Source organism: Amphiura filiformis, chromosome 13 (genome assembly GCF_039555335.1).
Source record: "Amphiura filiformis chromosome 13, Afil_fr2py, whole genome shotgun sequence".
In the NCBI taxonomy this organism is placed as follows: domain Eukaryota; kingdom Metazoa; phylum Echinodermata; class Ophiuroidea; order Amphilepidida; family Amphiuridae; genus Amphiura; species Amphiura filiformis.
The window spans coordinates 16,386,678-16,447,625 of record NC_092640.1 but is presented as its reverse complement, the minus strand read 5'-3'; the positions used below and the strand labels follow the sequence as shown (position 1 = coordinate 16,447,625).

General features: G+C 37.3%; 1 protein-coding gene and 1 long non-coding RNA gene across 2 annotated transcripts; both read left to right on the top strand.

The window, feature by feature from the left end:
• Positions 1-10,387: 10,387 nt before the first annotated feature.
• On the top strand, positions 10,388-11,718 carry LOC140168052 (uncharacterized). Its single transcript, XR_011861132.1, has 3 exons — positions 10,388-10,449; positions 10,757-10,831; positions 11,664-11,718. It is a non-coding gene; the product is annotated as an uncharacterized lncRNA (long non-coding RNA).
• Positions 11,719-12,805: 1,087 nt separating this feature from the next.
• Positions 12,806-57,849, top strand: LOC140168051 (complement C3-like). The gene is made up of 23 exons (XM_072191356.1): positions 12,806-12,879; positions 13,927-14,227; positions 17,056-17,290; positions 18,807-19,013; positions 20,405-20,534; positions 24,781-24,882; positions 25,046-25,240; positions 26,012-26,090; positions 27,561-27,720; positions 30,099-30,173; positions 32,005-32,176; positions 34,480-34,649; positions 36,240-36,398; positions 36,972-37,031; positions 39,281-39,435; positions 39,775-39,862; positions 40,546-40,617; positions 42,774-42,888; positions 43,508-43,603; positions 52,870-52,953; positions 53,617-53,697; positions 54,089-54,236; positions 55,545-57,849. The coding sequence occupies exons 2-23, from the start codon at positions 14,052-14,054 to the stop codon at positions 55,762-55,764; spliced, it is 2,979 nt and encodes a 992-aa protein (XP_072047457.1). The 5' UTR covers positions 12,806-12,879; positions 13,927-14,051; the 3' UTR covers positions 55,765-57,849.
• Positions 57,850-60,948: the final 3,099 nt, after the last annotated feature.

The following is a 60,948-nucleotide window of genomic DNA, read 5'->3' as shown; positions in this document are numbered from 1 at the left end:
TTAAATTCAATTTGATGTAGTCGCTATTGAATTGCATCTTTTGATAGTATAACAACCGCAGTGGAATTTGTGTTTTTCAAGCACTGTTGTGATTTTCAATACGCTGGCGAAGTTACGTAATAAATCCGATTAACTACCATAGCAATAGGTGAAAACAATTTTGAACATATCGCGCTGCACTACAAGCAGATTGAACTAATCACCTGTGTATGTCTGCAATCATAGATTGAACACAATACTGGTCTTTTCAAAGATACTAATCTTACAGGTGCAAGTGATCAGCATGATATGGTTCAATGCAGAGGTACAGCGTGAAAGTATCAGTGCAGCGCGGTATATTCAAAAATTGTTTTCACCTATTGCTATGGTAGTTAATCCGATTATTACGTAACTTCGCCAGCGTATAGTTGATGAGAAGTAGTGATAGACTATTGGCAACTGATGCCAGATTATTTTCCAGAGCTGAGTTGTCAGAGAGTAGGGTGATGAAGTATGATGTGCTCTGGTACTGTATAATTTGGTGATATATTTAAAACCAACTGGCAGTAAATTCATATCAGCAATGGAAAACCATCCAATCCAGCATCAGTTGCCAATAGCTGATATAAATTATGTCACTTGGTTCTTAACACATCCGTGGCTTGCAACACATAAATTCGCCAACAGGAACAGGAAATCCCATTTCTTGCTATAAATGGCAATTAAATGTGTGATGGCACGAGCCTATGGCAGCCATTTTAGATATGCTAGTGAGGGAAAACTTATACTACAATTATTACTTCATAACATTGCAAATGATTATATAATTCAAACATTTTTGCTTGACTAATCCATTGAAAAAGTACTCACACTTTTAAGCTTTCACCATCTGTGCTGATGGCTTGGTCACAACTGATCATGTATATGAGCCATATTGCTGAAAAGCAAAAACATTGTCACTCCCGGGCCCTGTCAACAAGCATGACAAGCAGTTTTGAGGGAAAGGTAGTGGACTAAGCCACTTGTGATCAAGCTGTTGGCACAGACGGCAAAAGCCAAAGTAATGAGTACTTTTGCAATGCAAAAATGTTTTAATTTATTTATCTACAATCCTACAAATACATCCATTTACTGATTGCAAATGATTCTTCCTCATTCCTCATGCCACGGCGGCCATTTTGGATGTGCAGGGAAGGGTATCAGGAAGTGTTAATATAATAAATCTTGTACTTCTCTTTCAGTACTTCCAACGTACTCTGTGAAGATTGAGGTTGCACCTACTTCCTATATCATATCATCATATAGGCGGATTACAACACTGGTAAAGGGAGTGTAAGTAGTCACATCATGTATCTACTTATTCTTATAATAAATAAAAGGGAGAGCCGACTTACTTACGATCCGACTGTTCACGTATAAGTAAGCATATCCTTTGTTGATACATAAGATCATAAGATCATGCATACTTGCTAGTCTTGTTCACACAGGACTAACTTTCGAAGGCTGATTGGAAGTACTTTAGCATGTTTCATGATAGATATTTTGCTTGTAAAATCATCACAAACCTTGCATGTAGCTACTTCGCAGGCAGAACTCACAAGTTTACTTTCGGAAGCAGTTACCGACATGATCATCTGAACAAGCCTTGTGGAGTTATAAGTCAATAGAATTGACCCCTGGAATTGACAGTTGTATCATTAATGACCAATCATTTATAAATGTGATAAAAACTGACCATTTGTTGGCATATTTGTTATTATTTTTGTCCAGATATGTGTTTGGTGAAAATGTTCAAGGTTTCTATCGTATCAAGTATAACTTGATGGATGCAGATGGCGGCCTACAGCTGATTAAGGATGGGATCAATGGAACGGTAGGTCATAATGTCTATCTGGGTGTGTGTATGTCTGTCTGTTGGGGTGTCATACCAAGTACAACTGCCTAGATGCAAATGGCAGCCTGCAACAAATTGGTTTGCACCATCTAGGATGTCTTATTCCCCAGATAGCAGCCTGTGAGAGGGGTAAATGCCCCATTGCATCTTTTAAGATCTTTAAAAGGTGCCATGTTAACCACAACCTATTTTGCGATATTACCTTGATAAAATGACATCCTAGATTGTGCAGACTATTCTTTAATTGAATTATTTTTTTTCAAGAGGAATGATTTGAGACCATTTTTATGAAAATCTCAGCATTTTTAGGTTTTGACCCCTGTGGAGCCCCAAATTGTGACCTTTTGGTTATAACTTAAGGAACATAAATTGCAGATGGGTCATACTTTTTCTGAATCATTATGACCAGAGGAATACTTTGGCATGGGTTTCAACAAAATCTTTTGAAATTTTGCAGTTTTGAAATTTGAACCCTATGAAATTTTACCCTGTTTTGTTACTTACATTTTGTTAACTTTTATAGCTTATTGTTTTCTACGCTTTTTATGATTTAGAGACTAAACTAATTGAGAAGTTTTGTACATTTATGCACTATCTGCAAGTATTAATATCAGCTTATTTTTCTTCTATACAGTTAAACGAGCATGGCGAGGCTGTCCATAGTCTGTTGCTTAGCGACATCCTTGGTGACAATGACTTTGATGATGTTCTTGGCAAGAAACTGCACATTGAAGCCTTTATAATAGAGAGTGCCACAGGAAAAGTAGAAAGTACCAACAATACAGTGTTACAATTTGTGGACAGTCCCTACAAGTTCAAGTGGGATCAGACGCTGAAATATTTCAAGACTAATCTACCCTTTGAGGTTAAGGTAAGAAGTGTTTTTAACAGTAGTGCTCTTAAGGGGGTACTACACCCCTCGATAAATTTGTGTCTATATTTGCATTTTTCTCAAAACTAATAACACAGTGGTAACAAAAGTTATGTATATTATAGGGGCAAGGAATCCAAATACTACACCGGAATTTCAATGACCCAAGACAAGCAGTTTGTTATTTATGATAAGAAATAAGGTACCGCTAGGATGTACCTCGTTTCCTATCATATATACTGAACCGCTTGACTTGATCACTGAAATTTCAGTGTAGTAATTGGATTCCTTGCCCCAATAATATACATAACTTTTATTACCAGTGTGTTATTATTTTTGAGAAAAATGCAAAAATAGTCACAAATTTACCACAGGTGTAGTACCCCTTAACACTCTCCACAGAATTTTAGAATTGTACATTCGCATGACCATTGGAATCGGCATGAAAAATGCATTTAAATGAGTACAAACAAGCCCAGTATTGGTTCAGTGGTTCTTGTGGTAGCTTGTGATATTTTGAGAAAATATCTCAAAACTTTATATGTTGAAGCCTATGGCCAGTATGCAAAGCATTCAAAGATTTACAGATATATTTTATAAACATGCAAGCATCCTTCACATATACCCTACACACCCCCACCCACAGATACACACCGCGCCAACATGCAAGCATCCCTCACACATAGCCTACACACACACCCACAGATACACCCCAACATGCAAGCATCCCTCACACATACCCTACACACACACCCACAGATACACCCCAACATGCAAACATACCCTGCACACACACACCCCAGATACACCCCAACATGCAAGCATCCCTCACACATAGCCTACACACACACCCCCAGATACACCCCAACATGCAAACATCCCTCACACATACCCTACACACACACCCCCAGATACGCCCCAACATGCAAGCATCCCTCACACATACCCTACACACACACACCCCCCTACACCGCAACATGCAAGCATCCCTCACACATGCCCTACACACACCCCAAAGACACCCCCCCCAACATGCAAACATCCCTCACACATACCCTACACACACCCCTATTGATGCACAATAATAAATTCATAAAATTATTGTTACGCCTGTATAACCATAGTCTATGTCAAATTGGTCCATTATTTGTGACAAATACACATTCATACATCCAACATATGAACACACATAAAGGTATTGTCGGCATGCCTGGGTAACCTGCAATGCGTGGTCTATTATTTGTGACAAATACACCAACACTCATCTCCACATGTCACACCGTCCCTCCCCCACACACTCATTGGGGACACTCACCACCCATCCACAGATACACCCAACAAACAAGTAATACAATTACCGTATTTCGTCAAATAAACGCCCCTGGGGGGCGTTACATTTTCCCAAAGGGGGGCGTTTCTTCAAGGTCAATTTTAGAACGATAATTCCCATTAAAATCATTAGGTAAACTTAAAACTCACGCTAAACTGACGAACTATGAACTAGAAACACTGACTTCTGGTTCACTTCCGGGTTTGTAATCCAGATTTTCGCCAATTATTGACGCTATTATTGACCATGTGGACAACTTGGTAAGCTTACTACACAAGATAGCATGGAAATATCGGCATTTTGAAACATCTTGGTTGAAAAAAAGTGGTGTGGGCTTTATTTGAGGGGGGCGCGACTATTTGACAATACGGTATATAATTATGTAGACACAAAAGTAATACTATGTATATGTAGGCCCTAATTAGTTGCCATGCCTGTGTAAACTGCAGGGTATGTCAAATTGGTCCATTATTTTTGACAATTTTCTGTATTGCGTATCCTGGGCACGAAAAACATAACGAGATGCACGGATGGCAATTGGTTTGGGTGCCCCATGATGTAATCTTCAGACAGGTTACTGTTGGTATATAAAGGGTATAATAGCATCAAAAACATTTTTGAAAATTTGCTGCAAAAATATTCTAACATAGTAATGAAAAACCACAGAATTAGAGTAGAAAATGGAAAACACAGAAAATGCAATTTTACAAAATTGAACTTCGGCCTAAGTTCTACTAAAATATTGGTTATTTTGTCCCTCCCTGTAGAATGGTATTTGCGGGTTCATCTTTCATCAGATCACATGGCCAATTACCACTGAAGTTGCCTGCCTCCCTTTCACAATTGAAATAAGATGTTCCTGATAATTTGCCAATGTAACTTTCCAACAGTTCTCTTACTTTCTTTTTGGTGTGATGGACATAGGAGCTTCAGTAGAGATACTTGCAGTATAAGTATACAATTAATCACTTTTAAAACTTTTTTTTGTTTTCAGGCTGATGTGATATACTGCTACGGTGATCCAGTTACCAACTTGAATGTGAGAGTAAGCGCTGTAGCACATATGGGAGGAGGGGTAGAGCGAGTCCTACAGAGCGATGACGATCTGAAGGAAACTAATAGCCAGGGACGCGTTGGATTCAGTCTCAATGTTCAACAAGGCACACAGCAAATAGTGATTACGGTATGTTGATGATATCATGTCCTTTACATTTGTTTTATAAATTCAATTTTTCTTTCTTTATTTCTTTTTCTTTTTAAAAAGTTGCAAAAGCAGGTTTAAGCCCCATGGTCCAGTATTGTGGTTCAAGAACTACTCTTTCATTGGGGACACATTTTACGCTTTCACATAAGGCAAAAAAAAAATGTTTGGTTGCCCTCAACCGAATCGACCCAAAAATTGGAAATCTTTTTTTTTTTTTTCAATCACTAAATTTGGACAGAATGAAGGGCTTTTTTTATTTGTTATTCACTCATTTTATTTATTAAATGTACATTTGATTGAAAACAAGAAGTATTTCCATTTAAATCCAGACCAAAAACACACAATTTTTTTACCATAACATGTTCAAGCATTTATCAATACTAGCCTTTTCAAAATGGAAGAAAAATCGAGGAAGAGTCCATGTGAGAAAAAAAAAGGATCGAACTACCGACCCTCAAAATTTTTGTCTCGGAAGGGCAACCAAACAATTTATTTTTTGGCCTAATTTTCTTCACTACTTCAATGGCGTAGCCTTAGTCATCATATTGGGGGGCACCAACCATGATGGGGGCACAGGGTCTGATGGGGGGAGGCACAAGCCGTTTTTCGCCAATTATCCTATGGGTTTTTCAAAAATTTCAGATCGATTAGGGGCATGTGCCCCTGTGACACTATGCCACTGCACTACTCTACTTATTGTTTGTTTGTTTGTTTATTTATTTTTAGATGACTACAGTAGCAGGTGGATTGTTAGCCAACTTTGAGGCAACAGATACATTTACCATACTTCCCTTTAATGGTGGTGGTAATAATGAACTACTCATCCGTCCAGCAGCTCAGGATCTAGTAGCTGTAAGTTGACATGTATTATAAGCAAAAGTAAAAAGTAGGAAACTACCGTGAAGTATATAAAATTGGGCGAGCTTTCGGCCATAGGCCTTTTTCATAGCCATGATATAATACTTGTGAAACAAAACATACACAAGGAATGAACGTTGATAAACATGGGTGCGAGTAGGGACGAAAGCTCGAGCGTGAAAGCACAAAAAATGCGAGGGAAGCACAAAACACGCGAGCGGGGAAGCACAAAAAACGCGAACGGGGAAGCACAAAAAAACGCGAAGGCCTAACAACGGAAAGCGGGAAAATCAACGTTCATTCCTGAAGGCGTAAGAGTTCCTAAATTGAAAATTAGCTGCTGTTCATCTTTGCGGCGACTTGCCGTGTTACCGTGGCATTTCTTGAGTCCAGTAATTTGCATGTCTTCCTGGCTGTGACCATTCGTTGAAAAATGTGTTTTGCAACTGGTTTGGTGATGTCCCCTCGTGTTGGTATCTCTGAGATGTTCCCGAAAACGTTCTGATATCATTTGTCCAGTTTCACCGATGTATACTGAAGCGCATTTTCGACACGTAATGGCATATATGCAGTCCTTAGTAGTGCAAGTGAAGTCACCCTTGATGTTAAAGTTATCTTTGGGACCGTTGATTGTAGCAGTGTTGTAGACAAACCGACAAGTTTTGCATCGCGGTGTCTTACATGCGGTCATGGAGGCATTATCATGCTTAGGTGTGACTTGTGATGATATGTAAGGTGTGTACCTATTTTGCAAAGTTTGTCCCTGCAGTGGCACTCGTGTGAGGGTGTCGCATTATCCAAGGAACTGAGCCATTTCTAGAACACAGCTTTGATTGATCCACAAAATGACACTCAATATATTGCAAGAGCATTGAATGATGTTGACAATTTTTAAGTTAGTAATGTTAACCGTGCAGCGTGTACATGCATGCTTACAAGGGCATGCAGAGTTCTGCGAAAAAGCATTAATTGATGTCACTATCAAACTTGAGGAGAACGAAAGACTAGTCATCACCACATAGACAACTATAACAATATTTAAACAGATGTCAAACAAGTAAATCTAGTCATAATTCATATGGATATTTTCCTTATTGATACTTTTTTGAGGACATAATGCAATAGGTAGTCGACTAGAAGCAGGTCATAGTCACAACTACCACTAATAGTTGCGACCGATCAAAGGTCTTCGATCTAGGTTTTGCACGGAACACGCAGACAATTGAATGTGTAGGATGCATTTGCCTTTAAACATGTGTGGCCTGTGTGTTTAGGTTACAGATCCTATCAAATAAACGCAACCAGAATGGTGTAACAATTGACAATGGTAGACATGTGGTTTTAATTTTAAGTATTGGAAGGACAGGTCTTTAGTTCGATTCACTAACCATTTATACATATATCACCTGTTTTATTGTATTATTATGCAAATTGCCCCATGGTACCTTACGGAGGGCAGACTGTTATTTAGATGAGGAGGAGTAATGTAGTATTCGATAGGGTCTATTGGTGTGGTAAGAAAAAGCCACTTGTGCTGATGAGTGTCAATTTTGCCTTAAATGTCACAGCTCGAGAGAAGTGGAAGACCTTTTGATTAGGATTGTATGACTACACTAGTGACAAGGTAATCAAAATGGTTTTTGTTTGTTTTTTTACAGGTTAGCAATTCAATTTCTGTTGATCTGCAAAGAAGTGGTGGGGATCAAGAGAATGTGGATGCCATATTTACTTATGTAAGTTTTATGCCTTGAAATATCCTTTGGGCTTGGGTATTCCTCAATTCCAAGCACAAAATGTCTATGTTTTTCACAATACCCTCAAAGCAATGGATGTGAACTCATCCATGCAACCCTTGTGGAAGATTTCAGTCATCTCACTTCCAGTTGCATCTTTTGTTCAATACAGCTGGAAATTTTTGTCAGTTTTATGTTAAATTCCAGTTAAAATGGTTGCAATGTGCACAATTTGGCCTAAAATTTCACAATTATTTTGTTTGTTGAATTCCAAAATCTTTGACACCTTTTCCACTATGGATGAGAATGGTTGCATATGGTATTATTGAAACTATTGAATCTGGTTGAAATTCTATGATTTTCCTTAAGGGGGTTGGGTACACAAATGGAATACCCCGGGGGGAGGGGGTCTCTCAATTTTGGTTCAGGTAGGGATGTGTGACTGGGATTCCGAAACCATTACCAAAAAATATGTCAAAATTTGATGGGAAAAATTTTTTACTATTGTTTGATTATTTCTGTTTAAAATTATGTTAATTTTTGCTCAAACTTAAAACATATTTTGCTGAAAAATCTGCAATTTATCTGCAAAAAATCACACCATGTCTAATTCAATTTCTGAAAATTCCAACCCAAAGTTAAATAAAAAAGGCAGAAATCTGTTGTACATTCCCAGTGCCACCTTCCCATATAACCCCTCCCCCAGACCCCCCAGTATACCAAAAATTTGCACATGTATCATAAAATTGAGGGAATTGAAATGAAACAATAAATAAAACATCATCCTTTTTTTTATGATCTTTACATTTGGTTTTAAAATCTAGATCGTAGCAGGAGGTAAGATAATACAAGCCCAAGCTATAGAAGAGGTTATCGCCAACACTGTCACGGACAAACAGATCACGCAAGACAGGGTACCAAGCGCTAGAATGGTGGCGTTTTATGTCAATGGTAACAACCAAGTTGTCGCCGATTCTGTCTGGATCGATGTCGAGGATAAATGTGAAAACCCTGTAGAGGTATTTGCCAATAAGTTTTTAATTTTAACATTCTGAACATTTTGCAGTGTCTTTTATTCATGGTTTAGCCTATATGGGTCAAAATATTCACAAATTTTGAAATTTTTGCTCTAAAATTGACCATGAAAGCATGAAAAATACAAAAACCTTACAAAATGTCCTGCTACACAGTACTGAGGACTTAATTAAAACATAATAATCTCTTTATTAGGCAGCATCTTCAAGTCATAATGTACATTTTAGATTTTAACCCTAACACTGGACCCTGCTGTTTGATATTGGAATTAGTCAAAGAAGATACGAAAAAGTCAAGAAGAAGAAGAATTTTTGACTTGCACCCCCGGGATTCGACCCCCCGCATGCCAACCACACGATCACGGACCGGTAGCCACACGGGTTATTGCTGCCCGGCCAGCAATTCCGTGTGCATATAACACTTAAGGGTGATTGCGTCATTGCAGACCCTGGGATTCATGCATGCGCAGAATTTTTCATCATAAGATTTTGTAAGATTTTTGGGTTTTAGGGTTATAATTTTGTTATTCTTTGTCCACAATGTTGAAAGCAGTAACTGTCCTCTGACCATTTTAAGCAGAATTAACGAGTGAAAGTGGTTAAGTGAAAGAAACTCCACTGGCTATTTTGGCCTTTAACATAGGGAACTTAATGTGTGAATTATGACAATAGAAAGATTGCGATTTCCGAACGTACATATCGAACGCCCGTGCAATCTATTCAAAATCACTCTCCTGTGACGGGATTTTGAATAGATTGCACAGGCGTTGATGCTACGTTGGAAATCGCAATAATCTATTATGTTGAAATTGCTCGGTTGACCTACAAACACAATGAATTTAGCTGATTCCATTTAGGTGTTGGTTGGAACATGTGTAAACATAGCAAAAAATCAAGTTAAAAAAAAAAACCAATTTCATATTATAAGATCATACATTATGGCTTTCAAGCTATTTTAAGGAACATTTCAAATGTTTCCATTCATAGAAAATATTAATTGTTTGCATTTGATGAAAGTTGTATTATTTTATGTTGTCATTATTTCTCTTTGAAGAGTTTTTATTTCTTGATGTTATTTTTGTTTCCAAGGTAACCGTGCCAGCCAACAATGGACGCACCTACTACATGCCAGGCCAGACAGTGACGCTGACTCTGAATGCCAAAAAACAAACCAAGATAGGTCTACTTGCTGTAGACTCTGCTGTGTATTTGCTGCAAGATTATCACAGGCTAAATCAAAAGAAGGTAAACAGCTAAATAAATCAAAAAGGGTCTATAGTCTGTATATCTACCTTGAGTCACCGGCACTAGTTCAGTGTGTTCTGCATTATAGCTTAGCGTTACTTGGTGCGTGTACATATTTTGATGTGCACGATCAACGTGCGCGTGCCGCATATGTACATGCAAGAAACTATGCTAAGCCAATGCAGCACACGCTGAACTTCAAAGCTAGCGCTGGTGACTCGAGGTAGATATACAGGCTATACTTGCTGTAGACTCTGCTGTGTACTTGCTGCAAGATTATCACAGGCTAAATCAAAAGAAGGTAAATGCCTAAATAACAAATCAAAATGGGTCTGGTTTGCTGTAGACCTTCTGCAAGATTATCAGACTTAAGAAAAAAAGTAAAAATTGTAAATGTCACTTAATTGCCAAACAAATGTAAAGGAAAAAAAACAGGAAAAGGTCTATAGGACTGCTGGTCACCCACAGTTGACATCTCTGAAAACCAGCAACCCTACCCTGGTTCAGAACGCCTCCCAGTCCCCCTCATCACACCTATCATCATTGTATAATAGCTAGGGTTTATCATGTCTCTGACAAACTTTATTCGATCACTTTCACCAATTCAGGTATTTGCTAGAATGGCTTCTTATGATCTTGGGTGTGGACCAGGAGGAGGACGGGATACACAAGACATATTCAAAGTAAGTTATACAATAATTATAATAGTATATGACCGGGTTGAAGGAGGGCATGTGTGGTCTAGCAGTAGAGCACAGGCCTCATGATCGAGCCCCGCCATGGCCATGAGTGTTGTACCCTTGAGTAAGGTACTTCACCTCAATTACTCCTCTCTACCCAGGTGTAGACATGGGTATTGGCATTCTTTAAAGCTGGGAAGGTAACAGACTCCCTGTGGAGGTGTAGCGATCCCCTACAGCAATGTTACATGGAGGAGTCGGGCCCAATCGCCAATGAAAGAGACGGGAACTCCGTTCATACTTTAATAATCATAAAAATCAACAGAAAAATGTACAAAGGTCCCTAGGATACACGTTTGGTGAGTGTTTGTAAGCCACATGTCCAAAAGTTGATGTTTTGAGAAAGGGGCCACCTCATTTCACTTGTTGCTTAGTCCTGAGATGAAAAAAATTTGGTATTTTCGTCTAAGCTTAGTCATGCATACTGGGTAGATTTCTTAGTACATCTGTGGTCTAGGTATGTGTTGGTGATCGGGGATCGTGTAGAAGTGGCGAGTTCTCCTCCCCTTATATGAGCTGACGACCTATGGGTCAACCATCTTGTTCTCAAAACCATTGATTAGCCAATCAGTGTTATTGTTTATTGCTTCTGAGTTTACGCGTGGTGCACAGCACAGACCACGGAGATAATAAAAAAATTATGTTATACAGTATTTCTTGAGTGTCCCCCTGGTACCTATGCATGGTTTAGAAGACTGGGTTGATCACAAAAACCAACTAGAGACCCAATAATTATATTCTTGTTATTTCAATCATCATTTTGTTATCCTTCCAGAATGCAGGTATCACTATTCTTACCAGTGCCGCATTACAGACGCAAGAACGGGATGGTTAGTATGCTTATGATCAACAGTCTCATTTCTGTAAGGCAAAAATGTTTGTTTCCTGTATAGGTGGCCTGATAACAAAAATGCAAAATGATTTGTTTAATTTTTTTATTTTAGTTTCCGAGTCATGATTTATGGTAGCATAACTTACACTTCAAATCACTAATAGTTATTGTCAAATAAGGGATTTACGGCAGGGGGGGTAATGGGCATTTTGGAAAAAATATCGACACAAAAAATTCGGATTCCCCGTGTTTTCCCGAATTTCTCCATTTCAAACTTAACATTCCCCCTCCTGGTTCAACGAAAAATTTCGCATTCCCCCCTCAAGACCCAAAAAAATTTCGGATTCCCCCCTCAAAACGCCCATTACCCCCCCTGTCGTAAATAACGATCACTCCCTAAGTGCAGAGTGGATTAGATATGAAAATAATTATAATTTTTAGGAAACATGGATTTTCAGAGGATTTTTGATTTCATTATTACTTGTAAACAAAATTTGTGAGAAATTTTTCTATGGATTTCTCAAATAAAAAAAAAAAACAAAAACAAAAATGTGGTAAAAAATTTCCAAAATGAAATGCACTTTAACAACAGGAAACAAACTTAGTGTTTTTTAGGCCAATATGTTTCTTTTTACAGATAATTGGCTGTTTCTTATTATGTCAATCAAAAACATAAATGATTTTAAATTGTACAAACACACTGTCAAACAGTTTTTAGCTGATCAAGGATCCGTTTGATTTTTAGAGTTTTAGCTGGTCTCACATATCTGCTTTTTGCGTCTTTTGTGCATAGTTGTCTCTGTTCTTGTTTTTGTATGGCATTTTGTTCCTGTTTTCTTTTGCTTGTAAAGGACCCCAATGGAAATAAGCTTTTCCCGAGACCTTTTGGGCTATCGTTGGTTCAGCAATTTTGATGTGCAATTTATTTTATTTTGTAATAATAGTACTGTAAATGTTGTGTAGTTTGTATGTGATTATTAAAGTACCAAATGAAATAAAATAAAATAAAATCAGGGGGTGCAAGGATTTCAATTTTGGCCAATGTTAGCCTCTTCTAATATAAATCTGTATTTTGTATCCTTCAGATCTCAGCTGTGATGAGCATAACAGAAGAAGACGTTCCATAGAGGCTGAGGAGACGATAATCTTCAGGATTTGTGTAAGAACAATTAGGAACAAAACAAACAAACAAGTTGCTTGCTTGCCCCCACCCCGATAGGCTGTTCTTGCCCTAAACCACCCGGTATCTATTTTTCTATTTATTGACTGCATTTTACTTGGGAGGGTACATGGAGATATGCATAGAGGCGTTAGTGCAAGAAGGCGCTATCTGCACTGCTGCCAGGTATCATATGTGTACCCAATTATACTATGTAGAATTTGTCTAAATATCTTTCATACACTCTTTGAATCACAAAGCCAATCAGAAAAGAGAAGAAAATATGACGTGCATACATATTGTCTAATTGCATTTGTATCCAATTATCTTTGTGAGCTTCTTTCAGCCTATGCTCCCGGAAGAGAATTGAGATCTTCTTCCGATAAGACTCTGCTTAGTCAGCCTAGGGCACATAGAGGATCTGGTTTAAATACCTTCTCTGTCTCTGGCCGAGGGAATGGAACAAACTCCCTAAAGCCATCAGGGAGTCTCCATCAATTCCAGTTTTCAGGAAGAAACTGAAAACTCACCTTTTCAGTTAGCTTCTTTCTTGTTCCGCTGTGTTTCTTTTTTTTCCATCCTTTCTCTCCTTGTTCAGCGCTTTGATAAATTTTAAAGGCGCTTTATAAATACCTTTATGTATGTTTGTATGTATATGTATTTGCAAGCTGTTTGCATCTTGCAGGTTGATTCATTTTATATTGAGGATGGATGCATTGATGTTGGTTACATTTTTAGTATTTTGTTTTGTAATGAACAATTGCAGAAATTACAGAAATTCTTTATTGTGTATGAAATATGTTAATAAATGCATATCCCTTGTGGCTTGAGAGATTTGATACAATAATGCACTTGCCCTAAACTGTTGATGAATCCAGTGCACTCCCCCTGTGGGACTCGAGCATTGGACGAATCAACTTCTCACAAGGCATGTGCATTATTGAGTTCACTCAACAAGTGATACGCAAGTAGTAACTTATTAGAGCATATGCTCTCGAATTGCATTGATCACATTTTGATCACATTTTGATATCATTTTGATCACAGTGACAGTGTATGAAGATAACGACACCTTGACCTATTGGTGCGGAAAGGGACAGAGGTTTATAGACGGCTGGAATTGTAAACGAAGAGCAGAAAGTCTAGTTGCTCGTAATCGTAATGGATGGGAAATGGATCATCCTAATGTCCAAGCCTTGTATCGGTGCTGCCTGGCTGTATCGCAAGCTGGAGGGCGCTCTGGCAATGCAGGTCAGGGTCAAGCGCCAAAAGGTGACTTAGCAGAAGTACTGATCAGAAGTGACTTCCCTGAATCGTGGCTGTTTAAGGATAATCTTGTGGATCTCGGGTATGTATCAGATAAGGATTTGATCATTTATAAGGCTGAACTAAATTAATTGTTTGTCTCAACTCTTTGGTCTACAAAATCGAATGCACAACACTGTGTTTGTTCATGGTTTGTTTACAATATAATTCCAACTCTTAAGCATTTTGACATGGATACAAATGCTAAATAGAGAAATATAATTAGTTACAGAGATGGTTTATAAAAGCTATCAATAGGCATACTATGATTAACACTCGGCTTACAGATATTTTGGGAATTCTAGTTTTTGCGAATGCAAGTAGTGTAGTTTTTTCCAGGAAAAGTACATGTTCTTCAAAAAAATAAATCTGAAGTTAAGAATGATTTTGTTTGGTCTAAAGCTGAATTCATACTCGATTGCCGAGATTGTGATGTACAGCTTTTGGAAAGCGATCGGCAATTGCAGAATTTTGCGATGCATAATGCTTGTCACTTTTGCATTTATACTTAGGGAGTGTTCAGAAATACTTTGGTGGGGGGGCTGGTAAAAAGGGAGGGGGGCCAAAAAGTTTTGGACCTTAAAGAGGGGGGACCAAAAAGTTTTAGGTGGTAGGAAAGGGGGGGGGGGCCAAAAAGTTTTCCGCTTTAAAACCCAAAATTTGTGCGCGCTTCCCGCGCATTGAGACCCTCTTATATCACTTTTAACATGGGCAAGTTTTGGTTTTCAGCGCTTTTGTTTGAAAAAATGATGGCACTTAGTGTACACATATCTATTAATTAATATAAAGATGAACAGCAACATGCAACATCTGGCACTTTTTATCATAGAAAAACATGATTATGTATAAATCTGATCAAAATACAACTAAATCAAGAAAATATTGCAAATAAATTGGATTTCTTTGCACGTAAACCATGTAAACTGCACACTTCAGTTTACTATCAGTATTTCTCATTGCAAAATTGTTTTGTACACGTAGGCCCATGGGTAGATTTACCATAGGGCATAATGGGCACAGGCCCATGTGCCACGTCTTTGGGGGCCAGAACTGATACCTGTGTACATTTGTCGGGACATTTGTGTGACCAAATTAAAATCATATTTGACCATTTTAGCTTTTCGCATAAATTAGTTCCAATTTTAACAATATTTGACCATTCAAGCTTCAATATGGCCAAATTTATGCGCGGTTCGCACACATTTGTACTATAGCCACGGATCCAAATTACCCTGATGTGCCTTTGAACCTTTATAAATCCTCTATTTCATTTATCCCTGTAAAATCATATAAACACCCTGATTTGGGACAAATCTAAATTAAGTATAAAATGAAATTTTCCTTGTGCTATTTCATGCGCAATTGTCCCACCGGGAATGTTTCAAACATTTGCCTCCCTCAATGACATGTGACCCAGATACCCCACCACTGGAAACAACACTATTAAAGGCTTAATGTACGATTTCCTTCAAATTTTAAATTTGTCATTATATACTCAAAATGCTGAAATGATACTAGTAATAATGATCGAGAATGGTTTCTGTCCATTTTGAACTGAAATAACGAGGTAACGTGAAAGAAACACTGCTTGTTATTTTGGCCATTTAACACGCATAAAGTCATAATTTTTGAATTATGACTTTATGTCGAACTTTTTGCTCTGTTTACCTAAAAACACAACAAATTTGGCTGATTCCATTTAGGTGCAAGTTGTGACATGTGTAAACATTACAAATATGCAAAAAAATCAGGTTTGAAAAAAATTAACCAAATTCATATTATAAGATCGTACATTATGACTTTAAGTATAATGTTTGTTATACTGATAATGGGGGGGTCAAAAAAGTTTTGTCTGTCAAAAGAGGGGGGTTAAAAAAGTTTAGCGGTCCATCGAGGGGGGTCAAAAAGTTTTCGAGTGGAAAATTTGAGGAAGACCAGCCCCCCTACCAAAGTATTAATGAACACTCCCTTATCATGGTGATAGTGATTGCAGACAACAATTAAAATATTTTAAATTGCAGAAAATATATGTTTAGAACATCCATTGCTGTCAATAACTATTGATCCAGTTGGTTGTAAATGATTGGTTGATGCATTCACATGTCAAACAATATCGCTCGGAAGTTGCGATTTCTTTAAAAGGGATTTTGTTTTTGCCTCAGCGATTTGAATCGATTGATCGGCTTGATGCTCTGAAAGCCGAAATAAACACTGACTGAGCATGTGTGAGAAATGCTTTTCTGCAAAAGGCGGTCGAGTATAAATTCAGCTTAATCCTTGCAAAAGGTTGTCAACAGCTCTTTCTCATCATGTCAAGGCATTATATTGGGGTCGGTTAATCGTCAGGTTGTTTGGGTTGGGAATCAAGATAGTACAGTCATGGTCCAGTTCATTAGCTCATTAATTGCTCTTTAGCCAAATTTTGGAAAAAATAATTACACAGCTCTACAACCTATAATTTGGCCCAACTTCAGTTCACTAGATGCCAAAGCATGTCAAAATTTCAGTTCAGAAGCACCCTATTTTTGCCGGGAAATCACTTCTCATTTTCCAAAGTTTCATGAGAAATCCGCTCTCAACTAAATTGAATTAAGGGTGTTGGCTCTTACTAACATTGTTCCTTGTTGTGCAAATGAGCAGCTTACGCTTCCGTAGCTTTTACAGAGAGATTTTGGAGTTATTTTTTTGTTATTTCCTTATTCCATGTGCATCAAGTCCGTTTCTATACAGTTGAATGAGCATGACAAGAATCTTCGTTTATCGTTTATACTTTTGGAATGTAATGTGGTGCTTCGTTCTGCATGACACATGTAATGTATGACATACCCACATGGGCCTACATCATCATTTATTTTCTGTTTGACATTTCAGTGACAGTGAATCACAACTCTACCCTATCCCACTACCTGACAGTATCACAACATGGATCATCCAAGCCGTAGGCGTGTCACCTCTTCATGGAATGTGCGTTGCCGATAATAAAGAGATTGTCGTCCGCCGTGATGTCTTCTTGGATGTAGCTATACCTTATTCTGTCATGCGCCATGAACAAGTTGCGATACAAGCGACAGTCTACAATTACGATAAAGATGGTCGAGAAACAGAGGTATGTAAAAGAAGTGTCGAAACCCTTTCTGCTTTAAGGGCTCGGATAGCAACATTTGCATAGTATTTTTTGTGCGACACGAGAGCATATCAGACATATCGAATTGCATTTTGAATACGAAGAATGTCCTTCTGATATCAAATAATTTGACGTGAAGTGTATGCAGCTAGGGGGAAAAGCCGATGATCATTTGAAAATTTTGACTTTTTGTGTTAAAGATATACATATTTTGTTGATAATTGTTCCCAATAAGACCTAAAACTTAGGCCTTTTTGGGAACAAAATGTGTATCTCCATTACGGAAGGTCAAAATTTTCAAATGATCAGTAAAATTGCCCATATTATGACCTCTCATATGACTTAATTGCTGAAATGCATATTTAACATTTTTCATTTCATATATGTGACCATCCACCACAAACCGCTCGTAAAGTCGGCAAATTGTATTCTGAGCTACAGTGCAAAATGTGCATAAAGACAAGTTGTATTCATATGTACCTCAAGTTGGTGCGACATGTTTCTCATTTTGTTAGTGCCAGTCAAATACCTTTTAAACCAATCATTAATCCTATTGCTGAAGAGGATAATGAGCTTGTACCTATATATAGAATTCCTCAATAGCTCTAGACTTTGTTTGCTTTGTCTAAATCCTGTTAAAGTGGTGGGATTTAACAATGAGAGAACATTCCTGAACCTCGTTGACTTGGGCATGATTTGAAACCGGGATTTGAAGTGACCGCCAATTATGACTGTTTGATATTTATTACCAGGAATGTGGAAAAATAGACATAATGTAGCACCGCAATAAGGTACCTTTTGCTGAAGGAGCAAAATTCAACAAATAACCATAGTTCAGCCTCTGGATATCTTTTGAATTCAAATGATATATTATTTTAAAGCTTATGATATATATTTTCTAAACACAAAATAAAACAAAATTGACCAGAGGCCGACTTTACAAGCGTTTTTGTGGTGGACGGTCACATATTGTTGCAGCAGCGATATTTTTCAGGGATTTAATAAAGTTACAATAAAATAAAAATTGACTGAATGACCCACCCTCCCAATTTGTACTGCACCGGACTAATATTATGCAGCATTTTTTGCTGATGTGATTGATACGAGCGTCAGTCAGTATGTAATGAAAGTTTACCTTTGACCCCATATATTGAATCATTGATGAAATTTCTTTATGATCACATAATAAATATTTGACACGATCAAGTGAAATGAGTCGGATGTCGCTAATATTGATAAAGAAAGTGTTAAAATTCTTTTGTTTTATATTGTTTTCAGCGATTGATCAAGTGACGTAACTTCACAAAGAAAAGTTGTATCAACATGGGATTTTCAGTTTTTGAAAGCTCTAAATGTCCTCTTTAGAAACATATGTAGGCCTATAACTCATTTTCGAACAGGGTCGACATGCGACTCATTCCCCTTGATTATGTCACATATAAAGTCTGTATTGTAAAGTGGAAATTTTTAATTTTTTGATTTTTCATCTCTGTTTTAGGTTACTCTTAAGATGGTAGGTGTTGCTGGACTGTGCTCCAATGCGAGACCTGGTGAATTCATAATAAAAGAGGGCGTTATTGCAGCAGGGCAAGCCAAGTCCTTCTCATTCATTGTGATCCCGCTTGATATCCAAGATTACATTGTCACTATTTACATGATCTCAACATATGGTAATGACGCCGTGAGCAAGACGCTGCATGTTGTGGTGAGTGTGATATCATATGTTAACAAATTTTGTGGTTTGTTTAAGCCACCCTATGGCGGCACTTCAATACAAAACCAATACAAGTGTATAGGCTAAGACTTTCAAAATAAGGGGCATTCAGTAAGACCAAAATGCGAAAAATGGCTTTAGGTGAGCTTTTAGACCTAAATTATGGGGTCATTTGGTGAGAAGATTAATTTTTACAAAAATCAGGGTCTTTGGACAGTTAACCGTTTACAGTTAGAGTATAGAATTGCTATTTCTGATTGGCTTCAGTATGATGATTGTTATTTAATGCTCTGCGTGCTAGCCATAGGCTTCAACATAAAAAGTCCAAGTTTTGAGATATTTTCTCAAAATATCAAGAGCTATCTAAAGAACCACTGAACCAATACTAGGCTTGTTTGTACTCATTTTAATGCATTTTTCATGCTGATTCCAAATATGGTAATGAAAAATTACAATTCTGAAATTTTTGACATTTTTATTTAAATTTAAATTTAAATTTGTCATCTGCAGTCGACACCCGCGTGGAGAGAGTTAAAAACAAGTACTGAATAAAATCAGCGCTGAATGCCCAGGTGGGGGTACTCAACTTTAGAAGTGACGGGTATGTCCCTACCAGCGTTCCGAAGTAGGCACCTATTGGTACAAAACATTGTTTTAAAAAAAGGGGGTCATTGAGTACAAACAAATGAAAAAGTGAGTCATTGGATATGATAAAGTGAAAAAAGGGGGTCATTGGGTATAAAATGTTAAAAAATGGGTCATCGCGTTGAAAATTTTGAAAAAAATGGAGCAAAATTCTATTTCTGGTTCCAAATTTCCGATACAAATTTGCTGAAATAACAGAATTTGAAAGTTTCTGCATTATTTTGTGGGGTCATTGAGTATATTCGACTTCAAAACAGGGGGCCTATTGACAGGTACATACCATCACTTCAAAAGTTGAGTCCCCTCCCCGGCTGAATGCAAGTTGCCATTCAAGATGAAAAGATAATAGACTTTTGGGTGACAGTTCCAATGATAAATAAAGGGTCTGTGGGCAACAAGGCTGTCAACTCTCACACATTGGGTGTGAGTCTCACGCATTGGGTCACTTTCTCACGGTCTCACACCTAGGTAATATAATCTCACGCCTAGGTAGTACATCTCACGCATAAAGCTGTCAAATGAGTAAAATCTCACACATCATCAAAATAATTCTAGTCCAGATCGTTATTACATTTAGGCCTCTTTATCATCAAATTGTTTACATTTTTGGAGTCAGTTTTCAGAATCTTAGCTACACACCCCACCAAGTCCAAAATAAGAATCCCAGCTTTAATAATACTCTTGTTATTTGTAGCACTTTTGTAATATATAACTTTTAATTACTTATTCCAAATCAGCCTGAAGGTACCCGTCAAGTCCAGCCTTTGTCCATCGTACTTGACCCAGCAGGATTCGGGCAACAAATTCCTCAAAATGAAAACAATGAAGTGGTTGATCATGGACTGCTGAATAACCTGGAACATATGCGTGAGTAATCATCATGATGCTGGTTGTCAGGGACTATCAGTATTTATGCCTATAGTGGGAATTCCAATTGAATGAACGCAGCTTTCAATAGCTGTACTCGATCCAACCGCGATCATTATATCGCGTATTTCAAACTACAACGCGAACTCACGACCTTGGATACAATGCTAACCAATCACAAGTGCGTTGGCATGGTTAGATTCACTTCCTCATTACTCACGCACAGTCGAACACGCTGGCGTATATCGCGGAGTGTACGCAAATATTCGTCATGCTATTGAAAGCTGCATTCATTCAATTGGAATTCCCACTAGAGGGTATGCCAAATAATTTGGGAGACATGAAACGAGACATGAAAGTGACAGCACACACAAAACTTCTGACAATATAAAAGCATGTCTGCAAGCAAGTGTGTATAGTGTTGAGAAAACTTGACTTCTCTGAACATCAAAGTTAACATTTGAATCTGCAATGAGTGGCTACTGATTCCTTGTACAATAAGGGGATTGCATAAGCTACTCCCTACCCTGGACCAAAACAAGCATATTTAAAGCACTGTACTTTAAATATGCTTTCTAAACAACATTCCAATGTGCGACATTTGGAACGACGATAAAGTACCTTTAAAGTACAAATAAAGCACATGACCAGAAAAGTACATTTAAAGCATACTGAAAAATGCACATTTAAAGTACTGTACTTTAACTGTACTTTATACCAAACAAGCATATTTAAAGCACTGTACTTTAAATATGCTTTCTAAACAACATTCCAATGTGCGACATTTGGAACGACGATAAAGTACCTTTAAAAGTACAAATAAAGCACATGACCAGAAAAAAGAAAATTTAAAACAAAGAGAAAATGCACATTTAAAGTACTGTACTTTAATTGTACTTTATACCAAACAAGCATATTTAAAGCACTGTACTTTAAATATGCTTTCTAAACAACATTCCAATGTGCGACATTTGGAACGACGATAAAGTACCTTTAAAGTACAAATAAAGCACATGACCAGAAAAGTACATTTAAAGCATACTGAAAAATGCACATTTAAAGTACTGTACTTTAATTGTACTTTATACCAAACAAGCATATTTAAAGCACTGTACTTTAAATATGCTTTCTAAACAACATTCCAATGTGCGACATTTGGAGCGATTTATAAAGTATCTTTAAAGTACAAATAAAGCACAATGACCAGAAAAGTACATTTAAAGCATACTGAAAAAGCACATTTAAAGTACTGTACTTTAATTGTACTTTATACCAAACAAGCATATTTAAAGCACTGTACTTTAAATATGCTTTCTAAACAACATTCCAATGTGCGACATTTGGAACGACGATAAAGTATCTTTAAAGTACAAATAAAGCACAATGACCAGAAAAGTACATTTAAAGCATACTGAAAAAAGCACATTTAAAGTACTGTACTTTAATTGTACTTTATACCAAACAAGCATATTTAAAGCACTGTGCTTTAAATATGCTTTTTAAACAACATTCCAATGTGCAACATTTGGAACGACGATAAAGTACCTTTAAAGTACAAATAAAGCACAATGACTAGAAAAGTACATTTAAAGCATACTGAAGCATACAGTAAGCTTATAATTATAAGCTTACTGATAATTATAAGCTTACCACATTTATGGAGCTTATCAAAGTATTGGTAACACAATTATGTTCACATGCAAGCATACATTACCAGTAACTATCTCCTGTAATCAAGCCTGTATTTGTAAGTCCATTAAGTCCCTCATTTTATATAAATATGAACAGTTTTAAACATCCATTGCATTATACAACCTTAGCACAAGATGGCCGTTGGTATTTTTCAAATCTAGAAGAATGTAGTCATGTGACTTGTACATGTAAACATCATATATCCATGATGTCCACAATAAAGTACATTTAAAGTACACTGAAAAGCACATTTTAAGTACTCTTACATTGCTGACAATGCCACCGGGGAAAACCAATCCAGGTAAAGTATACATAAAGTACTGATAAAGTATATTTAAAGTACACACTGATGTTCAAAATTTGGTTAAGTCCAAAATAAGCACAATTAAAGCATACTCACTGACACTGGGAAAAAACTAAGTCCAAATAAAGTATAGTTAAAGCACAAAAAATGTCCCATATTTATCAAAATATTCATAAAGTATAATTAAAGTCACATAAAGCACATTTAAAGTACCTTTAAAGTACACAGTTTTTCCAGGATATGAAAAATAAGCACATTTAAAGTACAGTTTATATGTACTAATTACCCAGAAAGTACAGTTAAAGTACCCATAAAGTACAGATAAAGTACATTTCTAATGTGCTTTATTTGGTCCAGGGTAGTCCAGCACTAATTTTGTGGGGTGCTAGAGGTTTTGAGTGTTGTCTTTATTTTGACTGAATAATGTACATGTAATGATGTATAAATGCTTTGCTAAAGCAGACATGCCAATTAAAGTCTGCACAAAAAGTAACGCAGCTTTATAAATATGCCTATAGCTTCAGAACTAGTAATTGTTTTCACAATATTTCAACATAAAAATAAGGAAGATTTGTTCACGCGCATTTTGATACCCAATTTGTCCAAAGTCGTTCAATATTAGCAACACAGTAGTGCTTTTAAAGAAAAATACCAGAGTTTAAAAGTTGCAGTTTACAGCAATCAATGGTTATCACGCAAGCATTGTGGCACGTAAAACTGTCATCTTTTCGCACTGACTTCAAATCAATACAAATAGCAGCAACTTTTAAATTGGGGTATTGTTCTTTTAAAACACTGATGTGTTGTTAATATCGCACGAAATTGGACGAATGAGGTATCAAAATGCGTGTTAATAAATCATCCTTCTTGCTATATTGCAATATTGTGAAAACAATTATTTAGTTCTGAAGTATAGGCGTATTTATAACAGCTGCGTTACTTTTTGTGCAGTCTTTAGTATGGTTTTGCCATATTTTTTTTGGAAAATATGACAAAATGTTATAGGCGTATTTTTTTCCCACAAAATATGGTTGTTAGCTGTTGTTGCGCCTGCTGCTGCAATTAAAATATGAGAACCTGAGCACTGCTTTACAGTCTGATTAGCTGACCAAAAAGGTCTGCAGAAGCAGCTGGTGAAGCATGTTACCATGTATCATTTTCACAATCTCTCTTACAAAAGTGTAAATCTGCCACTGCCAACTTACTGAATCAGCAGTGATTATAATTTGAAAAGTACTACTAGGCCATAAGTTGTGAACTTACTTTAAAAAAATATGATTTTCCTGTAAAAATATGGTTGTTGAGGTGTTTAAATATGATTTTGTGTTTTTTCAAAGTTGGCATATCTACTAAAGAATAAAAGATGAGAAGTGTTGTTTTTACTATCTTCTATTGTATTGTATCCTTAGATGATGGATAAGGCCAAAAAAAAAAATTGTTTGTTTGTCCTCCACAGCTTTGAAAGAGGACGTGCGGGCGGGCAGATTTTTTTTTTATTATTATTTTGTTGTTGTTGATTTGGCGTATTCCTGGACCTTGCTAGAGCTAAATGCTACAATCATTCAGGGTGACTTAAAAAAACCAACATTTTGTTTCTTTAATATGCAGTTAAAGTTATAATTTGTGTTCATGTCATAGTCTTTTAATGATTTCAAATCCAATGTATTTTGAAGTCACTAAAAATAATAGACTATGACATGAACACAAGTTATAACTTTGCATATTGAAGACACAAAATGTTTTTGGGGGCTTTTATTTATTTTCAACCATGAAAGATCTTAGCATTTAGCTCTAGCTAGATCCAGAGATACTCCAAATCTGAAAAAAAATTGAATTTTACTTATTTTTATTTTTAAAAAAAATTGAAAAACAAAGGACAAACAAACAACTTTTTTTTTTGGCCTAAGTCCGATATTTTGAGTAGTTGATGCCGGTGCATGTTTACCATATGTGACATCTTTGAATCAGCTGCTGAAAAGGTCTATTTGAAGACAGCATGGTCATCTCAAAACGAGATTCTACCCGCAGAGTGCTGTTGCATGTGCTTAGGACTCTCAAACGCATGCTTTAATTGCCGCGCACGCTTTGCAAAAGCCTTCTGGCGTGTTGCTAAAAAGCGCGAGAAACAAAAATGCACTTTTTACTCATGCGTTTGCAGCTAGAGGAAGGACCTCATTTTGGTGGCAAGATGGTGGATCCGTGCAAAAGGTGAATTGTGACTGTATTTCCTGTTTGTGTGTTTTGTTACAGATTTGAATGATCAAGGTAACCAGAATCAGATTGATACTGTTAAGTTGTCAATGCCTGATGATGCTATACCAAACACAGCTCAATGTGAAGTCAACTTAATTGGTAAGTTCTCTTATATATTTGGATCTCTAGCCAACTTCGGCCATAGCAAGTGTAGAGCAACTAGGTCTATATATTTCCACCCGGAGGTCCTAATGACCCAATAACCATTTTGGCTTATTTTGAGCACTGCTTGTTACCATATTTCTTTTACATGACTTTACAGGTAGTCTTCTTGGACCTGTGGCCAGTGCAGTTATAGAAGGCCTCAACAGTGGTGCATTTCTTAACATGCCTCGTGGATGTGGCGAACAAACTATGATCTACACAGCTCCTAATGTCTACATCTATAAATACCTAAAAGTCATCGGTGAAGACACACCTGACATTGAGAAGAAAGCGATAACAAATATTGAAGCTGGTAAGATTTTATATTACATGGTTCATCAAGTCAGGTTCCAAGTAAAGTAAAAAATCTTTGAAAAGGAATTAAAACTAATCACATTATCTCTGGAAGAACCAACATGTGATATGAGTTTCTTGCTCATTACATCATAGAAATGCCACTTTCGGGGTACTTTTGGGCTTTAAGTTGCTCAATTGGGCTGGGGGGTACTCAAGTTTGGTTTTGGTAGGGGTGTGCCGCTGATAATTTGAAAGTGGACCCATCAATATACCAATTTTTCAAGAAATTTGAACCCATCGATATACCAAAAGTCAATTTTTTTTGCCAAATTTTACCCAAATTGTCTTAGTTTTTACATATTTTCTCAAAATGGTGCAATTTCGAAAAATTTTGGCTAGATTGAGGCAAAATTGGGCTATTTTCAACAAAATTTGAGAACATTTGAAAAAGGACCATCCATATGCCAAAATTGACCTAGAAAAGGGTGTCATTGTTATACCAAAAGGCTGAAAATGCTACCCATGTCCCCGTATGGCCATTTGTCCTGAGTACCTCCCTCCCTGGAGTAAAGTGCAGGTTTATGTAAATACAGTAACATAATGTGCAGATTAGACCATAGTATCAAACTAAAATTGAATGATAGCTACTTGTATGGAGGAGCTAGTCCAGTATCAAAAAGGTCATCGTAGCTGTAAAAGCATATTGATCACTATGGAAGTACGTGGCTCTCATTGGGCTGCTATTGACATTCAACTCAAACTACTTTCATGTTCTTTTTTCCACTAGGTTACTCTCGTGAAGTAAATCATTACCGTAATCCTGACGGAGCTTTCAAAACTTTTGGTCACACTCCAGGAAACTCTTGGTAAGTCATCAGTTTCTTCATTGATATATATAGTGTTGTTGTTGTATCTATCACACAGTGTCAACACCAGGTAAATAATGATTTTTGTTCAGGCGGGAAACTAACCAATAGAAATATGCACTAACAAATCACATGTATCTGCTATCACACCGCTAATAGCCAGTTACAAAATAGAGTTAACTTTCCAATTCGCTCCTAATCAATGATAACTACCTAATTGTTAGTAACAAACAAACAGAATAAAAACCCTATTGAGGGGGCAATATAAGCAGTGTCTCACTGTCTCTGTAGAATTCCTGAACGATTAGACCACATGGTTTGCACCCGGGTTTGCAACGAGATGATTTGAAGCAAGCGCTTGTCCTTTTTAGGTGGGCTTGGGGATTAGGCTAGCCAAGTTTTGCATGGCGTAGAGTGGTGTACCTGCTATTGATATTCAGACAATAGATCTTTTAATACCGGGGTAGAAAATGATGATTATATCCCGTTATTTTTGGTTTCTATAAAAACCTATTGTAAGGCTTGCACTTGAATGTTTGTGTTGAAAGTATACGGTAAGCTTCAGTCTGTACATTGAAAACCCAGCCTGTACATTGAAATCTGACCAAAATTAGATTTTTCTGAAGTCATTAACTTTATTATGCGTAGCCAGCTATATGTCATATTTTCTTATACATAGCCTGAATCCCTCGGCCATTCTCTCGTGGCTTTTGAAGAACTAGTGGATTCGCCCTACTATCATGGCGATTTCTGCCATGACGATTTCGGGGTGATGTCACTGTGTATCATTAGCTTCCTCCTCCTCCTCATTCTCATCATTGACATTGTCACCGGGCAGTATTAATTATAGGCATCATCATCATTTTCAATTATTTTCATTGTATATCCTCATTATCAGCACTGCCTTTATCTTTATATTTTTCTCCATCATTAACATTGACTTCCTCTTTATCTGCTACCATTATCTTATTTGTCATTATCATCATCGTCATTATCTTCCTCATTTTCATCATCGGCATCGTCATCATTGTCTTTTTCATAACTTAAACCTTTATTCACATTCTTATATGAAGAGAGAATGTAGGAGGTGCACACGAGGGCATCACCTTATAACAAACAGTTGCAAACATATATCAACTTGGACATGGACTAACACATTATCATACATATTCATTACTACAAGAAAAAACATATATCAATGTCACCATCATCATCACCCATTTATCACCATTATCATCAAATTCATACTCATCATCATCATTAACAGCATTGTCTTTTCATTCTTCATCTTTTTTGTTTCTTCATTCTTTTGTAGCTCTTTTTCATTTACTTCTCATCTTTCTTCCTTCTTCTCCTTCTCCTCTTCCTCCTCATTATCCTTCTTCTTATTTTTCTTCCTTCTTTCATCATGATCAGCAATGCTATGTGTCTCACAAAGATATATTTTTACTATTATATCTGACCCCATAGGCTGACATCTTTTGTTCTGAGAGTGTTCTGCAAGGCCAAAGAGTTCATAAATGTTGATCAGAAAGTGATTTGTGAAGGCATGACTTGGTTGGCTAACATACAGAAACCAGATGGATCATTTGGTTTTACTACTAGAACTTACCATACGACACATTTTATGGTAAGTAGTATGTGTTTTTAAATAAACTGTACAAACAGCTATCTTAGGCTATTTAATAAAAGGCACTTACTTTAATGCCTACATGACCAGTGGGCGCCGCCATATACCAAGACTACCAAGTGATCAGTAGATGTGTTACAATGCTAATGTACCTGCCAATTGCGACCCTGGCCCCTGGGTACATACCTGGGGATGGCCAGGACTTGGGCCAGGGATTTTTGTTTTAAATGTTATACTCCCAGGCTAAAACCCGGCCAAGACCGGGACCTCCTGGGCATAAATCTTGCATAAACCCTCACCTCCCCGGTCGGACATCCGATACAACCCCTGGTTATTCCTCAGCCCAAATTCCCAGCACTGGCCATTGGATATAGGCCTAGACTTACGGTTTTAATATCGCTGCGATCTTGTCACCAGTGCTTCGTAGCCAGTGTACTATGTGCCTCGGCATGCCTAATCCATTCAAAATTCGAGCTCTCGGAATGGATTCTTAAATGCTTCAAAAGTAGGCCTATATGCCTTCATGTGTGTTCCATTGCAAATACGTCAGTTACTCAGCTTGTTGTGGAACCTCTAAAATAGGTCTAAAATAACGAATAAACGAAATAGGCAATCACCTAGATTCTCGTCAGCACAATTCTTAGTCCGTATTCTGTATTATACCATGCGTATTAAAATACAGAACCGAGCCTTTAAAATTGTAAAAATCTCTTGCCGGAATACTAAAAAACAACCACATCCCTGTATATTTTTTTAACACATTTTAGATCCAAATGTACCGACAAACATTTTCAGAATGATTTTTCTGTGCCACTGGTCTGAATATGAAATGCAGATCTTGAGTCCGACACAGTTGTTCTAGCTCAAATACATATGTGCACTTTGGTCAGACATGTTGTTAGTAGATTTGTATAAAAACGCTACTCCGTACTCCTTCAAATGTAAAGTGAAAAGTCAAACACATACAAATTCTTGAAAATGTATGAGTTCCTATATGTGTACATCCATATCAAAACGATTCACTTGTCGGCTGCTACATGTGCCTCATTTCACATAATAGCTAGGAATAAATACCAGACTCATTTCAAGTGGAGCTCGCTTCAAATCATCCCCAAGTGACATGGTTTATATGGAATGCTCTCTGTATTAATAAGCCATGTGACTTGGGGATGATTTGAAGTGACCTCAACTTGAAATGAGTCTGGTATTTATTCCCAGTTATTATGTAAAATGAGACACATGTAGCAGCCGACAAATGCACCTTTTTGATATGGATATACACATATTCAATAACTTGATACAGAAAAACCTGATATTTTCATCTGGTAGAAATAGACGACAAAAATATACCCTTAAATATTATGATAATGAACCATGAGATTATCACAGTAGCTAGTTGGGGCATGAGTCAGTAGTGATAAATTGTATTAACTAGCGAAAATTTTCAGTCCCCCCTGTTGTAATGCTTATATATATATAAAAGCACATCAAATTATAAGTAGATTATACAATATATTCTATAATAAATCAATGGAATATAACAGTGATTGTTGAGGTATTATATGCTTGATAGAATCAGACCCCCAGATCAGACTGTCTATCTCGTCACAATGGGATCAACAAACCTTGAAGACAGTGGCAGCACCAGAAATTTTTTCGGGAGGGTGGGGGGGGGGGCAAAATGGGACAGAACCTCTGACTGGGGGACATTTTCACCTAATTTTGGCTAAAAAGTGGCTTTCACCCCTCTTTTCAATTTTTTCGGGGCAATTGGGGGCAGAGCTTCTGTCTGGGGGGCATTTTCCCCCCTTTACACCCCTGTAGCACCGCCACTACTTGAAGATGTAGCATAGATACAAAACATTTCACTCATGTTCTATATAATTGTTGTGTGGTACAGCTATAAATCATTACAATCATGTTCATGTACCTCAGTGACTTGTTTTGCATCGTAGGTTGAACATTTAATAATAAGTCTAAATCAAAATGTACTAGAAACGTTATGGTTGTGGTCATGGTGGTGGTCTCTTCCCACTTCCTGTGATCCTAGGTTCTGGCATTGCACATGTGATCGCTCGCCCTCCGGGTAAGACTTGTTGTGCATGAGGAGTGGCAAACCCTCTACAACCAGTTAATACATGGGAGTATTATGTCCCAAACACCAAGAAAAAGATACAACACTTTGGCCTGTGACCATTGTTTTTCAAAATACGAAAAGAGTGGAATTTTCATCTAAAATGATATCTAAAGATATTATTATTGTTATGGGAGAGATGAGAATACATCATTAATGTAATGTTGCCTTTACTCACCCAAAAACAAGGAAAAAAATATGTATGTTCAGCATGTGTTTATTTATCTATTGTCTCCATCAACAGGGTGGAGTGGATGAACCGATCACATTGACAGCTTTTGTCCTCATAACTCTTTCTGAATGCGACTGTGCAACTTTGGTAAGTGTAATATGCTTTTATTTTTAATAAATAAATAATAAAATAAATATGATGATAATTTAGATCTTTTCATTGATATACTTAACCAAAAACATCCTAAAGTTCGTCAAAATGCAGATATATTACATTTTGGAACAAGCCTACACATGCTAAAAAAAGCTCACAAATGGTAAAGCTGTTCTGAACAGGTTGTGGTGTCTTTTGTTCAGTTTCAAACAGCTATACATTTAAAATTAAAGCCTATGGGTCAACAAATATTTTCACAGAATTTCAAATTTGCAGTTCTGATATTTAGTGTGTACAGTAGGCATTATAAACTCAACCAATAAAGTATCAAACGATTATAGATGGTCAGATATATCGGAAATGAAATATATAGCAAAACTTATTTAATGTATATAAAGCGCAGCTTTCTCCTGCGCATTTTGATACCTCTTTTGTTGCTCTGCGATATCATTTGGTCGAGTTATGGGCGCTTGAGTAGCTTAAGTCAGATTTTGAAAGTTGCACTTAGCTCCTATTCAAGCCAAATGCGTTCGTCGTGTACATACACACACACACAAAATCAAGACAAAGATGTGCTCTGTTTACTTAACCATGAACTTTACTTTATTTTACTCCTTCGACTTCCAACTTCAATACTTGCTACCCTTTACTTATCTCTGACTTATCTCATGAACTCTTTCTGCTGACATCTCAATACTTGGTGTGCCCACCATCACACACACTCATTTGAATTTGGCGGACAAAAGCAATGGTCATTTATTGGTTACAGTACAACGATTTGGCTTGAATAGGAGCTAAGTGCAACTTTTAAAATCTGACTTGAAGCCACTCAGGCGCCCATAACTCGACTAAATGATATCGTAGAGCAACAAAAGAGGTATCAAAATGTGCAGGAGAAAGTTGCGCTTTATATACATTAAATAAGTTTTTGCTATATATTTCAGTTCCCGATATATCTGACCATCTATAATCGTTTCGATACTTTATTGGTTGAGTTTAGTATTTACTACAGGAGTTTATAAGTAATTTTTATGGAAGAAAAGAGCGAGCAGTTATGACAAGCTCTTTGCCAAACTTTAAAATGACCCCTCCTTACATCTCATTCCACATTTTCAGTTGAAAATATCCCTTTTCTAGCGATATATTTGCCAAGAATACCCCTTTTTCTGCTATAATGGTACAATAATGGGAACAATATTTGGCTAAAGTTTTATGGGCCACCAGCATAGCTGGGAAGACCACTTAACAATCCGTTCTATGTGTGGGTGGGGGTGGGGTGGATGTGTGTGACAAAAATGTTAACTCTCCAAAATTTTAATGGTCATATCTGTGCTTCTAACATACTTATGCCAGCCAAACATCTGGTGATTGTAATATAATGGGTAGGGCCATCCAATCCGTGAAGATATTTGAGGTTAAAGGTCATCTAGGGACCTAGAAACACAAAAATGTTCTTAGAACTTTATAAATGTTTTTTTTGGTTTGGTGAGGATCAAATGAGGTCATTGCATCTGTGATTAGTTTCATTTTTTTAAATAAGAGAAAAAATATATGTATGTTCACATCCATGGTATGCTTCAGCATGATTTTATTTAATTCTTTTACCTCCAACACTGAGCATGTGTGGGAATTGCTTTTCTCTCAATATTTTTCTAAGGATAGCCCTTTTTGGCAGAAACTTGATGTGCAAAGTTAATTTGTTATGTACAATATATGGACATTCTTTACAGTTTCTGGAATCTGAAGTAGTAGTGCTTCAGTCTTTCTGTGTTCAAGTTCAGATCCTCCCGTGAATTACTTCTCTTTATTATTTCTTACTTCTCAGGATACAACAGAAACTGTGAGCAAAGCCACTATGTTCTTAGAAGGCAAATTAGCTGAGATTGGCCAAGATCCACACTCATTGGCGATAGTGACGTATGCATTGGCCCTGGTTAATAGTGCTAGAGCTAATGATTTCAATACACAACTCAAAACACATGCTCATGATAATGCTGGTAAGTAATCTAAATGGCTTTAAATGGGAGCCAGAGATGGTTCACCGATATTGTGCATACGGTTTGGGCAATTCTGCCGTGAGGTATAAGCGCAAGTCAATTGTGGTCTGGTGGCCATTTGTGACATGCTTGGCTAAACTTGTTCTGGAGTCACAAATTTGGTTTCCTCCTCCCAAAATCATGCAGCATATAACCCGTAACCTGATTTAGGGGCCATTGGCCAAATTAGAAAGTTATAAATGGATTTAGTAAATGCTCAAATTTTAGTGCCCTTATGGTGCTGGCTAAAATGTGACATTCCTGATAAAAATATGTTTTATATGTAAAAACTAGAAAATTATATTCCAACTGACCAGCAGGGAGCCAAAAGATACGAATGTGTTGCGCTGACACATGGTAAATTTAAAAAACAGCAAAATATGGTTTTAAAGAAATTTGGATTGTTTGTTTCAAATCATGCATCATATCAAATTTTCAATGTATATTGTACTCGTCATTTACATTTATGGGGCTTGAAAAAAAACACACCTTAAAATAAATAAAATAAAAATGCCTATGATTTAACATGCACTACACTTAAGTACCAGCACAGTTCAACAATTATTCCGCTGCCATTAGGATATATCAGAATCATTTCCGCTTCAACAAGTCAGCAACTGATGCGCAGCTAGGTAGTACTCTCAACTTCAACTTCAACTTTATTTTCCACAATCAAACAAACAGACAAATACTTATTGGATACATTATTACAAGAAAAGATTAAACGAAACAATTATGGAGGGAAATGATCGAAAGGCCAATGAAGCCAGAATTAACCACCCCCTTTTATAAGACAGAAAAAAAATTCTGGGGCTATGTCTCAGCCGACTTAGATTGTGATTACCCCCAGCAGCTCCCCATTTTACACCTGGGTGGAGTGAAGCAATTGGGAATTAAGCCGTCTTGCACAAGAACGCAACACACTGGCCGTGGTGGGGCTTGAACCAACAACCTTTCGATTATGAAACTTGAGCCCTAACCATTAGGCTAAAAAGAAAGAAAGAAAGCGCAGTGATTTATAGTGCGCTACGCACAGGCACAATGCCTAGACGTTGATCCACAAGCCTCAGCACACTTGACAGGTTGTCGCTGACCACTACGGCCCACATCATTCCACAAATCATTTAACAGCATTTCAGGGACTTTGCTGCTTCAAGAGCGCACACCCTAGACACATGATGCAGTCATGTCTACAGTAGAATTCATCTCGACCTTTGCAGGACTTAACCCCATTAAAAGCTATTAAACCAAGATAACACTCATTGAAACAGCTCAACTGATTAAATCGGATCTTCTCTGGTTGTGCACAAGTGACTGTTTTCATGTGCGATATCGCAATAAAGCTGGTATTCATAGCTTCAGTTGGGTAACCGATTATAAAGGAAACGAAAGGAAACAATGTTATGTGTGGCTTTGTTCACGAAATCAGACAATGGCGTGCTTTTTGTAAACCAGCATTCTTGAAAATGAGCAACATAATGATTTTTGACTTAACACGGTTTGGAAATAATTTCTTCATATTTTTGGTGTTATCTGTCGCTTACATGTCCTTCCTAAAACACAAAAGTACGACCCTCTCCAAACACCTAAATTAGCTAAAAATTTAGGACATGTTACAAAACTATATTGTCTAGAATTTTAGAAGCGTACTTTTAATATTGGCCGGTTATTTTTCACACAGCGACGTTAACTAGGCAATGTACTATTACCTATAACATTAACTAAAACACCAAAGTACGAATATTTCCAAACATCTAGATTAGCTAAAAATTTAGGACATGTTAAAAAACTATATTTTCTAGAACTTTAGAAGAGTACTTTTAATATTGGCGGTTATTTTTCACACAGCGACGTTAACTAGTCATATCCCCATACTGTTAACGTAGGGCTATTTGTAAAGGTCACGCGTCAATGGGAAAGAGCACTGTGTATTGTGTATAGGAAAACGGACAGTAACTGCAGTATGATTCCACAAATAACCTTCGCAACCAGGATCAGCTCCCCGAGTTTTGTACGGGTTACAACGAGACAAATTAGCAGCGAGTTCCTTTCCAGGGGAATTTCAAGCTAACTCAATTTTTCCACGAGAGCGTACTAGGTACTGCCAGGGTTCGAACCCGCAACCTCTCGCACCATAGTCGAACGCCTTATCGATTGAGCTAACTTGACTGCACAGGCTACTGTGCTTCCATTTAATACTTTGGAGACTAGTAAATAAAACTAATGTTAGCTTTGGCAAATCTTTATTTTTGTCACTTTTGCAGCTCTAGGAACCAAGTACTTTGGAACACAAGGAAGTGGAGCCCTGACTGTTGAGACAACTGCCTATACCCTGCTAGCTCAGATCACCCTTGGGGAGATTTCTTATAGTTTCCCCATAGTACAATGGCTTATGATACAGAGAGACCAAGTTGGAAATTGGTACTCAACACAGGTATGCAAGGGACGCACCATTAGACTTTAGGGATGGGGTTAGGAAGTTGGGGTCGGGGCAATTTTTTTTTCGTTGGCAATCGTTGGGGTTTTTTTGCCGCTGAGACAAGATTTTTTTTGCACTAAATATTGCCCAGGAGTTATTTGTTTAAATTTTTCATGCATTTATAAACAATTAGGTGGGAAAGATTTTTTTGTGTTTGTGGGGAAAGTTTTGTTTCTTTTTTAGTGATAGTGGGGGAAGTTTTTGTTTTGTTCATGTAGGGGGGGAGTTTTTTTTTCAAAAACTTCCTAACACCCCCTTGAAGTCTAATGGTGCATACCTAACAGGATAAACTGTGTACCTGTCAAGTTAGGTATTAAAATAATTTCACAATAATAATCATTTTTTTGTAATATAGCTGATTGTTCATAGCTCTTGATCAGAGCCCTCGCAGTACCTCAGAAGATCCAGAGATCCCCAAGTAAAATAAACCCAAGCAAGTGACTAGTATTAGTAAAGAAAATGTATATTATAGGCCAATCCATTCTGTAAAAAATTAATACCACTCCCATGCATCACCCAGCAGTACATGTATTTGTACAGAGCTTCGGCAAGCTTCACTATAGGCAAGTCACCAACAAGTAAATTAGGACCACTTATAGATCACTGTCTACCTGAGATATTGGTCTACCCCACACACCAACCGCATGAAAGTCCAGTGACCGACGCCACGGGTCTTTACTATAGTGTCAGAGGGCATATGGCATGGTTTTTTCATTTTTTCTTTCAATTGGATGGAAAATAGGTTGGCTTTGGAGCAAAGCTAATTGTTCGTAGCAAGGATGTGGCCGTGTGTCCTGAACTCGCCACCCTTAGCGTTACATTACAAATATTATGAATTTTTATACCAATCAAGTTCTAATTAGATTATCTCCACAATTATCACTAGCAAAAGTATACATTTTTGGAATGCTGAAGGCATAAGCAATTCACATATATACATTTCAACTCATTATACAGGGTGACCTTCAAGTTGTACAGGGTGGAATAAAAAAGATTCGGATAAAAAATTGCTTATTACCAACTTGTAGTAATATAAACTGGAAGTAAACAACTTTCATTTGATTAGAGGATAGGGGCAGCCTACTGAGTTTGGAAGAAACCAAAATCACAGCTGTTTAGTAATCTCGGAACACAGGCATGTCCCAAAGTATGTTAGAATTTTTGACAATTCAACATATTTTAACCTGAAACATTTTGCCCCTAACCCATACAGAAAAAATAAGTCCATATTTAGATTCCTCATTAAATTTCCCTTCAGAAAATCTATACTTCGACTATGATAGATAAGTAATTACGATTTTGCAGTAACTTTTAGATTTTGAAGAGAGGTTTGTATTTTCTAGACTAAACGAATCATTAAAGTTAAAAACTATTAGTAGAATTGTTTAGCTTTACGGTCATGAGTCTTTTAGATGCTAAATAGAGTCAATTTACAGCCTTTACAGAATGAACACATTTTGGTTTCTATTTCAGTATTTTTTTAATTTTCTTTTAATCTATGTTTTCATATTCTGTGGTTATTTATTATTTGATATTTCGTTACAGGATACAATGGTAGCTTTACAGGCGTTATCTGAATATGCCCAGCGAGCTCACACAGGAGATATTGATCTGACTTGTGACATTACTTCCTCTGTTGATGCCCAATTCCAGCCAGCATGGCAAGTTTTACCTGAGAATGCTTTGGTCTTACAGGCCACCCAGGTACGTTTATTGTCAGATAACATGAACATGGTCATTTGGGAAATTTACTGATATTACTTCTTCACCTGCTGATGTACAATTCCGGCCAACCAGACCAATCTGGATTTTGGGCACAGACCTGTGAGTGCCTTCCTGTGGAGTCCCCACCAGCAGTTGAGAGCACGGACCCTTAATTCTTGTTGGGATGGGGGGGAGCTCTATATGAATTCTATATCAGGACAAGGGAGCCTATGTGCAACATTGGGTGGGGCTTTACGGTATTTGCGATTATGCCTTTTCTTAAATATATTGGGTAATTTTAAACATTTTTCTTTCTCTTTTATGCACCATTTTGTATATATGGTAATATTATATATTTTTTGTAGCTAGTATGTGTATATGGTAATAAGTTCATGCCTTTTATGGTATTTTAATCCTGTCCTGTTTTTTATCCTGGCCTGCAGGAAGAACAGTGATTGCTTGTCCTAGATTAAAGAAGAAAATAAATAAGTTACAAGTCACTTTATAGGCCTATGATGTAAATACTATTCAGTCCTGTTCACACACTAATAATGTTTCTATTATTTTATTCAGGCACCAGTTGAAGGCGATCTCGTATTTGAAACCCATGGCATTGGTATTGCTACACTGTCTGTAAGTATACAGTAATCATTACAATGACAGAAGCGTTGAGTTACACCCTGCGTAAACTTACGCTAACATATTTTCCCTACTGTGTGTCCACACCTAGCCTACTCCTAGCACTATGCCGACCAGTTCCACCAAGCAAGCATTAACTTCTGGTTGGCGTAAACATTGGCTATCACTTTCGGTGTGTCTGTGACCGTTTTCAACCATGCCAAATGTAATTTCTTAGCTTCCAACCATAAAAAGGTCAAACTATAACACTGGGTGTCAGGCGTAGCAGCGTTCACATTGCAACTTACGCCCCGGACTTACGCCTGGTGGAGATTTCACTTAGCTTGTTACTCCTGACTTTCGTTGGACTGACGCCTGGCGGAATTTACGCTGACCATCGTTCACGCTGCCACTACTCCTAGCAGCACCTATCGCTACTAGCGACTTTTGCCGACCAAGTTCCGCCAGGCGTATGTCTGACAACTTGAACACAGCTAGAGTGTATGTTGGTGAAAATTTGATCCCCATATGTAGTGACATCTATCAGCATTGATCCTTATGGTTGAAGTTTATTTTAAAAAAATCATTTGAAATTTGCTGGCTGCTAAATGGTTGATTCCTCATTATTCAAGCTCAGTGCAGGCACCTGCCAGTATGCATATATGTGGTGTGATCAAGGATATTCAATCTGAAGTCGGTCATATTCAATTTTCAGTTTCTTATAGGATTGTAAATAGCATTTGCAAAGCTACATTTTGCAGAAAATCCCATTGAAATTGAACAACCAGTTCAAAAGATATGAGCAATTAAAGAGTTTTCCAAAAGAGGAGGAAACAAAAGGAAATATTTCCTTTGTTTGGCTATATCTCAAAATCAATATTTCCGACTTCCGACTGATTTTGCTTAATCACATCGCATATGACCACGTCTTTTAAACATTAGTGAAGACTTTTGAAATTTGTCACATCAGAATGGTTCAAATTGACGCCCGATTTGCCAAATTTAATAACTAAGGATTGACCAACGCACCCCAGTCTGATAAATCTAAAGAAAATAGATCACTGAAAGATTTACATTCAAAGGTAATTAATGGTAAAATAATGAAGCCATTTTTCAAGTTTACCAAATTACAAGGAATAACAATGGGTAACACAGTTGTAACAAGTTGATGCATTTCTAGCATTTTATTTAATTGAGTCTGGTTTTAATTTGAATCTTGAGTCACTGCATCATCTGAATAGGGAACTTGGGAAAATCGAGTGGTGTTTGATAATCAAACTTGGGAAATTGAATTGGCTATTCATATAATAGAGGGTAGGTACCCAGCAAACACAAAACGTTTTCGACATCATTCGCAAAAGGTTATAAAAGGTTGTCAGAAAACATTTAAATGTCGGGTTATATAAAGGGTATATTAAGAGTATAAAACGTTTTCATAACCTTAAAAACATTTTTGATAATCTACTGCTCAGCAAACAAAAATGTTTTACAGAAAACGTTTAAATGTCGGGTTATATAAAGGGTATAAAACGTTTTAATAACATTCCAAAAACATTCTTGAAAACTTGATACAAAACATTCTAAACAGAATGTTATTTTGGGGTTGAAAAAATATTTTATGAAAAATGTTTGCCCAAAATATTTTCAATAACGTTTTAAAAACATTTTCATAACCTTTATATAACCCGACATTTAAATGTTATTAAAAGGTTTTGAAAAAACATTTTAAGAACATTTCTGTGTTTGCTGGGTTCAAACATTTTAACATAATGTTATTTAAGTATTGACACAATATTTGGCAAAAATGTTTGTAAAAATAGTTTACAATAACATTTTTTGAAAACATCTAAAAATATTTTTGTAGTGTGTTTTCATACAAACCGTTTAAAAACGTTATCATGACCTTTATATAACCCGACATTTTAATGTTATTAAAACGTTTTTACCTAAACCAAAAGCCAAAATATAACTTATTTAAAACATTTTAAAAACGTTTTTGTGTTTGCTGGGTAGGTCCAATGTTTTACCACTATTCATTATATTGGACCTACCTAGATCCTCTATCACATGATAGAGGATAGGTAGGTCTAATGTTTTACCACTATTCATTATATTGGACCTACCTATCCTCTATCATACGATAGAGGATAGTAAAACAAAAAGTCCTATTGTTATTCTTTTAATTGGTCAATATCTGGATTTGCGGTGATGTCGCTGATATAGAAAGCAATTAATTTTTTTATTTTCATTATAATATTTTGTAGGTAAACCTACACTATTATAAAGCCAGTGGCAATGATAATCAGTGTCCATTTGAAGTAACCATCACTCCTACTGACATGAAAGCTGATCCTGCTAAGCCAGGAGCACCGGTCGATGAGAAACCTAAGAAGAAACTGAAGCTCCAAGTATGTGCAAAGTAAGTTGTCATATATGTGTGTATGTTGTAAATTTATCCAGGGCCCCATTTCATTAAGTTTGGGGTCAAGGTTACGATTGATTTAATAGGGTTTATGTGTAACGTATGATAAATCAATCATTGATCATAAGGCTTTGCAAAATAGACCCCAGGTTGGGAAACTTCATTTAACAGCAAGTTTTGTAGTGTCTTCAGTACTTTTATGCAATTGCATGTGTGGATACGCACTGTGCACGGGATTAGATGTGTGATTCAAAGCTTTGACCATCGACATACACACCTACGTCAACAACAAAGTATACAATGTATGTCATCATTTTTTGTTGTTCTTGTTTTTAGATACACAGGTACAGGCAATACCAACATGGCTATCATTGATGTAGGTCTCCTATCAGGGTTCACACCAATTGCTAAGTCTTTGAAAAAGGTGAGTGAGGAGAAAACGAAATTGAATTGTTTTGAGCCAAATTTTAGGCTGTGAAACTTAGAAATTCCAAGTTTTTCCAAATTTGAGCAAAAGAGCTGAATTTTTGGAGTTTACTAAAGAACTGGAGCATGATTCCCAAATGTGAATCTTCGGAACTGCCAGAAAGCCTGACAAAGGGAATCTTGACCATACCCATACCTTCTATGCATATGAATGCCCCCGGGCTATATACGCAAGGTTCACCTGTTGATCAAGTCCCGATCAAGTACAAACCATCAGTCCCAGTTCTGGAATTTTTTTTACGAAAATCTCACAATTAAGATTCAACTTCTTTTGTATTTCATTGTTGTGTGCAACACTAAAATGGTGGGGGGACATTGAGGGGGCAAAGTTAATTTCAGGGGGGCAAAATCAACAAATTTTGCACAAAATTGCCTCAAAAAGTAGAAATTTTCATCATTTTAGGTTTTTACTGGGGGCAACAGGGGGCAAGAGTTCTGACCGGGGATTTGCCCCCCCCATGGGGCCACCACTGATTATGATGGGGTCCCCGCAAAAAAAAGCTTTGAGAATGGCTCATGTGATAAAATTGAAAAATGAATTTTGGTTTTGATCAACATCAGACTCATTTAGCTTGATCGTATCACAAACTCATTGATTTTTATTGCTGTTTTATATACCAGGTGACAGAAGACGCACCGCTTATCCAGTTTTATGAAGTATCAGATCGTTCTGTCATCTTCTATGCTGATAATGTAAGTAAAACTTAACTCCATTGCTATTCTCTCATCATTTATAAATAATTTAGATGACAAAATTGTTGCAGAGAATTAGAAATGCCTTACACCCTTTGATTCTGAATGGTGCACATTCCAATGGGCTATTCCTTTTAAAATTCACACTCCCTGTGGAAGATTTGGGAAATATCTTCCACAGGGGGCATGTGAATTTCAAATGGAATGAATACATTAGGCAGCTCCTTTTGAATTGCATACACCATCATGAGTTTCAAATAGAGTTTGTTAATGTGCTAATTCCATTTGAAATGCATATTCGCCTAATTATACCACAGGGGGAGTGTAGACGTCAAATGGATTAGCCCATTTTGGCATGCACATCCAGGGGCGGATCCAGGATTTTGAGAAAGGGGGGGCACACCTGAAAATTATAAAATGTAAGAAATGGGCGCGAAGCGGCCATCCCGGAGCGCTTGTGCGACGCAGGGGGTGTCTGAGGGGGATGTGCCCCCTCATAAGTAAGAAACTTTTGGAAAATGAAGACCCAATTGAAGCCATTTGGTGGACCATTTTGTCACTATTATTGGGTAAAATTTTAGTTTGAAAAAGCCTAAAACTTGCCAAAAGACGGCCCAATTGAAGCCATTCGTGGACAGTTTTTGACCTCTTTTGTATAAATTATTGCTTTATATGTACCCATAACGTTGTGCGACACGGGGGGGGGGGGTGTCTGAGGGGAGAGAAATGAGAAACTTTTGCAGAATAAAGACCTAATTAAAGCCATTTGGTGGACCATTTTGGCACTATTATGGTGTAAAATTTGAGTTTGAAAAAACGAAAATATAAAATTTGCGAAATGACAGGCCAATTGAAGCCACCGTTTTTCACTGTTATTGTATAAATTTAGAGTGCTGGGTGTGAAATACAGAAGCGAAAACGGGCAGTTGTTTATATAGACAGGGGGTGTCTGATGTTCCCCCTCCGAAATTTGGAAATTTTACAAAATGAAGGTCCAATTGAAGCCATTTGGTGCATCAGTTTTACACTATACGAGAGTATATTTGCTTTTTAAATCAAAACAGGGTCCGAACTCAATTTGCAAAATGTTACACTGACACTTTATTAAGCTACTTGCAGTTCCGCCATTATGCACTATATGCGGGAGAGCCTCGAACTGGCAGCATACATGAAAGGAAGAATTATGTAACCTTACACAGAACGTTATGACTAGTTCAATTCCCATTCATGTATGCTGCCAGTTCGAGGCTCTCCCGCACATAGTGCATAATGGCGAACTGCAAGTAGCTTAATAGGCCTAAGACTCGGAGATTCGCAATTTAAAGCATGCATGGATCGAAGTCAGCATGGAGTCCGTATTAATACTGACTTTGGTGACAAAATGTGACGGGCCCTGCATCATCGACGGGCCAGCAGTACTCAACAAGCACTGCCTAAAAGAATCAGGCCTATACTAATGTTAATTATTATAGGGCCTACTTCTGATAGACCAGACTGTGAGCTACTGTGCGGTTTACTTTTGGCATATATACCTACTAATTATGTGCAATTTAACTTTCCCCTTCTCCTTTTCTCTTCTCTTTTCCTCTTTCTCTTCTCTTCTCTCTTTTCCTCTTTTTTTTTTTTTTTTTTCGGGGAGGAAGGGTTGCCGCCCCCCTGAATCCAGCGCCTGGAGAGTGCCACCCGGTGTATGATACTCACTACAGATTTATTAGGCTATAGGCCAAGATTTTCTTTCTTTCTCGTTGTTCCGTTTTTTTTTCTTTCCTTTTTCCCCTTTCTTTTCTTTTCCTCTTTTCTTTCCCTCCTTCCCTTCTCTTTCTTTTCTTCTTTTTTTTTTTTTTTTGATCCGCCAAAAGCCGGCTGTGCCCCCCTCTAAATCCGCGCATGTGCACATCACACAGGCATTCGTCTCAGTAGTCAGTAGTTTGGTAGTTGGGAAAAATTGCAATTTTGCTTCCTTTGCAAATTTTGCACAGTATGCCATCGTACCAATACAAAATCCAGATTGCAGCTGTTAAAATTTTTATAAGAGGACGATAATGTGCACATGTGTCCTTCCATTGTTATAAAATGAAACTTCATTAGTAATTGACTTGTTATATGCATATTAGACACCAGCAATAACATAACATTATTTCACCATCTGATTTTAGATTCCTAGTGGTGATGGTGTGCAACCACTCTGTGTGACTTTTGAAGCTCAACAAGACTTTGAAGTTGGTAATGTACAACCAGTAGCAGTGAAAGTGTATGACTACTATCTACCTGGTAAGAGCAGTAGACACAACACACACCCAACACGCCCCCCTCACACACACACACGCCTTTGAAGCTGGCAATGTACAGCCATGATTGCTATGTATTTGAGAGGCAGGCAGAGGGGAATACAGGGTGGGGAGAGAGGCTGAGAAAGAGGGAATTAGAAGAGAGGGCGGAGAGAGAGGAGAAGATAAGGGGAGTGGGAGAGGAAGAGAAAGATGGAGGGGAGAGATGGGCCTCCAATGGATTTGAGGGAAATCAAGGAAAATGCACACTTTAAGAAAAATATATCTAGCACGGCCCTGTATACATATGTTTGTTTGAGTATGATGTTACAAGCATACAAACAACCTAAAATCAAACTTGAAGATAATGTGCAACTAGTGGACTATACCATTTGTCTCCCTGATTTGGCTGTAACGTCAACGCGTTAGGGCAACTGTTTCGCGTGTGCATCTTTGCAGCGATTTGCAGCTCCGCCCATTGAAATGCGCACTGCATGTCACTGCCACTCAAGGTTGAAAATGGTGTATATGAGGATATTGAATATGACAAACAGTAATTTACTGTGGAAATGCTTTAGAAAGTTGGTGTTTTAAATATTTCAATTTATTATTTTTTGTAACAGAGAGGAAATGTATCAAGTTCTATCGTCCAGATGGTAATAGTCCTGTGTTAGACACTATCTGTGATGAACAAGGTCAAGCATGCGAGTGTGCAGCAGGTGAGTCATTTTATGTGAAAATCTATTTTGACTATCAGTCGACAAACGGTTTAACGCCAGCTACCAATAAGCCCCGGACAGATGTACATAATTGCGTCATCAGACCATCTTTTTCTTTACCATGGTCCGACTATACATGTAGTTAAGTAAATAACAACCGGTCACACAATGGTGTACTATAGTCAGATGATGGTTGTACTCGCAGTCATACGCACGTGTATGCTTATGCCAGCAGCACAGATCACAGGCCGATGCCTTGCTGAAATTATATTATTATTATTATTATTATTAAGCAGCATTTATGAAGCGCCTTATCAATGAGATCAAGGCGCTGTACAAAGAGACTTTAAAAATTACATCTTAAATTACAACTTACATTACACATACTAAAAACATTGCATACACTGTTAAGCAACAATTAAATATATACACATGCAAAAAACATATATAAACAGGTGACAAGCTCACTATCAAGAGGCAAGTAGAAAATTAACATGTTGGAAAAAGAGCGATTTCTTGAATCTATGGATGGAAGAAAGTTGGCGGATGTTAATGGGCAGAGAGTTCCAAAGGCGCGGTGCAGCTGCCGTGAAGGCTTTGTCCCCAAGTGTTCGTTTTGTGCGTGGTATGGCAAGACGTAACTTGTCGTCACCAGATCTCAAATTCTCTCTAGATGGAACATAAGGAATGAGATACTCGGTGAGATAAGACGGCAGTAGTCCATAGATACCTTTATAAGCCAGCAGCATGAATAAACAAGACATTTTTGAGTGACAAAACCAAGTGAAAATTAACTCACTACAATATTTCGTCCTTCACGTTGGAGGACTTCATCAGGTATGACTGATATGGTCATCTGATCCACTTTCCCGGGAGATGGGTTTCCGGTTGGGCTTAGACTCTTTCGCAGTCTTCAAAAGCGGATCATATACGTGGCTAAGGAAATATGTAACCTCCTCTCTGTTTAAGGTCTTGCTCCCCCTTCTTCTAATCTCCATGGCTTTTCGAACTTCTCTAGACTTCTTGTTGTGCTCCCGCCCAAGGATCTTTGAATCATCCCAATTGATAACGTGGTTGGCCCGGGCAACATGATCAGAAATTGCTGATTTGGTCTGTTCTTTTTCTGATAACTTGCGTTCAGATCGAGTGTACTTTTTGTTAGTGGCCTTATTGACTTCAGCTTTGTGTTCTGACATCCTGGTTCCAAACATGCGTTCGAGAAGCCATGGAGAAGCCATGGAGATTAGAAGAAGGGGGAGCAAGACCTTAAACAGAGAGGAGGGCACATATTTCCTTAGCCACGTATATGATCCGCTTTTGAAGACTGCGAAAGAGTCTAAGCCCAACCGAAACCCATCTCCCGGAAAGTGGATCAGATGACCATATCAGTCATACCTGATGAAGTCCTCCGACGTGAAGGACGAAATATTGTAGTGAGTTAATTTTCACTTGGTTTTGTCACTCAAAAATGTCTTGTTTATTTAATCTACAAACCTGATGAACTTATTCAATCCAGCAGCATGAGTTTGAAAACTATCCGGGATTCAAGAGGCAGCTAATGGAGTTCTCTGAGCAATGGAGCTGATGAATGTCTCCTATCCAATCTAAACACAATCCGCGCCGCCCTATTTTGCAGAGATTGAAGTTTCTTCAGATTTTTGGATGTGATGCCATACATCATATCATTTGAATAGTCAAGTCTGGATAAAATCAGTGAGCGGACAAGTTTGTGGCAGCTATCAACAGTGATGTACCGACGGATCCTGTAGATGTTACGGAGGTGGAAATTGATGGACTTCGCCGTGTGTTTCACATGTCCTGTCATTGACATCGCCTGATCAAAGACAACACCAAGGTTTTTGATAACAAGAGATTGCAATATAGTGCTGCCACCAATATTAATGCAGATGTCCTTGATATATTTGATGTTATAGTTAGACGATGCTATAAAGAACTCGGTTTTTTCACTGTTAAGTTTGAGCTTATTTCTAGTCATCCAATCACTGATTTCATTAATACAAGAAGAGAGTTTGTCAATGGCAAATTTGATATCACTTTCGGATTTAGCATTAAAAGGTAAATAAAGCTGCACACCATCGGCATACATATGGTACTTGATCTTGTACTTCTGAATGATAGCACCAAGACAACATGTATACAAAACGAAGAAGAGCGGGCCAACCACAGAGCCCTGTGGAATCCCATAATGGAGAGCGTGATTGCTAGATGAAGCATCTCCGACGGATACGCCGAAAAGAACGATTTTGAAGATAAGATGATATCCATGCCAAGGCTGTGCCACATATTCCATAGGTGTGCTTAAGCCGATTCAATAGGATGGCATGGTTCACCGTGATCGAATGCGGCGGATAAATCGAGTAATACAACCGCAACAGCATTATTTTCGTCCATAGATCTTAGTACAGGGTGTCCCAAAAAAGAGGCCCCACATTGCACCCTCTTTTTCTCCTATTTCTGAAAAGTTGATCAAATATATTTTGGTATATAAAGAAACCTTAAATCGTTAGCTTTAATAAACTAAAACAATTATTTCAATCGGCTCATAACTTTCGAAGATATGTCCTTTTAAAGAAATGTATCCGTTTTTCACTCTGTCCATGGAGGAGGTTTAGCTACTTCAAAGATTGAAAAGTGCATATACCATGCATGAATATAAAACATTCCTCGATGATAACTTTAAAAAATAACAACTTTATTTTAGGGAATGGGCTTTACAGGTGGGCTTATGGGTTATGGAATTTGTTAAGTGTCATTAATTTGGGCGAAATTGATGTGGGATGGGACTTCTTTTGCTATACTTGCAATTACTTATGTTTTTCTCGTTTCTTGCTTTCTTTTTATTGACAACATAAGTCATTTCTCTTTTTTTTTAAAAGGTAGCCCTGAAAAGGGCTGTTTAGTTTGTCTTTGGTTCTTTTGAAGTGAGTTTACTGTGCTGCTCTGCCTTCTACCTGGTCGCCTCCATGACGAATACAGGTTTCAGCCCTAGTTCTCATTGCATTAATTGCGTATGCACCATCCTTGTACGCGGATACTTCATGTAATGCAGCAGAAATACGGGGTTGCTGAAGATGTTTGAAGCTAGCTGGTGATCCTCGCTTATAGTGAATGCTTTCCCAAGCCTAATGCTATTATCTATCCATGTCATTAAAAGTGTGTTTCGTTTAAATCTTTGATGTAGCCAAACCTCATCCGTGGACAGAGTGAAAAACGGGTACATTTCTTAAAGAGGGCATATCTTCAAAAATTGTGAGCCGATTGAAAGAATTGTTTTGGTTTATTAAAGCTAACGATTTAAGGTTTCTTTACATACCAAAATATATTTGATCAACTTTTCAGAAATAGGAGAAAAAGCGGGCACAATGTGGGGCCTCTTTTTTTTGGGACACCCTGTATATCAGTTCTAACACGAAGGAGAGCAGTTTCTGTGCAATGCAGTTCTCTGTACGCGGATTGGAATGGTTCTAGGAGGACGGGGAATTGAGATGGTCTTTAATCTGGCTACACACGACCTTCTCCATTAACTTAGACACATAGCTTATATTTGACACTGGTGGAAATTCTTTAAAACCTCTTTGTCGAGGGAAGGCTTCTTCAAGAGGGGGGATACAATCGCCTCACGGAGCTTAGATGGAAAGACACCTGTACTTAAAGACACATTAATTATAGATGTTAACGGTTTACACAACAATTCAACGTTCTCTTTAAACAACCACAGAGGAATGGTATCTAAAGCACATGATTTGGGTGGCATAGATGATATGATTTTACACACCTCTTCAACAGTGACCTGGTTAAATGAAGACAAAGAAACATTTTTGCTTAAAAGATTCTGACAGTACTCTAAAGGTTTGCAATCTGGAAGAGCACTAGGTACACTATCAAGATCCTGCCTGATTTTAGAAACCTTTTCAACAAAGAATCTGGCAAATGAATTGCACATTTCATTCAAATTATCAAAGTCAGGAAGTTGTTTAGTAACATTGTTCAAGAGTTTGTTCCAGAGGAGGCTTAAAGGCATTCCTACAATGCACTATGATTGGGAAATTTGATCAATATAACCTAATTTTAAAGGCAAAGTCCCCATTGCCACACACACAAAATGGTAATTTTAAAACTGCAGCCAACGAGCTAATAGTTGAGACTTAGGACTGATATTTGATTTTCTTACAGGAAACATTCATATTGTCCCACTGCATTAATTTTATTCCTAAGTCTCGATGTTTTGAATGTTAAATAATAGGATGAAAACACCAGATATTTGCACACAATCCCAATGCAAGGCATGGTCAACTATACCACATGTGTACAAAAGCCAGACATACAAGGTCAGAAACCCCATTGGGTTGTGGGAATGTCTTTAAACATCCTCTGAGTTTGTTCAGAGTCACAAACATGTTCTTATTGCTTGAATTCTCAAGTTGTTCTTGATAATAGTTTTCCTTGGCATGTTGTATGAGCTTACTAGTAACCTTAGTTTGTTCAACATAGTCATCATGATCACATTGGTTCTTGCTTTTTAACCACTTTCTTTCACATTGTCTACGTTTACGTCTAGCATCTCTGATTGTTTCATCAAACCAGGGCGACGTGGGCTTGATATCATGCGAACGCACGCTGCCGCTGGAGGTGCATGGGTGTTCAACACACTTAGAATAGAAGAGTCAAACTTCCCAAGCATCTCCTCAGCAGAGTCCTCACCAAAGTCCAGGTCGCTCAAACTTGATGCAAGGTCATTAGCAAATGAAACACTATTAATCCCCTTTATATTTCTAACATTACTTGAAACTTTCATAGGTTGGGGTTTCTCACAATTTATTGCACAGTTAATAAGTTCATGATCAGATCCTAGCGTTGGCAAGACTTGGCACTTAGTTACAAGATTTTCTTCATTACGAGATATGATCAGGTCCAAAGTGTGTCCGTCCTTATGAGTAGACTGATGAACATGCTGTTGGAAACCATTTTCAGCGAGTGATTCTAGGAATCGAGCAGAATCAGGTTTGGATGGGAGGTCGACATGGATGTTAAAGTCGCCTAATAGTAAAGTCTTTACAGGGGCCATGCTAATTTCGTTGATGAATGCATCGAACTCCTCAAGAAATTGCGGCACTTTAAGGCCATTTTCTTTTGACGGAGGGGGGCGATACACTAGGATAAGTCTAATGCCAAGTTTCTTAATTATGACAGATGCATGTTCAAAAGATGGCGTATCAATGTCAGTTGGAGCTTTTTGAATATTAAGATTAGACTTGTATATGATCCCAATGCCACCATGCGGATCGAGTTTCCTAGGGAAATTCATGAATGAATACCCCTGTGGGAGCAATTCCCCAATCACAACACCGTCACGGTCATTCTCAGCTAGCCATGTTTCTGTAATTACAAATACATCAGCATCATTGTCTACTATGTTGTCGAAAACTTGAATAGTTTTGTTGCATGCAGATCTTGCATTCCATAAGCGAAGATTAAGAAGTTTTTCATTGTGTTTGGGCAAACCGCGTAAGGGACCGCTCATTATTTACAGGGGAGGGGGGGCCGGGAAAAATGTAGGGGGGGCTATGTGATTTTCACTTTAACAAACAGGGGGGGTTATGTGATTTTATTTTTCCTGATAGGGGGGGTCAGGTGAAATTTAATATTAAATTATTCACTATGATTATGATTCACTACAATATTTACCTCATATTTGGACATTTTAGCCAAAAAAACAATTTTAAAGGCTTGGCTTAATTTATTCCTACACCATATTTTGAGTTTAGCTTCAATATGGCAACATTTTTGTGCGCTTTCGCACGCATTTGTGTCATAAACTTATTCTCTCACCAAAAAGTGCTGGATTCACATAATACTTCAAGAAATTTTTCCAACCACCTCATGTCAAAAAGAAATCTACGCCACTGTTCATCAGCACATTAGCCATATGGCAGGGTGGCAAGTCAGTCCCCTCCCCTGCTCAGTCGACAGATGTATTGTGACAAAACTTAATGATTTGCATCTTCCTTTTGGTCTATTTTAGACCCTAAATTAATCCCATTTTTTAGTATCAAAATGCCAAATTGTTAAAGGCTTGGCAAGATTTATCTCAGAAAAACCATTCTGTAAGTAGATCTGCGAGACGTGCTCTTGTAAATTCTGGTGTTTTTTTCATCTTGAACTTGAACACGAATGTCAAAAATGAGAGTTATAATTCCATCCATTCTATAATGTAAATCATAAATATGAGTGCTAGGGCAGCTCCTCTGATAGCTTCTGATGCTTGGAAAAAGCATAAAACTTGTATACTGGATCAAAATACTGGGACTAAATTAATTATAAGTTGTGAAAGCCATATGCATCATCCTTTGGAATGATTTTAGGGCACATATTGTCCTTAATTTGTTCATTTTAGCTTTTTTTTCGCGTGCTTCCAGCGCATTTGTCCCGGTAATGTTCTTTTAGTAGCAGATCAGTGGGACGATTTGGAAATTTTGCCCTGGCTCGGTGACTCGATACATCTCTCTTTGAATTTTAGCATTGAAATAGCATATTTTCTGGGGACAGCTTGGAAAAAAACTTGGATTACAATTGTGGGGAGAGGGGTGTCTTCTATACGAAGAGCCAGAGGTGGCAATCATGTTGCCATGCCCAGGGGCCATCAAAAGGTGAACCCGGCCATGGTATACCAGCAAAATGTATTTCTCGATGTGAGGGGGGGTTACGTATTTTTTGGCAGCAATAGGGGGTTATGTAATTTTAGATGCTGCTAATAGGGGGTTGTGTAACTTTATGAACTCAATTTTGAAATCCTCCCGGCCCCCCCTCCCCTATAAATAATGAACGGTCCCTAAGTTGTTCAAGTTCAAACCAGTCTGGCCAGTGATATTGGGTTCGACTCGCACGTTCTGAATAACAGGGATTGAATAAATCTGTTGTTTCTGACTTTTTCGTCCCTTTCCTCTCTTCTTCCAGCGTTTATTCTTAACTTTACGGCTGGGTGGTTTGGGTCGTTCATGAAAAGGGCATGATCGCTGAGTATATTCAAATCAGCAAGATGCGTGCATAGGTTCTCAGTCATACCACAATCAATGTATAATTCAGTACCGGGTGGTGATGTTCTAAATGAAAGCAAATAATCATGGCTGTAACTAATACGCTCAATATTGCTCTTTGTATTATTCTCATGATGATTGTCGATCGATTCAGTGGTATTGATCAACAAACCAGTAAAGTTACTACGTGTTCTATGTGTACGTACCCATTCAACGCTAACATCCAGTAAATATAGTACAGAAATCGTCCACAAAATATGGAAAAATGAAGAACGATATCTCGGCAACACAAACATTTTGACGTTCCATGCACATAAAACAGTCCACAGTAAAAATAATGTACACTAAAATGCAGTAAAAACGGCGAAAATCGGTTAAAATTAGACCGACGATGCAGGAGCGACCTGACGGTGCTGGCAATCAATCGCATGATCGGATGACGCATTGTGGACACTCAGGTGATTGTGTGTACTAAACTGTAGTCCGACCATAGTAACTTCGGCGCTAACAATGCTAATTAGTATCGTTGGGAAAAGATGGTATGACTGTAGTCTGACCATTGTCCAACCATCTTTACTTGGTAAAAACAAATGTGCAAATAATTGTGATAGTTGCGTATGCGTAAATTGTTTGTTTGCTTAGAATACAAATAAAGTCATTAAAGTGTATAGCCTTTGAGGTCTTGCTTGTTTTTATCACCACATTATGATAATAGTGATGAAACTGATTTTGTTTTTTTAATGACTGTAGAGTAAGGCTCAACCGATATTCTGATCGATATATGCATCATCGGTAAAATATTGGTACGAAATATACTTTTGTTCAGATTTTTTGTGGATTTGGAGAGTCTTTTACATACAGCCTTTTGCAAAGATCCTTTGCAGTTTTTATCCCACCTCATACGATTGCGTAAATTCACGCCTGCATCACACGATTAATTGGCGAATGAGGTGCTGATGTGTTGATGACGTGTTTCAACTAGCCAATCAGAGCCCGACTTCATGTTTACACCATAAACTGCGCCAAAATTAAAACTGTGAAGGAATTTTGCAAAAGATAATAGAGCTCCTTGCTAGGATCATTCATTGTTGATTAAAAACTTTAGAAACAAATAAACATTTTGCCCCCAAAATAGGCAATGTTATATAAATTTGTGTTCACTTCATAATATATTCAAGATTTAAATAAATTAATTTTGTATACACATATGATTATTTGGTATTTACGATTTTTAAGAGGTGAATAAGCATATTGGATATTAGCCGATATTTTAAATCAATATTGGATATTGGTAAAGGGCGCTGCACAGCTGCGACCACCAAGATGTTTTTTCTGCCTGAAAATGTTCAAAAGTCATTTTGGTTCAGCCCTACTTTAGAGGGTGACATCATTTACATGCTGGGCACTTCATTGGTTATAGGGATGGTTTCAACCTGAATAATGTGAAAATATTTCCAACATCTTCCACAAGGGTATTGTGGATTATAAATGAAAAAAAATTAATACAGTCACACAATCAGATGCAAAAAGAGGATAATTTATTCAGAGGTGATCTAACTCACTCTCAAACTAAACTCAGAACTGAAAACTGACTATGAGGTTTTAGGGCCACATGGTCAAAAATTTTGGTGGTGTTCAAAAACTGCTGGAGGAAGTGGTGCCAAGTGCAAAATGCCTATTATCAAAGACAGAGATAAAAAGAATTTATCGCATCTGACATCACTGTCGATTACGATCCTTGATTGGTTAATATTATCTGTTAATTTATCTGGTGTCGATTAGAGAAAAGGAATAGCAGAAAATGGTGAAAAATTACGTACTTTTACAAGGCAAAAAGCAACTTTTCTAGGCATTGTTGACCTTCGTGAAAGAAAGTTTCCTACTATAAAGACCTAACTTTTGAGATGGTTTGCATGTTTGGAGGTGCAAAATTAACAATAAGGCGCCCAGTTATACCGCTGCGTTCTGCAAGTCATCATCGCGACACTTGTAAACAAACCATGCTCGAGTTTGATTGACAGATGACGCCAGATGCGATAAATTCTTTTTATTTCTGTCTTTGATAATAAAGGGGTTATCTTGGGTTGCCTACCTTATCCACATATTATAGTGCACCAATTTAAAATTAATTAAAAACACATTGAAATATTTTTGGTCATGCATTTCATAATTTATCATCCTCTTTTTTGTGTTCAATTTTTCATCTATCAGCGAGTTGTCTAAACATGGATCCTGAATTACAATTACAAGTCCCTAAGTTGAAAGACTTGGCCTGTCAAACAGTCCAGCATTTTGGTAAGTAAACCATTTTTTTTGCATATATAGGTAAACTGAAAAGATTCTCACCTAGTAACACTAAATGAGGATTGAACTTGAAGAGTAATATATACTGAAGGTGATGTAGGTGCTGGTGGTGACGTGACTGCAGGGATGCCTAGTGCTCATAATGCTGATGACAACAATGATGATGCTGGTCAAGATGATGATGATGATGATGTATGTTGGTGATACCGGTTTTAATGATGCTACATACTGTTGGTAATTGTCATGCCATTGCTGATGATGATGACATTGATGTATAATGTTAAAATCAATATTGATAATGAAAATCATGATGATGATCATGTCTTGATGACGATTTACAACGACAATGTTGTCACAATGACAATGACACAATTTGATATGGTGTATTGGTGTCCATGTATCTAACTCGCTTTCAAGTAATGTGGCTTTTTCAAGCAATGTGGCTTATTCAATATAATAGGCTGCAAACCCCTGCATAAGGTCTGGGAATCCTGTTTGCTGAGGCCTATGGGTTGGCAACTTGGCATCATGCACTAAAATCCCCAAATTCATTTTTATTATTAGTGATATTCTGGGACTTACCATTTGGGACACCATCAATGTATAAATCCATCATCTATTTCATTATTTCCCAAAATGTTATTTATTTTACAGCTTACAAGACCAGTTTTGTAGCCAAGCATTTGAAGGATACATTTGAAACATATGTTATGAGAGTGACGCCACTTAAGACAGGTATAATATGCGTAATTTGTTTGGGGAGTGGTGAAATACAGGGTCAAAGACTGAAGAGCTCATGTCAGAATATAGTCTGAAGTCTTATGCAAGGAGAACAAAAATTCCTATGGTTTATTCTCTAAATACATGTGCATACTTCACATATGGCATGGCTAGATGGGCTGCATGCACTAGCGCTGTTATTAAAAAAGTAAGAAAGAAATTAGCCTACTTTTCAGTGAGATTATCAAACTAAATTCCTCTGCCAAAGTTAACAAACCGATTCTTTTGGCTTCATAGAATGCTGTACCATACCGTAGATATTTTCTTGTAAGAGAATAACAATTAAAAATAATAGTATTGTCCTCATTAACCAATAACAGTCGTATGTATTTCCTCACCATTTCAGGATTGGATCAACATGTTCAATTGGGTCAACAACGTCAATTTTGGAAGAGTGTCAACTGTGAGCACCCAAAGATTGAAGACGGCAATGACTACTTAATTGTAGGCAAGAGTGGAATACCTATTAAAAATGCCAATGGTGACATAACTGAGTAAGTATACTCCACTCAACATTAGGCACCAGATACAAATTTGTTCGATCTTCAGATCGACATCGATGCTGCTTTGATGCTTGTTATTAATGAACTATCAACTAATTAATCAGAATTAATGCTAAATTTATATTGGTCAATATCAGTACAGACGCAAATTACTATTTTATTACAATTAACAATAGTAAATTAATTAATTTCATAAATAATAAGGATCAACCAAGCATCGATAGTCAATCAAATGATCGAATTAATTTGTTTCTTTTGCCTTACCAGGTGGGAGATTTGCTACAGAGGAACGCCCTCAATGTTTTTCAAAATTCTGATTTTTACACAATTGTAATATACTGTAGAGATGTCCAGCAATCAACAGCATCGTCCCCCATTTCTCTTCATCAAAATTGAGATTTTGGTATCAGAAAAAAGCTTATATTTTTCTCAATACCCTAGTAAAATTTGAACCTGAGATACGTTTCGTTTAGATGATGTGAATAAAAAATGATTAATTGTGGTAACCACATCCAGATGTATGTGCTATCCTATGGGGAATTGTTATGCTGCCTTTACGTAATCAATATGATTGATCAATAACAAAGACCCTAGATACAAGAGTGGATACAAAATCTGCCATTGTGCACTGTACACACGAAAATTAATAGTGATTTTATTGTCTAACCATCAATAAAATCAAACTGTATTAGATCTCAATAATATTGTACACCTGCATCTAGGGTCCCCGATATTGACCAATCAAATTGATTGTGTATGGGCCGCATTATACACATTTTTCCTTCTCATAGCAAAAATGTTGTAGCTATACAACTCCTCAAAATTTGAAAACAAAAAAAATGAACAATCAGACCACACCCCTTTAATAAACTAACATACCTTATCGGCGACTTTTAATCAACAATCAAAATATTAGTCAAACGCGATGTTCATGACACTATACACACATGGCATATGAGATGCTCATAACCGTACCAAAAGACTGACATCAGTTGCGATCGACAGAGTGACATGCATTGGTGACATAGGCGCTGGAATTAAATAGACATTTTCTTTGTTTCACCTCGTTCAAATTGAAAACTAACATTTTGTGGAAAAGAAACACAAGTTGCTTTAAAAATTGGGGGGGGGGGGGGGAACCTTTATATGAAATGAAATTAATACAGGCCTGTAAGACAAAGACAGCCTTTTCAAAATATGGGGCTATTAGTGACAGAGGAAAAGTGTTGAAAAATGACAGCTTTGAAACAGAGATGGACTGTTGGACCTAATTCATGGTTTGTTTTTATTTCCATTTAGGTACCGACATTTTGTTGACAGTGGTTTTACAGTCATTCATTGGCCTAACGCTGATCAGCTGCGACAGCCAGAGAGAGATTGCAAGAATGAGTGTGAAGCAAATAATGCGAACAACCAGTGTAAAGTCGCATGTCGGAGACTGCACCGTCCCGCGGAAAATACACGCAAAGAGTATTTCCAGAAGGTGGAGGAAGAATTCATCAGAGGATGCCCATTGTAAAATAAAACAGCAACACGGATGTTAACTGCAGATGACAATTTCCAAGTTTTCTTTAAATATAACAATCCCAGTATTGTTTCAGTGGTTCTTAAGATAACTCGTGATATTTTGAGAAAATATTTCAAGACTTGTTATGTTAAAACCTATGGCTAGCACGCACAGCATTCAAGCCACATCAATTGGATGTTTTATACCCATTGATTGGGCTCGCTATGAGTTTTAAGATATTGGACGAAACTATGTCTCGAACATACATATTGAGCATTTATAAAGTGCTGCTACATGAAGAGCGTACAATTAAAAAGAATTATACAAATGTGTCTTCAGAGCCTTCTTAAAAACAGCAAGTGATGTAGATTCACGGATATTGATTGGTAAACGATTCCACATTCTGGGAGCATTATAGTAGAAGGCGCCACGCTCAGCAGACTTCAGCAGTTTAGATGTATTGTGTCTTGTCCAATATTTTTAAGCTCATAGCTCGACCAATAAATATGGGCTCAGTCAGTCCAATTGTACTTGTATTTTTGCAACTTTCTACCTTTATCATATGGCCCGCCCAGTTATGGGAGTCTTATGAGTTAGTTGCATGATGAAGTTTGACATCCGATGCCCAACTTGCTACATGTATCATATGACCAGCCCAACTATGGTTAGGTGCCTGATGAAGTCGTGACATATCAGATGCATGAATGTTGCCAAGTTGCCAAGTCAAGAAAGATCCAGTACTTAAGTTATTTTGTCAATGATAATGTTAATACAAAAAGTTCATAGTGCAGAGGATCTAGGAGGATCATAATAACTAGTTTAAATGATATGAGGCTGAAAAAAGGGAGGCTTAAATTCTAATTTGATTCACTTAGCTAACTTTTTATTTATTAATTTTTTGAGTCAATATCTTTAAAAATAATACCATGTTTTCTGGTCAAAATGTTAAATGGCCAAAACAGTCAGTGTTTATTTCATTTTACATTTTTATTTCAGTTTAAAATGGACGATTACTGATATTGTTTCAGCATTTTGGGTAAAGAATAACAAAATAAAATTTGACGGAAATTGTACATCATGGCTTTAATGCATGTAAAAAGTGTCACATACAGTGGCTCAAATTAACATTTAGTATTTCCTCTTGTCATTTTATACTATACCTTTTACACCCTGATATGGCAGGACGTCGTGTTGAGGCAACTGTTTCACGCACACGCATCTAAGCTTGTGCACTTTGAGTGCACACAAGCGCTTTGTAGCTATGCTCAATGAAATGCGCACTAACGTCACTGCCATATCTGTGAAAAAATTTATGTTTAACCCCATGAGAACTACCTGCCGATTGGCCAAAAAGAAGTTTTCATTATCAATTGAACCAATCAGCAACATTGTTAGAATAATTTCACCACACAAAAAATTGGGGTGAATTATTTGCAAAGCTGCATTCTGATTGGTGATTAAAGTGAAGATATCATGTAATTGACCAATCAGAGGCAATGTTAGGTCGGCAGGTAGTGCTCAGGGGGTTAAGTATCAGAGTAAGGTGTTAATTAGAATTAGGTGTCAATGTTGAAAGAGGATAATTTTCTTTATAGAACCAACTTATAAAAGTTTAATGAAACTTAAATTTTGATAAAATCTGGATATAATGGGCTATTCCAGTTGAAATCCATACACCCCTATGGAAGACATGACCTTAATCCTCCACAATAATATGTGTGAATTTTAAATGGCATTACCTGAATGGGTGACTGATTTCTTCACCCCCTGTGTGTAGTATATTGAAGGCAATTTCTTTCTTAGGGGTGTATGGATTTCAACTGGAATTAGCCCTTTTGATAATTTTGAAGCAACTCAAAAAGGTTTGATCAGTTTTTAGGAAAATGTGTGGATTTTGAAAAAAACAACACAATCAGTTGACATAAATTAAATTAAGGCTGAATTGTTAAACTTTTTAAAGTTATAAACTACTTAAAGTTAAATACTTGCCATTTCCAAGAGGTCTTTATATTAAAGAGTTCAATATTGTGAGAAGTTTGCCAATTTTGCAAAATTTACACTACACAGAATAAATATATTTTTGTATAAGCAATGATATATACACAGATGTGTTCTGCTACTTAATAGTACACTATTCTTTAGGCTGAGTTCACATAGGAGTAAACTGCTATTCAATCACGCATGTATAGGCCAGTTTGCCAATTCTAAAACTGAACATTCATCTAATCAAATGCTTGTAACTTTACATGAGGTGTCACAATTGTAATTGAATGTGCGAGTTCCCACTATACTATACACAGGTATATTGTGGCCTTTTCAAACAGTGCCCTCGGTATTATGAAATTACCTTGTTCGATATTAAGCTATTCGCATGCCCTGCAAAATGTGCACCGTATCCCCGAATAGTATACTCCTATGTGAACTTAGCCTTATGGGTGAAAAGAAAAAGCCCTTTTGTCTCTTGTCATACAAGACTAGTTCAATCTTAATCTTAGTAGTAATAGTCTTGTAGGTTCTTTTTTGTTGGGTATTATACAAATACTATACCCAAACCCGGAGGGTGAGGGGTGCGTTGGCAGCACCAGGAATTTTTTTTGGGGGAGGCATTTGGGGGAAAAGTGAATTTCAGGGGGGCAAAATCAACCATTTTTGCGCAAAATTGCGGAAATGTACGTAATTTGTGGGGTTTTGCCTCTCAGTGGGGGGGGGGCAAGAAAAATATTTGGGGGTGGACAGTAAAACCATTAATTCCTTTTGTTTATTCTCTAATTAATTGGCACCATTAACTCGTGAATATGCAAGAGCTATAATAAATTTGGCTGTGTCAACAAGTATGAGGTAATCTTGTACCACCTGTGACATACACACAAGTCACAGCTGTACACTATCGCAATACCGATGGCAAAAGAATTAAGGTACTGAATTGTCACCCTGTAATTCCTTAACATAGACAGATACTAGTTTTGGTTACCCTGGTTTCATACTTTCATGCCGCTGCTTGCATTTCCTGCAAGTGGGAGTCACCGTAGCACGCCGCTGTGCAGCAGCATGACTCTGAAAGACAGTGTTGCCGCTCTTTTCTCATTGGCCAAAAATCATACTCCTTTTCTCATATGCCAGAACAGCAATGCTCCCGCGGGCAAAGTACCGCTTTGGGCAAAGCAGTGGAGTGATTGATAAATCGGCTTGCCACTTGTAGCCACTGGCATTTGCTAGGCATATTTCCTATGACTTCAAGCGGTAGGAAAGTTTGAAACCAGCATAATGGGTGCAAGCAGATTACAATTATTTTGAACGCTGTTCACAGCTATGTATGTATATATTTGTAATGTGTCAAGTATCTTTCTTTTTCACAATTAAATAAAGGTTATTTATGTAACAGAAACTGTAAAATATGGCAGTTGTCATTATTTCTGAATAGGTTATGTATAAAGTCTGCACAAAACCCAATACGGATGAAATATAAAAAAAAAAATATAAAAAAATGCAGCTGTTATAAGTACGCCTATAGCTTCAGAACTAATAATTGTTTTCACATTATTTCAACAGAGAAAGAAGGGCGATTTATATGCGCGCATTTTGATACCCCATTTGTCATATCCATAATTGTTCAATATTAACAACACAATAGTGCTTTTAAAGAAAAATACCCGAATTTACTTGCAGTTACAGCGATCAATGGTTATTTGGCAGCATTGTGACACCTAAAACCCTCCATTATCTTCCCGCTGACTTCAAATCAATACAAGTAGCTGCAACTTTTTAATTCGGATATTTTTCTTTAAAAACACTGCTGTGTTGTTAATATTGGACGAATGTGGTATCATAATGCCCTTAAATAAATCGCCCTTCTTTCTATGTTGCAATATTGTGAAAACAATTATTAGTTCTGAAGCTACAGGCATATTTATAACAGCTGTTTCTTTTTGTGCAGTCTTTAGTTCATTACATTACAGATTCAGATTCAATGACCTATGCGGTCTTTTATTGACAATTACCACACAACTTGGTATAGTCAGAAAACAAATACAAAGAACAGTATGAAAACAAGGAACATTACTACCTTGTACATGTATAAACATTAACATGAAATACCTGAACGAACAGTAAAAGCTGCATTAATATAAGCACACACAATTTGTAAAATATCATTATCTTTAGCACCCATAGCAATAAAAATATCATAGTTATTTAAGCTTGTGGTATTCAAAATAGACTTAATATCAGACAGAAAAACCTGTCTTAGAGTATCATAAGCTTTACATTTCATAATAAAATGATATTCATCCTCGGGTTCATCAAGATCACATTTAGTACAAATCCTATTTTCAGGTGGAATACGAGGTGTAGAATGTGATATTAGAGAGCTTGCGAAATGACGTTACGTTAACTTTAACTTTAACTTCTAGAGGATTATAGAGGATTATGTATTCAAAACCAAGATGGGTTTGAATACATAATCCTCTATAATCCTCTAGAAGTTAAAGTTAACGTAACGTCATTTCGCAAGCTCTCTAATTACTTTGCACATATACTCGTGCGATACACTCTTTTCGTGTTCATTCACCTGTATATAGGAAGGACCTTGTACACAGAAAATAGCATAGGTGTAGATCCAGGGGGATGGGGGGGGGGATAAATCCCCCAATATTTTGCCAGGGGGATACTTCATACAATCACCCCCCCATGTTGACACCTTCAGGCATATGTGGGTTTCTGACCAAAATAACCTCATATTTGGCTATTTTAGCTCCAAAAGTGTTGATGCATTTTTGCACACTTCGCATGAATTTCACACCTTTGCACCATATTTCATCAGTTTAGTTTCAAAATGGCAAAATTTTTTGCACGCTTTTGTACTATGAACTTATTCTGTTGCCAAAAGGTGCTGGATTCACTATTTTTTTCACCCCCCCCTAAAGTCAAAAGGAAATCTAGGCCATTGGAAAATAGGGAAGGTATAGCATAACAAAGGAACAAGCTCCAAGATCCAGCATAAAAGCCACATAGCGTGAAATTGTCTGATTTACATAACAAGGCATAACATTTTTAGAGCCAGCGCTCTTTATATCAGTGTAGTTCTGGTTTCTCATGTGAAAGAAAATGTTCAGGTTTGATTTGTGACAGTGGCGTAACTTTGGGTCAGGGTGCCGGGGGCGTTATTTCTTTCTGCAACCTTAATGGGCCGCAATGCGA

What these genes read in the sequence shown, in the direction of transcription:
- LOC140168051 (XM_072191356.1), top strand. Translation starts at nt 14,052, where the DNA reads ATGGATCATCCTAATGTCCAAGCCTTGTATCGGTGCTGCCTGGCTGTA. An exon ending in GCAAGACGCTGCATGTTGTG is followed by an intron (nt 19,014 to 20,404) that starts GTGAGTGTGATA and finishes ATTCCAAATCAG; the next exon opens with CCTGAAGGTACCCGTCAAGT. An exon ending in TCAAACAGTCCAGCATTTTG is followed by an intron (nt 52,954 to 53,616) that starts GTAAGTAAACCA and finishes TTTATTTTACAG; the next exon opens with CTTACAAGACCAGTTTTGTA.